This window comes from Dendropsophus ebraccatus, chromosome 5 (assembly GCF_027789765.1).
Source record: "Dendropsophus ebraccatus isolate aDenEbr1 chromosome 5, aDenEbr1.pat, whole genome shotgun sequence".
NCBI lineage: Eukaryota > Metazoa > Chordata > Amphibia > Anura > Hylidae > Dendropsophus > Dendropsophus ebraccatus.
In genome coordinates, this window is record NC_091458.1 from 65,642,440 (window position 1) to 65,703,387 (window position 60,948).

Sequence of the window (60,948 nt, forward strand, 5' to 3'; positions counted from 1 at the left end):
CAATTTGCACAAGCTCATCGAAATTGGACAGTAGAAGATTGGAAAAACGTTGCCTGGTCTGATGAGTCTCAATTTCTGCTTGAACATGACAATGAGTTAACTGTACTCAAATGGCCTCCACAGTCACCAGATCTCAATCCAATAGAGCATCTTTGGGATGTGGTGGAACGGGAGATTCGCATCATGGATGTGCACCCGACAAATCTGCGGCAACTGTGTGATGCCATCATGTCAATATGGACCAAAATCTCTGAGGAATGCTTCCAGCACCTTGTTGAATCTATGCCACGAAGAATTGAGGCAGTTCTGAAGGCAAAAGGGGGTCCAACCCGTTACTAGCATGGTGTACCTAATAAAGTGGCCGGTGAGTGTATATCACATGATCCTTTTTGTCATGGTTTGCGGCATTGCTATGGATCCTTAAACCTGTCTTTTGACTGATAAAGCCGCTCAGACTCCTGGCCTCTTTTTCCTGCTATCAGGCCACTAGCATTACCTCAGACATTGCCTCTTGGCTTTGTTCTCTCACATAGCTGTGGATGACATTCAGCTAACCTGTAAGGACGACATCAGTACAGACAAAGACATACTTATATGGACCACCTGTGGCAGGTGGATGACGTCCATTTACATTCCCTGACACAGGCAGGATGGTCACAGACTATGCCGACAGGCACCTTTATTGGGTTACCTACAGTAGGTTATGACAGGTGTAGATAATACAGCCCTACACAACCCTCTTGGCTATATTTGTTGACCCCTGGGCCGCCCAATGTGAGGATACTACACCACATTACACATGGCTTCCTTCTGCTGGTTTTGTCAGATAACTTACAGTGAGATACAAGGCAGGTGGCAAACACAGTTACTTACTGTCCGCATTCCATCTTTACCCTGTACCTCCTCTCCATCCGCTGGTCTCTCAGCTTGTTGCTGATTGTCTCTGGAAAAGACTTAAAAACAAACAGATCCACATCTCCCCCTCCACCTGTACACTATGTATGGCTACCTCAGGAAGAGACCGGAAACTACAGCATGGGCAGCTTCGTCCATCATCATCATCTGTCAGCCTTTTTTGCCTCAGGGTTTGTCTGCGTGAACGTTGCGTCAGCCGCTCTATGGCAGCTCTTCTTCTTCCTCGAACAGTTTTTACACATTGTTTTGCCCAGGGATCCAACAAATCTCAAACTCGCCAATTGACCCATTATGGTGGGTGATCAAAAAGTGTACCTGGAGTTCACATAGACATCTGTAAAGTTACCTGTAACCATCCTATATGTCCCAGTGACTGTCCTCACACCTCGGATAGTGTGGTTACTTTTAGTGGTACGTCATTCTGCATGGAGGTCACTGTATATCCTTGTGTCATCCATCTTTGTAAAATCTGGGATTATCTATAATGATAACTTAAAACTTCATTAATATTTGGGTTTTCAATTACATTTTCATCTTTAAGATTTGAAATTTCAAACACAATAGTAACAAAAACACAATAAACATTTCAATAAACATCTTTAGTCACAAAAATAAAAATTTGTGCGGTGTTTAAACTCATCCGCTTAATTCCCTTCTCTCCCCCCTTTTTAAACTTGGCCTATAGGTATATAATAACATAGCCAAGTATAACACTATACACCTGTATATAGGTATATAATAACAACAGAAAAATAAAACAGTGGAAAACAGTAATAAAAATCACTTCATAATATAAAGGTGTTCTAGGTAGATTCCCAGTTACTAATATTGAAAAGTTTCCTGATCGATAATTTTGTTTGTTTATTTTTTCTCCTATGGGCTTAGTATATTATAATAGTTTGTAATAATCATCACAAAAGTGTTATCACCAAAAAGAAAAGTAATATTACATCATATCTCCTGCTACTCTCAGATAGAAATAATACAAAGCATTAGAGACGCGGCTGGTTATAACAGGGTAATAACTTTCTTTTGTTAAAAAACAATTAAAACACACTGAAAACATAAACGTTTATAAAAAATAATTCTTGTATGGGATATAGAAATACAAATATATATATCCATCTCTGTCTAATTTGTAGTGTAATTTATCCTTGTGTTAAAAATCTCTGAGTGTAATATAAGTTCTCCAAGTCCTCTCCTACACATTCCACTGAGAGGAAACTCCTAATCAAAAGTCTGCTTGTTACATATTACTTGCTCACAGCTTTCCTCAGTGTAGTGTCTTTTATCAGCAAGCTGCACAGAGCACCTCATCAAGGCCATACATTGGAGGGAGAAATGAATCTTTGAAGACGCGCAGACTTGTGCCCCAACCTTCGTGTGGGTGGAGCTGGGGGGACGCGAAAAATCCGATCAGGGTTAATTACAGAATATAGGGGTGTGGTGCTAGGTGGTGTACTGTGTCAGCCCTCATGGGGGGGACTGTTTCTGGAGACACCTTTTTTTTTCCTCTGGGGGGGGAACAGAGTGATGGAATGTGATCCACAATTGTAACAAATATGATGGGAGTTAGGATTTTTTCGCACAAGTCCAGTAATCGACGCCACTTTAGGGCGGTGGCCCCCCACCTGCTAGCATTGTCTGATACACATATATAATATACTTATGAAAACTTTCTGTTCCACCACTCTGATGCAAGTCTCTCGCTAATTCTGCATCAGTAAGCTATTTCCTCTTATCTTTTCAAGAATTTTTTTTTTTTCAGCTTCCACCTTATTTTTATGGTTTCTTTCTAATTCACAGCATTTTTTTTTCTCAGACACCATTTGGGAGGCTGTGTACTCCCCCAGTCCAAGTGATATGCGCTTTCCCATGTTAGACACACAAAACAAAACAACCTGAGAGAGTTACGAATCACCTTTTTCCGTCCAGTCTACACAAAGAGTCCACACAACAGGAGCAAACTTTACCGCTTGCTCTAATGGCGGAGACAGACCTACCGGATCCCGCCTGCCTCCAGAACGTGTCCCCTCCTCCGTACCCTGAGACGCCTACACCGACATACTCAGTAAGAGGTTCAGATCCACGTCTGTCAACTCCCCTGTACCCTGAGACGTCTACACCAACGTACTCAGTAAGAGGTTAAGACTACCGTCTGTTAGTGAACACTCTGCACAGACCAATTCTCCGCTGCCCTGACTCCAACTCTCTCAGACAGGTAACATAACCACAGATAGACAAGAGATTTTACCAAATTCTTGACCACAGGCTTTTGTAGTGACCAACTGCCAGCCGACAGACCACATCCAAACAGACAGCGGGCTAGGAATATTTCGGGCAAGATTACAGAATTTTCTTACCGTATTCAATGGAGGCGCGCTCTCCCATTCCCTGGCCGCTGTCTGGAAAGGTGTGGTGGTTATTTTAGGCTGACCAAGGTCAGTTTTGCCCGAGGTCCCATCTGGGGTGCCAAATTTTTGTGGATGGTACTCAATCTGTACTGTCAGAGCTGCGGGGACGTTTTTAAGTGCAGTGCAGAAAATGCCTTAATAAATGTCCCCCTATGTAAGGATATGTCTTTTATGCGGGGGGGGAGGGGCTTCTCTGCCTAGGGCACCAAAACTCCTTGTCCCGGCCCTGAGCATTCATAACTAGCAGTAAACGTCTTTGCTGTGTGACAATTGCATTCTTTCTGGGCTTCACCCCAACACTTCTCTCAGACAAGGTACAATCGTTGCAGGTTATTGCTATGTCTCTGTAAACTATTAACTTTTATGTATTTTTTTTTCCTTTTGCAGTACAGCTGACCCTGCTCAGTTGAATGCTCGTAAAAAACAGTCCTGAACTTCTCTATATTGTCACTCCTGATTATTCACGCCTAAGGTAAGAAAACATGCACTGGGAACTTAGGCCATTGCAATCCTCAAATTGTGGAAAATTGTAGGAAACAGTAACCCAGGGGGCCCCAAAACTGACTGCCAATCCAGCAGTTCAGGGATCCAGTGAGTGGGGGTATCTGGCTCTCCCTGGGTTCAATTGTACTGGTGTCCTTAAAGGGCAACTCCAGCAGAGAAAAAAATTCTTTCAGATCAACTGGTGTCAGAAAGTGCCATAGATTTGTAATTTACTTCTATTAAAAATGTCACATCTTCTAGTACTTATCAGCTGCTGTATGTAATAGACAAAGCTGCAGATAAGTACTGGAATACTTGAGATTTCTTAAAGGGGTTATCCTGCGCTACAAAAACATGGCCACTTTTCCCCCTTCTGTTGTCTCCAGTTCAGGTGCAGTTTGCAATTAAGCTCCATTTATTTCAATGGAACTCCACCCAAACTGGAAACAACAGTAGGAGGAAAGTGGCCATGTTTTTGTAGTGCTGGATAACCCCTTTAATAGAAGTTAATTACAAATCTCTGGCACTTTCTGACACTAGTTGATTAATAAGAAAACATTTTTTGCCGGAGCTACCCTTTTTAAGATACTGATAAAATTAAATAATTCAATGCAGGCAGAAGCAGTGGGACATTTGGCTCCTTCCACAGCCACTTGCCACCCTCAGAGGAATAACTGTACAATTCATCGAGGAGGACAGAGGCACATCATTAAAAGCGGTGGTGACACAATTGAGGGGGAACCCACTGTAGAATGCATTAATTGGGACAATGGCAAAAATTATTAAAGGGAACCTGTCACCCCCCCTTGCCGCGGTGAAGGCCGCCTGACCCCCCGCTAGAGCCCTGGATACTTAATCCATCTCGCCAAGTCACAGCGTCGTAATCCATTGAGGAGGCGCTTTGGCAGAATTTATTAAAGAGTCACTGTCGTATTTTTTTTTTTTTGCAGAAATCAATAGTCCAGGCGATTTTAAGAAACTTTGTAATTGGGTTTATTAGCCAAATCTGCCATTATCTGCATGTAAAAAGCCTTTTCCCAGGTCCCCCCCTCCTTCCTCTTTTTCATCCACTCTGAAAAATCTGAAAATTGTGACTTGTTGCAGGAGACGTACCCTGTCTGTTCTAGGGAGAGGGGAGGGGGGAGGAGGAAGGAGGGAGTTAGCCGGCAGCAGAAAGCAGATAACAGAGGATTACAGGCACGGAGCTGGGTGACAGCTGTAATCCGAGCTCAGACAGGTCACTGGTGACTGTCACAGGAGATATCCCGTGAGGGATTTGTAGATTAACTCTTTGTTGTCCTGTTTTGGTCTTTTCTTTAGCTCTCTCCATAGGAGAACAATGAAACAGGGGGGAGAGCTTCAAACTGCTTTTTCATGATAAAAATGCATTTTTCGGATAATAAACCCAATTACAAAGTTTCTTAAAATCGCCTGGACTATTGATTTCTGCAAAAAAAAAATTCACGACAGTGACACTTTAAAGTGTCACGGTTGTTAAATATACAATGTAATGCTTGCAATTTTGTATCCTCTCATATGCTCTGTATGATACTACTGTAACTGAATTTCCATTGTATGCTTTTATGCCGGTGTAAGGCGTATTGTTTGATATGTTTCTTTTAGTTGGTTGTTTCCTATTGAAAAAAAAAAACTGCATAAATAAAACCTTTAAAAAAGTGTCACTGTTTTAAAAAAAATGTTTGACATGTCCGTTTTCATCAGTCTGGCACAGAGTGTTCAAACCCATACCAATTGTGGGAACAAGCAGAGAAAAGACTGTGCTGCAGCTCAGTCTGCTCTCCATTCCCCTGTGTCAGTGAAAGAGTTGGGCTCCATAGACTTACATTATGAGCCCAATCATCACATGACACAGAACTGGTGTGGTATCCCACCACGGGTGTTTTGTGTCTCTCCTTGGCACCTCTCAAAAAAGCTTCTTACTCCAGGTCAAGTGGTGATGGAGTGCACTTTGAGGTTTAACCACTAGATGTCAGTATTTTGTATATGTATGCTCTTACGTGTTGTACAGCTGAAGTTAGGATAGGGTTACTGTTTAATATGTACCATGTGCTCTTGCTGACCTATAGGAGATGTTCTTTACTTCTAGCCTATCTTTCTTTTTCTTTCTCACACCCTCCTTTCCATCACTCACAGGGTAGATTGCTCAGCCCCTGTAGGAAGTAGTTACTTGGTAGGATGATGAGGTGTAGCGACAGTTCTTACTCAGATTCTCGTGGGAGGACACACAGAGACTGTTTTTTAGCCAAGTTTTGTTACTTAAAAAGTACACACAAAAATACATAAGATTCATCAGAATTAGCATTCTGTTAAACATATTAGGAAATATGTGATCCTGAGAAGAAAATTGAGATGGAGAAGTTTTCTCAAAAATCATTTAAGACAATCAATCCTTGTCCTGTGTTTTCTTTTAATTTGTTTTTGTTTGTTTGTTTTTGTATGATAGTGTTTAAATTCGTTGACAGCCATGTGGTTCCTTGGTTTAGCATTGTTGGGTTTGAGCCTCCTCTACAGATGGTACAGACAGAGTCAGATACTGGAGAATCTCTCAGATAAATATGTCTTCATCACCGGGTGTGACACTGGATTTGGTCACCTTCTTGCAAAGCAACTGGACAAACGTGGAATGAGGGTCCTGGCAGCTTGTTTGACAGAAAAGGGGGCTAAGAATCTGAAGGAGGAGACATCTAGTAGACTACAAACCATAATCCTTGATGTCACTGATAGTAGACATGTTAAATCTTCTACCAAGTGGGTTTCTGCTATAGTCAAGGATAAAGGTAGGAATTATGTCCATTATTTCTCATATTTGTCTTGCTTTTTAGGCCTCATACCCACAACCTTAATACGGTTTATTTTTCATGTCCTACCTCTTTCAAAGAAACTGCAGGCAGTTTTGGCAGGGGATGCAGTTATTGTCATAAAAACAACTTTTAATCCATCAGCACTGTGTCTAACGGCCGGGGCTTACATTTGTATATGCATTAGGCTGGCACCACCTCTCCGTCCTTCCTCCCCACCCTCCTCATCATTAGGAATGATCCAGGAACATTTAGTGCTGTTTGAGCTTTGCACAGGTGTATTAACGATCCAGCCCATGTTCATTATACACACAGGTGGGGAATAGGAAGCAATCTGCCTGGAGCATTCCTAATGATGAGGAGGGTGGGGAGGAAGCACAGAGAGGGTGTGCCAGCCTAATGCATATACAAATGTAAGCCCCGGCCGTTAGACACAGCGCTGCCGGATTAAAAGTTGTTTTTATGACAATAACTGCATCCCCTGCCGAACGGACCCCAGGACAGATCTTGGATTAAAAGCAGCTATCTGAAGGTACAAGTGGTTTGGGGGGGTCAGTTCTCAGCAATACAAGGCATTGATCAACAAAACACCAACAACCTCTCTTCCCCAGTAATAAGTGCCTTTTTTCTATGCCCAAGATCAAGGCTTGTTGAAGAGCCTTTATGAAGCTGCATTATCCATGCAGCCTGATTACTTTATGATAGTTATCCTTCACATTCTTGTTTACACACGAAAAGGTGCAGGCAACTACAGATAGATTTTTTTTTTTTTTTTTTCATTTTTTTATTTTATTTATTTTTATTTTTTTTGCTAGCACAAAAGTAACCTAAAGTAAATACAACCTGAGGTAACCCAGGCTCTGTATAACAGTGAGTGAATGTACCTCACGTGTTATGCTTCTGCTTTTCGTCATTAGTAAAATGGCTCGCCGTGCTCGCACACACTGGCTATTCACAGTACTATTTTACTCCTGACAAAAGGTGCAAAGCAGCATTGTAACATAGGGGTCCAGGTTACTTCCGGTTGTATGTTATTTGATAGTGTCATGTGCTATTTGCTTTTATCCACGTACGTCTGTCATAATATCTATTACTGTGCCCGGTATCTACTATGAATGTATTTGAGTCAGACGCTGCGGGGGGCACTTCCTGTATTTTAGGATGTTGTAGTAACTGTTTTTAAATTGTTTAGCCGCATCAATAAGGTGTAAATGTTTCTGATATTTGGTGCACACTAGTTTATATATGACATAGCTTTTTCTTTTGGATGCATTGCTTAGTTTTTGGAGCAATTGTAGCATCCCTTGCCACATGTGGCTCATTGTGGTGGTGCCTGCCTTTCCCCTTGGCTAAACACTTGATTTAACCAATAGGTCATTATCTGATGAAACATTCCCTTTAAGTGTCAAAATATTATGGGTACCTTTAGTGGTCCATAGCAGGGGAATATGACAAACCTCATGGAAAACAATTTCTCTCTATGAGACTATGTTCACACGCTGTACAAACACATCATCCATTCCCTGTCATCAGATGTCATGAGTAAATTCATACTATACTGATTCGTCACTATGGGGCATGGCCCCAAAGAGTTTACCTATATAAAGGAGATCAGTACCATAGGAAGATTGATAACTATGCTTCCTGAAGACGCTGCATTTCACTGTAAAACATGTTGAAGGGGCTATGTTTTGTTTGTTTTTTTAAAATTGCCACCCCCTCATGCTCCTGATATATTTTTTTTAAAAATGTGTTTTTAGTGTTTTTAGTAAATTGCTCAGCAAACTTTAAGTAACTGAATAAAAGCGAAGTTTGTCAGGTCCCTAAAGGGGCTTTATTCCCTGGGACTCACAGCATGTGGGACAAGTGATAGTGGTCATACTGGACCTCCGGTTAGGAGGACTTGTGATTGTTGTTTCCTGTAAAACACCCATCTTTATACAGTCTCTAAGGGCCCGTAGCAATAATCACCTGAATCAGGCCGATTATCACTCCTTGTAATAGAGAGAACAATCAGCCAATGAAACGATCATTGGCTGATTGTTTCTTTAGGTCCAGACCTCAAATATTCGGGTGTTCTCGGGTCTTCCCCATTGTCTGCAGCTCAGCCTTCTGTTCCGATCATTGTACTGACAGGCCGCGGCCGCTCATCCAATCACTAGCCACGGTCTGTCTCGACAAGTGATGGCTGAGCGGCTGAGGCCTGTCAGTGCAGAGACCAGAAGGCAGAGCTGCAGACACAGAGGAAGGCCCGAGGACAACGGAGAATGTAGTAAGCTAACTTAGGAAACTAACGGAGGTCTGTTCGCTAACTATGTCCGTGCAGTCCTTGCTGCCTGATAGACTCCCTGTGTAATAGCTCAGTAAATGAGCGCCGATCTAGCAGATAATGTGATAATGAATAGTTTCATGAAAATCCAACATTATACATTTTTGTGTAAAATTCCTAATGTCACTGATATAAGAACTGTAAATAAAATCATCTAACTTAATGGTGACTATAACATTCTCTGGCCTGTTTCATTTCTAGGTCTTTGGGGTCTTGTGAACAATGCAGGCATTGGTATCCCAGGTGGGATTAATGAATGGCTGACTACAGATGATTATATAAAGATTCTTAAAGTAAATCTATTGGGAGTTATTGATGTGACAATTAATATGTTGCCGATGATACGGAAAGCACAAGGCCGTGTTGTGAATGTAGGCAGTGTGGCTGGCAGAATCACTGTATGCGGTGGAGGATACTGTATATCAAAGCATGGAGTAGAATCCTTTTCGGACAGTCTTCGGTGTGTAACTTTTTTTTTTAAGAACCATTTTCATCTCTTGGATGATAACAGTACCATCAATCAAGCCTACATTAAAGGGAATCTGTCAGCACCTAGGCCCTACCCGAGGTGCTGTCAGTCCCCTAGTGGATTTGTCCGTGGAGTAGATTATGCACAATCTTGGGTCTCTTTCTGTAATAAAGAGTACAAAGGAATTGTGGCCGAACTTTGGCATGCCTCACCACTGCTTCCTCTTCCCTCTTCTTCATTAATAATCTCTGCTGCCCAGACTTCTTCTCGCTCAAGTTGTTAGTCTCCCTGAATGTTTGTTCCAGATTTAAAGTGACTACAGAGGAGTGATCTGCAATCACATATAGTTGTATCTCCAAGCCTAGCTGTGTTAGAGCTGTGGCCTAGAGTTAAATGCCCTGTCTAGGAACCAATAACTTTTTTTCCCCGCTGGGTTCGATTCCCCTAATGTAAATAATTTTAAAAAACTGTTACTGGTCTCTATACAGGTAATTTATCCCTAGACCATAGCTCATAATAAGTTAGACTGATTGCAGATCAGTCCTCCTGTAGGCTGACAGAGCGAGAAGAAGGCCGGGCAGCAGAAATTATTCATGAAGGAGAGGGAGGCGGAGCCACAATTTCTCTTTGACTCTTCATTACTGTTGAGAATTGTGCATAATCCACTCCACAGACAAATAACCAAAAGGTGACTTGCTCACTAGGTTACTGCCAACTACAGCACACTTTCAGCACCTTCAGTAGGGCTAGGGTGCTGATAGATCTGCTTTAAAGTGAAACTGGACCACAATCAATGACCCTTAAACATAACTTTTGATATGTTGCTGCCCATGGTGATACTAACAATTTATTCCATACTTGTTGTTATCTATTCAGTCTCCTTCCCCCAGTCCTAAGTTACTGCTTTCTGCTGAAGACACGGAAAACTGTGTGTAAGCTTTACTCTCTGTCTCCCCCCCCCCCCTTCTGAGACGGCTAATGTAAACCAGTCCCTGACTGTCTCTATCTGCAACTTTGTAATGGCGGAAGGATTAATTAGTGGGTTCATTAGCAACTGGGCCTCAAAATAATCCTCCCAGCATTACAAATAAGCTACAATGTTGCAGATAAAGACAGTGGGGACTTGTTTACATCAGCTGTCTCCGAAGGGAGACAAAGATAAAGGCTCACAGCAGAAAGCGGCAACTCAGAACTGGGAGAAGGAGACTAAATAGATAATAACAAGTATGGAATGAATTGTTAGTTTTACCATGGGCAGCAGTTGGGATTCCTCCACCATATACCTCAAGGGAGGAGGTAAAGCAATGAGATGGCCCCCAGTGCAGCCCCCGATAGAAGATGGTGCCCTTTGTAGTCCCATGTAAACCAGGCAGCAACCTATAAAAGATGGTCCCCTGTGCTGATGTGCCCAATAGTAGATAGTCCTAATATAATACATGGCCCCCTGTGTGTACTCCCCCTATAGTAGATACAAACAAAAAGGGAGAAGAGCCTAACAACCTATATTACTGTGTTATGTTACCTTTTCAGTTGATGAAATATGTAACATTTATTATAACATAACTATTAGTCTCTGCTAAGAATAAGGTTGCATGCTAGGTATTAGACCACTTTTATAATCTGTGATAGGGTTACAGGATGGTGAAAGTGAATTTTACACTTTTCTTTTAAAGGGGTTATCCAGCGCTACAAAAACATGGCCACTTTCTTCCAGAGACAGCACCACTCTTTTCTCCAGCTTGGGCGGGGTTTTGCTGCTCAGTTCCATTAAAGTGAATGCAGCTTAATTGCAAACCGCACCTGAACTGGAAAAAAGAGTTGTGTTGTGGCCATGTGGCCATGTTTTTGTAGCACTGGATAACCCCTTTAATCAGTTTTCTAATATCAGATTATAAATTTAGTTATTTGTGTTCATGAGCAAAAATCACATTTATGAATTAAGATTAATACAGAGAATATTGGAAAACAGCAAACTGTTAATCTTAAAACATTAAAGTGTCATTGGCGTTTATAACTTTCAAAATCTACAACATTAACAGTAGATGTCAAATAAAAGAATGTTTGCAATTTACATTCATTATTATTTCTTTTATTTATTTATTCTTGTTATGCTTTATAACAAAGCTATACTTATCTGAAATCCAGGTCCAGTATCATGAAGGCAGCTTTTTGGTCTTGCACTGGTTGGGAAACAAAAAAGACTAAACACATGGGAAGAGATTTATCAAACATGGTGTGAAGTGAAACTGGCTCAGTCGCCCCTAGCAACCAATCAGATTCCACCTTTCATTCCTCACAGACTCTTTTGAAAAAGAAAGGTGGAATCTGATTGGTTGCTAGGGGCAACTGAGCCAGTTTCACTTTACAACATGCTTAATAAATCTCCTCCATGAAGTCTGGTGCTGTCTTTATAGAGGCTGCAGGTTGTAAAAAATAAAATAAAGCCTGGGCATATTTATATATACAAACTTTGCACATTATTTTTTAAATACATTTTGTATATTTGTTGACCATAATGATTTATGACATAGAAAATATTTTTGAATGTTGCATACATATGTAGCTCGGTGATAAGTCAAACCTTAAAGAATGATTACCCTTGTTTTTCAGTCGTGAAATGCTGCCATTTGGAGTGAAGGTTTCTATCATTGAACCTGGCTTTTTTAAAACTGAACTTACAAATCCAGATTTGCAAAAGCAAAGTATTAAGCTGACATGGGAACAAACATCAGAAGAAGTCAAGAGAAGTTACGGAGCTGAATATTACAGGACAAGTGAGTATGTTTTCACTAATAAAACATGTACCAGCTATTTACTATCTACTTTGGCAAAATTATTTTTTATACAAAATAAGGGTAAAATACAGCCGTATTTGGATAAATATCACCCTAAATAACAAACATGATCATTATTTAAGGCCGTATTTATCCAAATACGGCCATATTTTACCCCTTAATTTTTTTTACATTGTGTGAACTAGGCCTTACACTGTAGTACAAAGCACACTTTGGGAAAGGCTTTCTATCATTTTATCATCTTCTTGGTACTAGATATAAGGCTCATTTATGTAGTGATATGTTGGCTGTATGCATACATTGTGTATGGCAGTCACTGGTTTACCATACGCTTTTTTATTAAAGGAGGACTCTGGAGTTTTACTTTTTAGCTTAATAAACATACATTACAAAGGTTGTAACTTTTGTAATGTATGTTATTTAGCTATCTGGTCCCATTAAGCAGGGACAATGCTAACATTAATGTATGAAGTTGGGGGGAGCTTTAGAATTAAGTGCCGCTAGGTCTTATTTTCTGGGGAGGGCTTTTATTTCAAACATTGGGAAACATTGCACTAGGTCCATGATGGCGAACCTATGACACACGTGTCAGCACTGACACACACAGGCATATTCACTGACACTAGGCCGAGACGGACCTTGTCACAGGCCCGGCGGCACCATGATGATGGCACCCGCAGCCTCTGGCAGTGCTCCCTGGCTTGCTCCACATATCGCCAGACATGTGCTCCATGTCACTCTTCGCTGATTGGATCCTCTCTTTGCTGGTTGGATGCGTGTGCTGCAGGAGCAGTGCCATGCTGCGCTGCTCCTACACGCCTATGCAAGCAGAGCATATCCTCCTAAAGAATGGACCGGACCAGACTGTTCTGCAAGTCGGAGAGTATGAGAGGGTGAGTGAGAGGTTTCCGGGTGAAGGGATAGGGGGGCTGGGGGACAGGAGGACTGGGGGTGTGTGGTGGTAAAGGGATGGGGACAGCTGGCTTCATAGAAATGTTACATTAGTGTCGGGACCACTGTAATTGGAGCTGTGACGGTAATTTCTCTTTCTTGTTAAGCGATTATAACAAGAGCCAGTGACTCATGGAATTATAATCCGCACTGAGGCACACAATCCATAACACCCCTCGCCACGGACATCACACATACCATGCAGATCTTTCTAATTTGCATATAAGTACATGTAGTGGGATATCCCGCCATGATAAAACAATGCATGATACTTTCCAATCCAAAAAGCAGTTACCATAGAGGTGGTTTGTGCTGCTACTATGGTAGAGATGCTACTTGCCCGGGTCACTGTATTGGGGTATATTATGAAGGTCCTATATGTAAGGTTCATAAGTAGATGATATATGGGGGCATCTGAGGATGCAGTTGCTGTTTGGGGGGTATTTATGCAAAAACAATGTATGGGGAAGTATGTTTTTTTTTTCTCGGTCGAAGTAACGTACCATCCGAGTTATGCTAGTTTTTTTTGCAGAATTTTGACACCTCAAGCTGAAAAGGTTGGCCATCACTGCACTAGGTCATATTTACGGGGGATGTCCTATTTTCAGGGAAACTCTGTAAGAGTGCCCATAAATTTCATATTAAAGACAACCAAACTGCTGCTGGTGGCAGGCAACAGGTTTTCACTGCCCAACCCCTTTGTTCTAAGAGGGATATGTTGGCTCCGGAGGTTAGGATCTGGTGGTAATAAGACCTGATAGTTATTTCTATATTAGGTGAAAATATCTATTGGGACTTAAGTCAGGGCTCTGTTAATATTGTCACACAAGACTCAACAAAACATTTATTACAGATCCCTTGTTTCTGCTCTGGGCACATATGTAAAGTAATGGCAAAGAACCAAACTGCTGCCATATATATCCAGACACTTATCTGCATGCAGTGACGCACAAGGAAAAAAGACATCCTTTTTAGAAATCCCAACACCTAACTAGAATGAAGTTAACCCCTTGTGGACCAGGCCAACTTTGTTTTGTGTGCTTTCATCTTACCCTCCTGAAAGCCATAACTTTTTTTATTTTTCTATCCGCAAAGTCTTAGGGAGGCATTTATTAAGTCCGGCGTTTTTTACGCCGGACTTAAAAATGCCCCCGCAGCTCCGGCGGTACGGGGATTTATGTAGAGGCGGACTGCCTGTACATAAATCCTGTGCGCGCCGGTGCGCACCGCCGAAAACCTACGCCAGCTGAGGACTGGAGTAGGTTTTCGGCGTACATTTGGGCGGAACGGATGATAAATCGCGCGGACCCTGAGTCCGCGTCCTCCGTTCCGCCCACTTCCCGCCTACTTTCCGCCCCCTTTCCGCCCCCTGGCGTACTCGGCGGAAAGTGACGATTTGCGATTATTTTATTCGCAAATCGGCCATTTGCGTATAAAATAATACGCAAATCGGCACTTTCCGCCAAAAATCATCCGTCCGCCGGATGATACATGTGGCCCTTAGAGAAGATTGTTTACTTCTAATGACATCCTTAATTTTACCATGAAATATACTGCAAAAGCCAAAAAATTATTTGGTTTACTATTTTAGACCATGCTTGAACAATGAGGAAGATTTAGGAGATGCCATTCTTAAAGTGGTTAACTGGAGAGCGTCTGCTCTCCTGGTGATAACTTTCAAGATGAAAGGGGTCAGTACCATATTACATGTGGGCGAAACTATGCCCACACACAAAGTCCAATAGCTGCACAATGTCCTCACAACATTGGTAACTTCAGGCTGCTATTGATCATTGTCTGCAATATACTCTCACCCCCTCTCATCTAAGAAAGGTATCACAAGATGCAGTCAGAGGGAGGAAGTAAGGAGCAGAAGAAGAGAAAGAAGACTTTTTTTCTGCTCCCTGGATAACCCCTTAAACTAACTAACCTCCCTCTAGGCACAAATATGCTGTATTTATGTACACCTCTAGATAAAATCACTATACCGAAATAAAATGTAAATTGCAAACATGCTATTGTTCCCATCTCCTGTTGATTCAGATTTTGAACACTATATGGACAAGTACCATAGCCTGTCCATGGTAGCTTCAGGGAGCTGCACAGTAGATTTATACTCTGCAGCTGGAAACCATATCTGCACAATCGTGCTGATTGGTTCCCTTTTTAAACTCTGAGAAAGTGTCAAGACATCTCTGCAAAGGTTGGCATCTAATAAACTATTAGCAGGTTATCTTTGTGTATAGTACCTGGCCTGTATGTGGAAAAAAACCAGATTTTTTTTTCTTTTAGACATAAGCCCTGTTGGTTTATGAGCGACTGATGGGGGCATTGGAAGACGGGTCCTCTGATTTTTCATGATTTACGCCTGCTAGCAGGAGTTAATTATGGCAAAAATTAACGCTGACTCCGGAGCTTGTATGTCTTGATAAATTCCGCTCCTTATTGTGTGAAACACCCATTAATCTTCTACTGACAACTGAACTTATGGTGCTGAAATAAGAGTGGGTCTGCTTGGCAGCTCACATTAAAATCAATAGGCGTATAAAAAAAATATGTGCATTTGAAAACTGTTAAAGGGTTTATCCGGGTAACAAAAACAATATTCTAAACAATCCCCCTTCCCAATACCAACCTATTTTTCTCATTTATCTCATTCTTATCCACTCTGGATGTATAAAATCCTCTACTCTGGGTCCACTCTGACCAGCTCAGCTCCCTCTCCCTTTGTAGTCACAGGACATGTGATCTCCCCTCTAGGGGCTGGGTTAGCTGTCAATTGACTTGGTAACCTGACCCCCCAGGAGACATCATCTGCATCATCTCCATGCACCTGTGCCGCTTCCATAGATTTACATGTGTCGCTGTGCCTAGGTTTCTGTAATATGAAAAGTTATAGTTCTGTATTTGCTTGCTGTCAGTGAATGCAGGCATATGCACCTGTCCTTGTGTCTCAGCTCTGTATATTGAAAGTGTTATGGATGTTCTTAGAGTCTGAATGGAACTAGAATGTTTTCATTCACAGTCAGCAAGCCAAGATCTAAACCTACACTACACCCCCCACCCCCGGTAAACAGATGGCCGTTATGCAGCATATGGTTACACCATGGGCGAGTCAGCTCTGCTACATCATCAGCTAGTATGGAATACATATTGGGGTGATATGATGCAAAATTTGTGAAAAAAACAGTCCTGTGTTTACTGTGCAATAGTAATGACAGCAGTGGGCAGGAAAGAAAGGGGGCGAGTGCGCAAATGGAACAATCAGCGAAATGCAGTTTCCTATCTTTGTTATAGATCGGCTTTTAAAAAAATCAGGAATGGCAGAAGCTAGAAAGACAGAAGACAGTTCAAAATACTTAGCTAGCATTTCATTTTTTCGCTATTAGGCGAATTGGGGGGGGGGGGGAATTATCCAGTTTATATATATTTTTAACCTTTTAAGTGGAAAACATCATACATATATTCTTATGTAATTATACTGTAATGGAGGGCATCATGGCTTTATCTATCCTATACTATGAACACCACACTAGTGCTGCCATAGTTACAGTTAAAGGCTTGGTCCTTTCACAGCCTGGGGCCTATGGTAAAATTAATCCGCCCCTGCAGCAGAGGTACTAGTATGACCACTAGACAGATCAATTTGGCTGCTTATCTTAGGCTGATATGCTGTTTCCTCAGGTATATGCACTGCACCTTTAGGCATTAGGAAATTCCACTAATATAATAAGAAAAAAAATGTCATATTTTTTGCTACCTCTGTATGTATTGTAGGCCTGTGATCACTTCTCTGTGCACTGTGATATATTCTCAACCTGTTACTCTGTGTCTCAAAACATGAATAAACATGATAACAGATTTGTACTTATTTTTTAGGTTATGGCTATATGGACAGCGTGGAGTCATTCTGCTCTACTAACTTGTCCCTTGCTACAGACTGTATGGAGCATGCACTGACAGCAGTTTACCCCTGGACACGTTATTCTGCTGGATGGGATTCTAAATTCATTCTGATTCCACTCTCATATTTGCCTACAGTTATCACAGACTACCTCTTAACCATAGGACAGCCCAAACCTGCTCAAGTGTCTTAATCTTCCAGCACCAATTAGTTTTATGCATATTAGGTGATAAAGACCATGGGGTGTTCTCCTCTGTTGCAAGAGTCCAGTAATGTTCAGACCTTTCTATCCTCACTGACACCACTATGCCTGTTTGTAAATCTCAACTCTGTTTAGATTGACAGGCCACACATAACTGGGTATTTGCAACACACTAAAACGCCCTGTAAGCTTTATATCCTAATTTTGCATTAAATTTCTAAGGTTTTTTTTACACACACAGATATCTGACCAATTTATCTGACAGATATATTAACAGACTATTAACTGACATCGGGTCATAAAGGAAACACTGGGATCTATCCACTTTTGAAATCCATTTCCGGCTTTGGCTTCAAAAATCTGTCAGATAAATTGGACAGCTATCTGTGTAAAAGGACCCTAAGCTTATATTTCAGAGCTGAAGCTGCAGATTAAAATACAAATTATATCTCCTGATTCCAGGTAAGAAGCTCTATTGGACCCTTCTTTTACTTAAGTGAGGAAAAATCTGCTGAAAGGTCTGCTTTAAAGCGAATATACCATCAGGTACATTCACTTTAAGTTTTGCCAATGGATAGAACAGTGCCAGCACGGGGAAGCCTGTGCCACAGTCCTTTTTTTCTAGAACCACAGCCTGATTCCTGTGTATGGTGCCGTTCTATTCCCAGGTGGGGGTGAAGCACTGGAGGCGGGCTGGCCTGCCCTCAGTGGGTGCAAACCCACACCCCTCTATGATGCCTCTCCAGCTTCCACACGTCTGTGCCATTCTATCCAAGGGCAAACCGAAAGTTAATGTACCTCATAGTACATTTGCTTTAAGGTTAGGTTCACATTCCTGCAGGGCTCTGTGGGAGAGTCTTGTCAGTGACACAGAACAGAGCCAGATGGTCCATTCAATAACTGAAGCAGACGGATACCAGTGATATCCCATTGACTTTAATAAAGCCCATTGGGTTTCCATCTGGTGTCAAATATTTTGCAGGATTTCAACGAACAAAAAAAAGACTACCTGCTGAATTTTTGTCTGCTCAGATTCTGCAAAATAAATTGAACTTACGACGGAGCTGCCTTAATGAACCACTGGTGGAAGTGTGAACCTGCAGATGTTTGTTTTAATAAAAACATCAGCACACTGCTTCATGAATATTACAGTCCAGATCAACTAAAGTGAATAGGGCTGCAATACAACACATCCGTATCTGTAATTCAGTAGTGCTCTGGCCGTTTGGGTGCATATTGCATTAGGGGGCTGGGTTCACACTATGTATATTTCAGGCTGTATTTGGTCCTCATGTCAGGTCCTCATAGCAACCAAAACCAGGAGTGGATTGAAAACCCAGAAAGGATCTGTTCACACAATGTTGAAATTGAGTGGATGGCCGCCATATAACGGTAAATAACTTCCATTATTTCAATATAACAGCCGTTGTTTTAAAATAACAGCAAATATTTGCCATTAAATGACGGCCATCCACTCAATTACAACATTATGTGAACATAGCCTTTCTGTGTTTTCAATCCACTTCTTGTTTTGGTTGCTATACAGCCTCAAACATACAGCCTCAAATATACGTAGTGTGAACCCAGCCTAATTCAGTATTATAGAAAAAAAACAGTGGCATCAAAAATGTACCAATCACAAATCCTCCTGGTCTGGGGTCCAATATGACCACTTGTACCAATCCCACAGGAAAATATGGCCACTTGTACCAGTCCCAATCCTACTCCCCAGCTTTGCCTGTGGCATCACAAATGTACACAATTCTTGGAAATCAATGGAAGGAGCAGACTGAAGGAACACTAAGGTTGTGCACTAACAGCGAAAATAATTTCAACAAATGCAAGTAAAGAGGAAAAAACTGTGGCACTCGCAGGCTCCTCGAAGTAAAACACAATCTTTATTATTCCATTAAGATATGGTACCAGGTTGGGAGATGTAGTTCTCAGGCAGGCAACCGCTTACTCATGGTATGAAAGTGACACTCACCATAAAATGGCTGTCGCCCCATCTGCCTGAGAACTACATCTCCCGATCTGCTAACATATTTTAATAGAACAATAAACATTTCAATTTGCACACAGGTGATGGTGAGTGCTACAGGTTTTTCTTCTTTACCTGCATAATTCAGTATAAAGCCATGTCCACATGGTGTAAGACACCGGCTGGACGGGTCATGGAACAGCCGGTGTCAGAGAAGATCATCCCGGCCAGTACTGCAGTACCAGCCGGATTATCTTCACTGCCGCTGAATTCGGATGCGGGAGCATCATCTATATTTTTCAATTTCTCTACAGCCCCTTTTACCTTTACTAGTTTGTTTTAGGAGATATTGAACTGATTGTATAAAAAAAATCATCTTTTGTGGTTTCTTATAATAAATAAAGGCAATTTTAGTATGTTGTCATTGTCAAAATGGTTGGAATGGACCAACTCTGTTTTCAATTGTAGGTCATAAAACTTTATAATGGAGTGAGAAGAGTTTACAAAAAGCCTCCACGGTAGACATGCAGAATTTCTGATGATGGGTGTTGATGTTATTGGTCTATCAGTCTAAGCTGCTCTGCTTGCACAGGCATCTCTAAGAGGTTAACAGAAGGTGAAAGCATTGGCTTCTGGAAGGAAGGGGCCAAATGAGTAGGCCCTTGAGTAAATGTGACGACCTTACAGCATCCCCTGAAACGTATGTTGATTCTCGTGTCAACAGTTACCCAAATCATTCGGGGATGGCATGTCATGACCCTTTAACTCATCCTTAGTACAGTCAAAAAGACTTTACCAGAAAACCAACGGTTGTGCCTTGTCATTTTAAGTTAGTTCTATGGCCAGCGTGCACACCTGAATAGCTCATTGCCATGCTGTTTGAGGGCTTTGTTGTAAAGGCAGCAGAGAAAAAGCAGGTGTGGATGTAGGACATGGTTGTTTAAAAGCCATTATAAATGTGGCCAGTAAGTTTTGAAGGCCCATAGCCTCTTCACCACCACATTACCACAGAGAATTGGCCCGAACTAGAGGTTCACCGGAAAGCAGAGATGCAATGACACCGCCACCCTGGAGTACACCCTGCCCATTCACCACCCAAATCTGGTGCAGAACATCTAGGCTGTGTTGAAACATTGCAATTTCATTGTGTTACTGAATTATTTGCAGTACTTTATCATTTCATTGTGGCCCCACCCACACAGCACACAGTTACTACCTGTAATACCACACAGCACACTGTATTCTCTACCTATAACGCTGATATTGGAAGAAAGAAAAGAACTTTTTGATTTTTTCATTTCTACGCACATATTATGATCAAGCATCTTTTATCTTTGAAGTTGAGCCCCACAATAAGGAGTTTATCCAATATTATCTTACATGGGATATACTGTTTGTGCCTTGTTTTTTGTCCAGGTGGGATTGGCAGTGCCGACTCTGATCCTCTTTGCTGTTTAGCATCATTTACTTGTGTTACTGCATCATTTTTGTGATTACGCTGCAATATTGCAATGAAACGCCAACATCTGTGGACACAGCCCTAATTTCACTGCACACTTCTGCACAATCAGTAAAGTTGCAGCAGCTGCTTCTGGCTGGTCAGAGATGGTGATTCACTCAGGGGATTGGGGGATTCAGCCAAGCCTCCTGTGACATCACGCCCTGCCCCCTGTCTGCATCATCAGCCTGTGCTCAGCAAACACATACAATGTGAGACAGAGGCATTGAATATTTGTCTCCTAAGGTGGGAGAGCAGAGGGAGCAGGAGACAATGTGAATTGGCACAGAGGCCATTTTTCTTCTCTTCCTGAATTTCTATCAGCTACCAGTGTGGCAGAACCGTACAGGTATGGTTATACATTATTTAGACACATCTATATAACTTTTAATGTAGTAAGAGTATACGGATAGCAGCACTACTTCAGGTAGTATGGGGTGCCAGCAGATACAAGTCTGATTCAAGGACCATATTCAAAAATCCACAGCACTCCCAAGTTCGTGGAAAAAACTTCAACTGGTGTTTTATTTAATGGGTATAAACCCACACACCGTATATGCAGCAGATATGCAACAAATACGCAGCAGATTTGTTGGTACAGATTTCATGCTGTGTTCAGTTATTTAGATCTAATCTACTGCGAGTTTGCTGCGAGTTTGCTGCGTATCGCAGCAGTAAATACGCTGCATATACGGTGTGTGGGTTTATACCCTAAAAGTTACCATATTACATTCTTTTTTTCAATTTCACCAATTTATATTTTCATAAATAATATTTTGGTGTTCCATCATACATGTTATGGTAGAATGAAAGACGCCACTACAAAGTACAACTATTCCTGTAAAAAACAAGCCTTTACATGGCCCTATAGATAGAAAACTGAAAGTGCTGGAGCTCTTAGAAGGGGAGGAGGAAAAAAACGAAAACACAAAAATGAAAATTGTCGCGGTCCACTGGGTCATTTTGGGCTTGGTTCTCAAAGGGTTAAAGGGAAACTCTACATAAGGAAAAAAAATTCTATTAAATGTACATTAAAAGTTACGCAAAGGAAAATCCACAGCACTCCAAGTTCGTGGAAAAAACTTCAACTGGTGTTTTATTTCATAAGTGTTTCATTACATACAGCAATCGTGAGATGCGACGTTTCGTCGGCCGTCTGCCACCATTTTCAAGCGTGCAAGTGAAATATCTTACAAACAATTTATACATTCATCAAGTGTTACAATTGGTTGTTACATAATTGACAAGTGAATACAACTGTGAGGTTAAGTCCCAAGGGGTTCCTCCCCACCCCCTGCGATTTACATATGCATTAGGTGTTCGTGCTTATTTATAGTGCTGACAAACAGCTTAAAACATATGGCTAAAAAGCCGACGTATACAAAAAAGTCCATGGTAATACATAGGTTGTATATACATTTGTCCGATGAGGACACTCACCACCCTCCAGCCAGATCTCATGGCACTGCGACCATACGTAATAGCATCCATGTTAGGAGTAAATGATCGGATCACCTGACCCACTGCTGTGCTTCCTGGTCCCCAGGGCAACAGATGTTAACAAAGAGTGGATAACACGATGAGATGTTCCGCCTCCTGGTGGCCTAGGTAAGCACTCTAACAGAAGAAAATACCAGGTGGGAATCACCATTGAACTTTCCCCTTGTAATCCAGATCAGAGACTTCATTACCGGAGTCCCGAATTGGGGTATCCAGTAGTTTTCGCGCCCACATATGGAGTCCCCACCACAGGCAAGAGACTTCCAATTTGCAGCGTGTCATCGGTCCTGTTCAGAAGAACCTCTCCAGGTCCATTACGGTAAGTATAAGGAAACGCAACGTGTGAATTCCCTCCATGCCTAGTATGCTGGTTAGCAGAAAATGGGTAAAAAAAAGTAATAAAATGGTAAAATGATATATACTGGTCACAGTGTCCTTAACTTGATGTGGTGGCTCCTTCATCCGTATGATCTAAAAGGTAAAAAAATAAAAAGATTAATAATCACAAATGATTGATTTTTACAGATATTTCACAGATATATGCCAGTTGTGTGGTCAAATCTTGGGCAAGTGGGATGAGGCTCATCCGTACATCCCACCTCATGAGGCTCATCTGTACATCTCACTTTGTTCCATGAGTTCCATGACACCTAATGCGTCAAGGTTGTAAATCCAATTTAATTCTCTTTTTTTGAGTACCGTTAATCTGTCACCTTTATATCTAATGGTGCGTTTACACAGGCAGATTTATCTGATAGATTTTGGAAGCCAAAGCCAGGAATGGATTTAAAAAGAGCAGAAGTCTCAGTCATTGCTTTATGACCTGTTCCCTGTTTATGGTCTGTTCCTGGCTTTGGCTTCAAAAATCTGTCAGATAAATCTGCCTGTGTAAACGCACCATAAGTGGGGGAATTCTGTCAATTACCATGACTGTACCACCAGGCCCAGGCTGAAGCACAGGAGGCGGGCCAACCCACCCTTAGTGGGAGGAAACCCTAGCCCCTCTATGATAGAGTTCCGTTGGTTCTAATGGAGTCACGTCATGGAGGGGCTGGGGTTTCTTCCCACTGAGGGTGAGTCGGCCGCCTCCAGTGCTTCAGCCTGGGCCTGGTGATACAGTCCCTTTAAATCCTTCTCTGAATGTTGCATTTCGCTGCTTGCGTGCCGAGTACCTATGTTGTCCAAACCACGTCTTAGGGCCCTATTCCACCGGACGATTATCGTTCAGATTATCGTTAAATCGTTCGAATCTAAACGATAATCGTTTGGTTGAAATGCAGTTAACGATTAACGACCGAACGAGAAATCGTTGATTGCTTTATGAGACCTGGACCTATTTTTATCGTTGCTCGTTCGCAAAACGTTTGCAAATCGTTCGCATTGAATAAGACGTCGCTCGGTCGTTCGCAATAGATACGAACGCAATAGCGAATAAATAGCGAAGAAAAATGATTGCAATTACGATCATAAGTAATAATTATCGTTCCATGGAAATGACTGAACGTTTTCAGGTCTTTCGCAATAGCGGTCGTTTGAGATCGTTAATCGTTAACGATTATGCAAAAGATAATCGTCCGGTGGAATAGGGCCCTTAATGTCATGAGTGGTTTTCCCAATATAGATTTTATTACAGGGGCACCAGATGGCATAAATTATCCAATCCGAAGAGCAAGTGAGATAGTGTTTTATTTTACAACTCTTTTGGTGTATGAGTGTATGAAATGTGTCCCCTTCACTAGGTATCTACACGTCACACAACTAGGGCAAGGAAACTTCCCATTTTTGGAGTGCTCAGATACATCTGTGTGTCCCGTTTGTTTTTACTGATGTCTGTGTTCACTATTCTGTCTTTCAGGTTGTGGCATCTTCCGTAAGAAAGCAAGGAATCTCTGTATGTTAGGAAATGAGTCTTTAATGATGTTCCAATGTTTCTGGATACTTCTCCCAATACGTGATTAACAATGTGTGTATGTGGAGATAAATGGAATTCGTCCTTTGTTTCTGTCGATGCCTGCTTGTTTTTCTAATAACTCATGTCTATTGATGTTTTGTACTTTCTTGTGACAATCGTGTAGCAGCTTGTCCGGATAACCGCGTTCCTCAAAATCATGTGTCATGTCATTTAAGGCTTTAATAAGTTGTTCATCTTTATCAATGATGCGTCTAGCATGTAACATTTGGCTATATGGCAATGATTTAAGCATTTTTTTCAGATGACAGCTTGTGTAATGTAGTGTGTTATTACTGTTGGTAGGTTTCCTGTAGATATTGGTAGTGATTGTGCCCTCTTCTTTTGTAATACATCTAAATAATGTATTTGCGTACTAGAGTAAGTGGCTGTGAATTTTATCATCAATAGTACTAAGATGGTCTATGAACCTCAGTAATGTTGTCGCCCCCCCCCCCCCCCCCTTCAAGATGGTCCAGATCACAAAAGCGTCATCTATGTAACGCCACCGGACCAGAGCATGCTAGAACTGGGGCGCCACATAGATGTATTGCTCTTCAAGATGGTTTATAACAATATTAGCATACATGGGCGTCATGTTGTCGCCCATTGCCACGTCCCTTCGCTGTAAGTACAATTTGTTGTTGAACATAAAATAGTTATTAGAAAGAACAATGTTGAGCAATTGCAATACAAAATCCTTTTCTTTTTCGGACAGTCCTAATGCATTAAGCACTTCTGCAACTGCCGCAACTCCCATATCCTGTTAAATGGATGTATACAGACTGACAATGTCTAAAGTCACAAGAAGAGCCCCTTCAGGTACATTGATTTGATGGAACTTGTGTTGTATCCCTGATATGCGATTTTGCCTGGTAAACGAGTGGTCTCAAAACTAAAAAAATAGATATATGGTTGAAGGTCGACCCTCTTCCTGACACTATAGATCTGCCAGGGGGGTTCTCGATGGACTTGTGTATTTTGGGCAAAAAGTACACTACGACCAAAAATTTGTCAAGTTTGTCATCTATGATATTTTGATTCAGGCCCTCTTGTATGACATTGTCAATTTCTTTCTGTATAGATAATTACGGATCATTGGTTAATTCACAGTACACATTCTCATCACACAGTTGTCTAAGGGCTTCTGCCACATACTTTTCTCTGTCCAAGACCACGATCCCCCCACCTTTATCGGCTGGTTTGATTAAGAGATTGTGGTCATGGATCAGGGACTGTAAGGTATTGACATCACTGGTAGTCATATTCGGATGTAATAAGTCAGTAACAGTACAATCACTACGCATATTTTTATGTCCTTTTTGACAAGATTTTGAAAGTTTTCTACAGGTGATGGCATAATTGGAGGCACAAACTCACTTTCTGTTCTCAAACCTAATTTATTCATGGTAAAGGTAACCCTGTTTTCTATATCTCTAGGTGGTAGTACAGGAGACACATTAAACCAAATTTTTAAGTTGACCAGTATATATCATTTTACCATTTTATTACCTTTTTTGACCCATTTTCTGCTAACCAACATATGCCACATGGAGGGAAACGTTGAGTTTCCTTATACTTATCGTAATGGCCCTGGAGAGGTTCTTCTGGACAGCACCGATTATACGCTGCAAATTGGAAGTCTCTTGTCTGTGGTGGTGACTCTATATGTGGGCGTGAAAACTACTGGATACCTCAATTCAGGACTTCGGTAGTGAGGTCTCTGATCTGGATTACAAGGTGAAGGTTTGATGGTGATTCCCACCTGGTATTTGCTTCTGTTAGAGTGCTTACCTAGGCCACCAGGATGCAGAACATCTCATCATGTGATCTCTGTTAACATCGGTTGCCTGGGGACCAGGAAGCACAGCAGTGGGTCAGGTGATACGATCATTTACTCCTAACATGGGCGCTATTACGTATGGTCGCAGTGCCACGAGATCTGTCTGGAAGGTGGTAAGTATCCTCATCTGATGAATGTATATACAACCTATGTATTACCATGGACTTTTTTGTATATGTCGGCTGTTTAGCCATATGTTTCAAGCTGTTTGCCAGCACTATTCACTATGAATAAGTACGAACACCTAATGCATATGTAAATCGCAGTGGAGAGGAACCTCTCGTGACTTAACCTCAAAGTTGTATTCCCTTGTTAATGATGTAACAACCAATTGTAACACTTGATGAATGTATAAATTGTTTGTAAGATATTTCACTCGCACGTTTGAAAATGGTGGCAGACATCAGACGAAACATTGCATCTCACGATTGCTGTATGTAATGAAACACTTATGAAATAAAACACCAGTTGAAGTTTTTTCCACGAACTTGGGAGTGCTGTGGATTTTCCTTTGCGTAACTTTTAATGTACATTTAATAGAATTTTTTTCCTTATGTAGAGTTCCCCTTTAACCTTTTGAGGACCAAGCCCAAAATGACCTAGTGGACCGCGACAATTTTCATTTTTGTGTTTTATTTTCCTCCTCCCCTTCTAAGAGCTCTAGCACTTTCAGTTTTCTATCTATAGGGCCATGTAAGTGCTTGTTTTTTAGAGGAATAGTTGTACTTTGTAATGGCGTCTTTCATTCTACCATAACATGTATGAAAGAACCCCAAAATATTATTTATGAAAATATAAATTGGTAAAATTGAAAAAAAGAATGCAATATGGTAACTTTTAGGGGGTTCCTGTGTCTACGTCATGCACTATATGGTCAAAGCGATCGCCGATCGGACCACACGGAAGAAGGTAAGAGTCACACTGCGGGGGTCCCGATCGGTAAGTGACAGGGGTCTGATGAAGTCAGCATCTTGCTGACGGAACGAGTGGGGAAGGGTATATACCGGGGTCACTCTCATCCCTCTACTATTTTTATACTTTGGTTTGTACGATACTGCTTTTGTCCAGCTACCTTGTGAATGTATGATTCTCACATGTTATTCTATTTTAACCAGTATTCATGCATGTATTGTACATTTGTATATTGTTATTAGAGAGGGATATCAGACTTCCCATACATGCTAGGTTCATGTGGAGGATCTCGGTTGGAGGGTTGACTTATCTTGGTCTCCCTCCTTGGTCTCCCTCCCACCAGACCTGACCAATACCGCTATACTGTGCTGGATAACACTGTCATACCAGACCTGACCAATACCGCCATACTGTGACTAGATAACACTGCCATACCAGACCTGACCAATACCGCCATACTGTGCTGGATAACAATGTCATACCAGACCTGACCAATACCGCCATACTGTGACTGGATAACACTGCCATGCCAGACCTGACCAATACCGGCAAACTGTGACTGGGTAACACCGCCACACCAGTCCTGACCAATACCACCATACTGTGACTGGATAACACCATCATATCAGACCTGACCAATACTGCCATACTGTGACTGGATAACACCGCTATACCAGACCTGACCAATACCACCATACCGTGACTGGATAACACCGCCACACCAGACCTGACCAATACCGCCATACTGTAACTGGGTAACACCCCCATACCAGACATGACCAATACCGACACACTGTGACTGAATAACACTGCCATACGGGTAAATACAACCCTGCAGGTATACAGGACACTACAGGTATACAGGACCCCAAAACTAGACACTACAAGTGCACGGGACCTCCACAAAACTATATACTACAGGTATACAGGACCCTAAACTTTACACTACAGGTATACAGGACCCCAAAACTATATACTACAGGTATACAGGACCTCCACCAACTATATACTTCAGGTATACAGGATCTCCACCAACTATATACTACAGGTATACAGGACCGCAAACTATACACTACAGGTATACAGGACCCCAAAACTATACACTACAGGTATACAGGAACTCCACCAACTATATACTACAGGTATATAGGACCCCAAACTATACACTACAGGTATACAGGACCTCAAAACCATACACTACAGGTATACAGGACCTACACCAACTCTATAATACAGGTATACAGCACCTTCACCAACTCTATACTACAAGTATACAGGACCCCAAATATACTACAGGTATACAGGAACTCCACCAGCTATATAGGACCCCAAACTATACACTACAGGTATATAGGACCTCCACCAACTCTATACTATAGTTATACAGGACCCTCAAACTATTTACTACAGGTATACAGGACCCCTGAACTATATACTACAGGTATACAAGACCTCCACCAATTATACACTACAGGTATCCAGGACCCTCAAACTATAAACTACAGGTATACAAGACCTCCACCAACTATACATTACAGGTATACAGCACCAACTATATACTACAGGTATACAGGACCCCCGAACTATACAGTACAGGTATACAGGACCTTCACCAACTGTACACTGCAGGTATACAGGACCTCCCTCAACTATACACTATAGGTATATAGCCCCCCCAACTATGCACTACAGATATGCGAGACCCCTAAAAACTATACATTGTGGGTATACAGAACCCCTCCAACTATGCACTACAGGTATACACTAATTCCACTGATTAACAATACCTTTAGCTTGGCCTCCTGGGCACCTTAGAACAAATCTAATTAACACACTGACACTTTATACCCGGGCAGCGCCGGGTACATTTTCTAGTAAAATATATTTATAATATATTTTTGGATGTGCTGAGCATTCTTTTTCCTCAGGCTTGTTTCTTGGTTTGTTTCGGTTATTTTTACTGAAAAGCTTGCACTCCTTTTTTCAATTTACTATTTAGTGTGCGCTCACGCTGTATATGTTTTGACCCATTTATGGATTCCCCATACATTGTTTTGCGTAAATACCCCCCAAACAGCAGCTGCATCCTCAGATGTCCCCATCCAGCATCTACTTGTGCATCTCTTCACCAGCACACAACCCCCAGTCCCCTTTCCCCTCCCCACCCATCCTTTCATGCGGAAACCTCTCCCCCACCCCCACATACTTACCAACTTGCAGAACGGTCTGGTACAGTCCGTTTTTTAGGAGGCAATGCTCTGCTTGTGTAGTTGTGCAGGAGTGTGGCGCCGCTGCAGTATGCTGCAGCGCACGCATCCAATCAGCAAAAAGTGCCAGGTGACATGGAGCAAGCGTCCGGCGGTATGTGGGGCAAGCCAGGCCAGGAAGCATTGCCAGAGGCTGCAGTTGCTGTCATTGCGGTGCCACCGGGGCATTGACGAAGTCCTTTTCGGCAATCGGCCAGATGTCGGCAAATATGGCTTTGAGTGTCACCTTCATGGCACTATGCACTTTTGACTATCCAATGCTAATAAGGCTAGATGGGAAGGCAGGGGGCCAGTGCAACACTGATTTTGTAGAATACCCTATATTTATGTACTGTGTTTGAGATTAATTATTTTCAATTGTTCCTCCAAAAATGTCATACTGTGTTATCCTTTTGTCTGTGATTGTAATATGATATGGTATTTTAAAAATGAAAAAAATTATGGATTTTATATACCTAGTTTTTCCTTCTTGTTAACATTAAATTGCATTATAATTTTTTTATAACGATCAGCGTTTAGACGGTACGATATATCGTACGGAAAAATCGTTTTGCGACCGTACGCCCACAGCCCGCCCCCCCCCCGCTCAACCGCAGCCCCCTGCGCCACCCTGATCGCCACCCCCGCCGCTCCGATCGCCCCCCCGCCGACACTCCGATCGCCCCCCCCCCCCCGCTGGCGCTCCGATCGCCCCCCCCCCGCCGCCGCTGAAATTCCCGGCTCCCCTCTTCAGCCAATCAGTGCTGCCTTGCATTGATTGGCTGAAGAGATGAGCCGGGAATTTCAAACGGCTCCCCTTCAGCCAATCAGTGCTGAAGAGGAGCACTGATTGGCTGAAGAGGAGCCGTTTGAAATTCCCGGCTCATCTCTTCAGCCAATCAGTGCGCTGAAGAGAGGAGCCGGGGATGTCCGAAGACCTGCTGCGCGGAGCAGGTAACGTATGTTCTTGGCCGCGGCGGTGGGGCCGATCGGAGCGGCGGCGGTGGGGGTGGCGATCGGAGCGGCAGCGGATGGGGGTGGTGATCGGAGCGGCGGCGGCGGGGGTGGCGATCGGAGCGGCGGCGGGGGTGGCGATCAGAGCGGCGGGGGTGGCGATCGAGCCGGCGCAGGGGGCTGCGGATGAGCGGGGGGCCGGGCTGCGAGCAGGGGGCCGGGCGGCGGGTGGGGTTGCGGGTGGCCGGCGGCCGGACTATCGCGCGACGACTGTTTACACGGAACGATCGGCGAATTTTTTGCGATCGGCGAACGACGTTTACACGTACGATTATCGTTCGAATTCGATCGTTATCGCGAAAATTCGCCCGATAATTGTTTCGTGTAAACGTAGCATAATGGTGCATTTACACAGAGAGATTTATCTGACAGATTACTGAAGCCAACGCCAGGAATGGATTTGAAAAGAGGAGAAATATCAGTCTTTCCTTTATGACTGTTCTCTGTTTATAGTCTGTTCCTGGCTTTGGCTTCAAAAATCTGTCAGATAAATCTGTCTGTGTAAATGCACCATAAGGAATTTTAAAGCCCTGAACTCTTAGGCTTGGTGCATTTTACAGTTAAATGTCCAAAACGAAGCATATCAAACCCTATCCAAATATATAGTAAAGAATAAGGGGAGAGATTTATCAAACATGGTGTAAAGTGAAACTGGCTCAGTTGCCCCTAGCAACCAATCAGATTCCACCTTTTATTCCTCACAGACAAAATGAAAGGTGGAATCTGATTGGTTGCTAGGGGCTACTGAGCCATTTTTACTTTACACCATGTTTGATAAATCTCCCCCAAGGTTCCCACATATGACTACAAGGATAGCTGTATAAAACATATTTGACAGGGAGAACAAACAACAAATGTTTTTTGCCAACTCCTCAGATTCCTCAGTATTGGCATCTATTATATGTCTCGTATACTTCAGTTGCTTTCATGCATGTGTATAGAGTATATTTTTGATACATATGCCTTAATATATTCCAGCACACACTGTGTTAACATACTACATATATTTTTGGGTTGCGTTTGTACGTCCTTCTCTCCTCCCTCTACAAGATTTCTGCCAAAGTACGCGTGGCACTGCAACAGCAAAGACATTAACTATTACTTCATTAAAAGAATCTCGGAGGGTAAGTGAATTTTGTGCAACCAACTGCACCATTTACAGTAACTGGCAGTACACTATGATATAATGACCAGCATGATATACAGAATTCCAGATTGGCTGTTGCTGGAGATTTCAATTAATAGTTATGATTATTAATATATACGGTATTATATACTAATGTATACTATTTACATTGTACTTACACCTAAGTATGCATGTACATATTGATTTTGACCATGGTTATGTTAACATCAAAATGACAGCTGTTTTTATTAAACGGCTTTATTTAATGACAAATAACAGCTGTTATACTAATAATACAAGATAACGGCCATTATTTGCTATTACACGACGAACGTCCAATAAAAACAGCCGTCTTTGTTACAGTGTGTGAACATAGCCTATATTTGTACTTACTGTTAGGAATTAACTGTTTTTATTTTTTATTTGCATAAAGTTTTTATTTCAATCTAAGGCTATATTCCCACAAAGTCTTTCTTGACAGTTTGAGTTAAAATAACAGCTGTTATTTCATAATGACGGCCATCAATTGTACAATAACGGCCGTTATTTGGACTCAAGCTGTTAAAAAAAGACATTGTGGCAACATAGTCTAAGTCAGTGGTCCTCAAAGAGACTCTGCTCTAACACTTGGACTGGAACTGTATTATACTAAGGATAGTAGTGCAGCTCCCTAGGTTTCTGTTTTGATAATGTTGTGGTAGGAGCAGAGGACACTTATATAGCACCTATAACAGCTCATATAACAAGGGGTGACTAAAAGTATAACAATCTGATATCATAACTATATTTATTATATTCTACTATTGAACTTCATTGACACAGACCAGTTAATTGGCTAACCTATAGAAGTGTAAAGCTTTTAGTTCTTACCAAATGTCTTAATCTGCTCATTCACCTGAAAACCATGTTTGACCTCCCTCTCACTTGGCCAAGGTATACCGCCTACTTTCTTGTCACATCTTCCTCAGCACACATAATACACACAAGATAGATACATCCATACCTTAAATGTGCTATAGTTTTATTTCTAGCATATCAGGTGTTTCCCATTTATTCAATAGGTGATGGATTGTATAACTGGAGCAAAGAATTATATCTTCTGTAGTTGAGAACATCACTGGTACAGTACTCAAGATAATAATAATACTATAATAATATTTGTATAGCACCAACAGATTCCGCAAAAAGAGTCGGAGACCTGCTCACAAGAGCCTACAGACTAGGAGGACTGGGCTGACACAAGTGCTCCATTTGCAGATGGCTCAGCCATTGCATATAGAATCAGAAAGTGCCTAAATTTGTGGGAAGAGCCAGTTACCCGCTATGTAGGAGATATACAGTAGAAGGTGAGGGGACATTAGAGAGGAAAACAAAATTTAGGGAATGTTATAATCATGCCTGAAGAGATGTGAGTGTTGCATATGAGTGTGAGTCTTTGGGTAAAGCATTCCAGAGAACTGGTGCAGCATGAGAGAAGTCTTGGAGACGGGAGTGAGAGGTCCTGATTATAGAAAATGTTAGTGTAAGATAATTATCATGATCAAGATGAATGTAAAGGGAAGGAAATCATGCTTAAAAGTGCAGCTCACAATGAAATTGCTTATGTTTCCATTATATCTTACAGTTCAATCATGTGGCTCCTTTTTCTGGTGTTACTGACTTTGATCCTACTGTACAGATGGTACAGACAGAGTCAGATCCTAGAAAATCTCTCAGATAAATATGTTTTCATCACCGGATGTGACACTGGATTTGGAAGACAGCTAGCTAAACAGCTGGACCATAAAGGAATGAAGATTCTGGCGGCTTGTTTAACAGAGACAGGAGCTAAGGAGCTAAAGAAGGAGACCTCCAGCAGACTACAAACTGTAATCCTCAATGTTACTGACAGCCAAAGTGTGAGTGCAGCAGCCAAGTGGGTTGCTGACATTGTTACTGACAAAGGTAAAACCTAACTGTAAAATATTTATTCATAGGTACAATGTTTGAAAAGTACTTCGTAAAACTAGAAGAAACATGGTATAAGCTTATATGGGATATTACTGCAACTCTATGGTTGGTCCTTCTGGGTGGTAATGTCCCTTGAACAATAGGGGTTCACACAGATTGTTAGGTTGGTCTACATCTATTTTAGTACACTGATATAAAGGCAAATATTACAGCTGTAAAAGTACTCTATACATAATATAAAACGGCTGTTTGTGATCCCTGCACAAAAATCTGCAGAGATAAGAGTAAGGGCACTATTCCACCGGACGATTATCGTTAGCATAATCGTTAACGATTAACGATCTCAAACGACCGCTATTGCGACAGACCTGAAAACGTTCACTCATTTCCATGGAACGATAATCGTTACTTATGATCGTAATTGCGATCGTTTCTTCTTCCGTATTTATTCGCTATTGCGTTCGTATCTATTGCGAACGACCGAACGATGTCTTATTCAATGCGAACGATTTGCGAACGTTTTGCGAACGAGCAACGATAAAAATAGGTCCAGGTCTTATAAAGTGATCAACGATTTCTCGTTCGGTCGTTAATCGTTACTGCATTTCAACCGAACGATTATCGTTTAGATTCGAACGATTTAACGATAATCTGAACGATAATCGTCCGGTGGAATAGGGCCCTAAGTGAGTGAGTGTGTGTGTGTTATATGTTCTCACAGATCTCACATGCCCTTTCACTCATTCTTCTGTCTCTTCATGTAAGCCCAGACAGAGTCTATGATGAGGGCTTCATATCATCACTTTCAGCACTCTTTCCATTGAAGATAGTTATTAATGACATTGCCTGTATGTTTGGGGTTGTTGTCCAGCTAAAGAAAAAAAAATTAGAGCCAATCAGACATATGCTTAATGGAAGATGGCCTACTTTGTAGAATCTTTTCTACACCTGCCTAAGACTCTTGCACAATACAGAAGTACTGCCTCAATGTGACCTAGACATCTGTGCAATGAGAATGATGGCTGACCTCAGAGAGGTCAAAAAAACATTGCGGAGATACCATCACGTGTTTCTCAATGTCAGTAAATCGCAGAACATTGCCCCCTGGGAAATCAAATATGCAAAACTACTGCTGCACATTATACTACAAAGTACTACTCCACACTGATGAGGGGCAAATACAACTAAACAGCTGTCTGTAGAAGGATACCTTGCTGATGTATTTTGCAAGTCCAGTCAGTCATTGATTGTGGCTTGTTGGAAGGTGGTTTCCTGGATTGGAGACCCCCCCTTGGCTTCATGGTTCCTTCTTGGAGGAAGGTCTGGCTAGCTCACTGATGTTGAGAAACACGTGATGGTGTCTCTGCAGTACTTTTGCATATCTGTGCAACAATGACCTTTGGACATAACAGGGTTGAAAAGGCACTGTAGCCACTGTCAGAGAGATGAGAAAAAAGTATTGATCAGTCCAGATCTGAGTATTCAGACCCTGATCGACCCTGAGAACGAGTCAGGAAAAGCCATGCTCTGTGCATTCCTCTCCTGGCTCTGTGTCACATGACAAGATGGCCTCATAATGTAAATCTATGGGACAAGCCTTCTTCACTGACTGGGGAGAACCGTTGGTTCTATTTTGTCTCTTCAAATTAATCTATCAAGATAGAAAAAGTTCTTTATTATGGACTCTTCTCTTTAGCTCAATATTAAAAAAAATTGTATAGTATGGTACCGTGTACTATGGTACTTTAGCTCAATAGAAATTCTATGAAACGCTATGAAATTCAAATGTTGTCGCATAACATATGGAATTAGCTTGTCTTCATAAAACATTTTTATGTATTGGCTGTTTTTCTCTTATTCTAGGTCTGTGGGGGCTCGTAAATAATGCTGGCATTTTAACCCCAGTGACCCCTAATGAATGGCTAAAGAGGGATGACTTTCGCAGAATTCTAGATGTCAACATCCTAGGGATGATAGATGTAACAATTAATTTACTCCCCTTGATCAGAAAATCTAAAGGACGCATTGTGAATGTGTCTAGCATTGCTGGAAGGCTGGCATTCTGTAGCGGTGGATATTCCATATCAAAGTTTGGAGTTGAAGCCTTTTCAGATAACTTAAGGTAAATAGTTTCTTTGGTGCATCTTAAACATTGGTTGTACACACACTGATGTGCATTCCTGAGATCCAACCAGGGAGTGAGTCATCAGCCCGGCCACTGTTGATAACACAGAGGTGGTCGGGAACCTAGACAACCGCTATAAACACAGCAGACACATCAGAGGGCCTAGCAGGGAGCCAGAGCCAAAAAGGTAATAAGGACCAATTACAAACTTTCTTAACTTTTATATAACTAACCTTTTGCCAAACGACATGTCTTTACTGTGGCATTTCACTGTACAGCAGTCTGTGATGATGAGGATATTGCTGGAAAATGATCTGTACAAAACAGGAAACGACAGCTTAATTTTACCATCACATGGATTTCAAGTGGGACACTGGACAACCAATGATGCCGGTACAAAGTGTTTAGATGCTGCGTTCACTATTGATAGTGGCTTCTAAACAGTTATAAATCACTGTCATCTGAGTGATCTCAGATGTCAGTCATTAACAACAGGTAACATCTGCAGACAGTAGTCAGTACCTACTGGATAGGACGTAGGCCCAGCTCCAGAGCCCTTTCATGCTTCCTCACCTGATCCATTCTGTAAGTGTATCTTAGACTATACTCTTACTGCCATATTGACTGTAAATTTTAATATGCCCTAATATAAATAAAACTTTTTAAATTCTAAATGCATTGGACACATTTCTACCATTAATTTGGGCTGCTACAAGCTGGTCCATGCATAATGCTTTTCCTTATTGTGGTGAGCCAGTGATACACTGTGTTTGCATTATTAATGATTTCTACTTTCCAATTGAAGTCAGAGAAAACCTGTAATAAATTTGAAGCATTCTGGTCTCTGTTGGGTAAAGGCACACACTGTGAACCCAGCCTTACAAACCTTCCCATATCTAAAAAACTAATTATACATGTTACAGATGACTAGGTGCAATAGAGTCTTACAGACTTGTACCTTTTCATAGAGTCCTTTCAATATCTGGGCCTCAGGTGTAAAATAGACACATCTTGGAGAAGTACAGAGGGTTCTTTGATTTTACAAGAAAAAAAAAAAGGGAATTTTTTTTCCCTTGCTCCTTTTCTGGGAGTGATATTAAAACATACTTCCTAATTATATTATGTTGAAATCAGCAAAGAATTTCTAGAGAGAACTTGGGTTTAAAGTATACCTGTCGTTATAACTTTCAAAATCTAAATCAACAGTAGATGTGAAATACAGCAAGTTTGCAATTTTTTGTGTTGTTATCATGCTGTAAAAACATGCTGTACCAGAAATCCAGGTCCAGTCTGCTGAAGGCACAATATGTCCATCAATCACATGACTGCCTTCTCCCTGTGAGCGCTCAGATGACCTGGGATACAAAGGACTTCCTGTTTTCTGACTGTTTCCTGGGTTTTGTTTTGTTTTTTTTTAGGGGAAAAAAGTCAGAAAACAGGAAGCGCCAAGTTTTCCATGATAACTAATAAATATATAATGAATGAATGTACATTGCAAACTTGCTTTATATCACATCTACTGTTGATTTAGAGTTTAAAAGTTATAACGACACTTTATATAAAACTACTTAATCCTTTTTTCTGATCATTTTTATTTCAGACGAGAGCTCAAACTATTTGGAGTCAAAGTCTCCATCATTGCTCCTGATTTTTTTAAAACTGCAATTTTGAATGCGACACAAATAAAAGAACATGTTACAAACACCTGGAAGAAAATACCTCAGAAATTAAAAGATGCCTACGGGGAACAGTACTATCAAAACTGTAAGTATGGAAGAATTCCTATTGCAGATGTACTATAATTCAGTTTGTGCAAAAAAAACCCTCTCAAACAAGTGCATGTATTTGAGGCTAGGTTCACACCATATTGGCTTGTTTGTTTAGCATACTGTATATGTTTCTCAAAGCCTGGACAACCCCTTTAAACTAATTGGGCCCCCTGTCTGTACACTACAGTGTGAGGCCTTGTTCTCACTGCGTAAGACACCAGCCAATCCGTAACCCAGTCAGGTCACGGAGCAGCCGATGTCAGAGAAGATCATCCAGGCCGATACTGCAGTACCGGCCGGATGATCTTCACTGCCGCTAAATTCGGATGCGGACGCATGCAAATTCCCCACTGCTCACAATGGAGCGTGCGGCCAGAGCTCCATTATGAGCAGCAGGGAATTCACCTCTACAAAAAAAACCTCCTATGATAGTTTTATATATCACTTTTTTGTGAAAAAAGCCTTCCCGTCTGCTTCTCAGGGTCCTGACTTGCTGACAGCCTGCTCAGCCAATAACGGCGCTGTCCTGCTGAAGCCAGTAATTGGCTGAGTGGACTGTCAGTGATCCGGGATCCAAAGATGCAGACAGTAGCATGCCACAGGAACGGGAGCGGGTAAGCATGGTGTCTTTATTATTTTTACCAGCCCAGCATAAAAGTAGAAGAAAGTTGCCCCTACATTTTCACAGCTGAATTAAAAGCCACTGTGAGAATACAGGGCTATAGACTCTAATGGTAAAGAGTATGGAGGCAGATTTGCCACAATATGTGCAGCATGAAATTCACTGCAAACTCATTACATATGAGTCTACTCTTTCAGAATCCTCTGGCTGTGTTTCCACATTTGTGTTCAGAATGCGAGCTCTACAGCAACCACTTATATACTAAGGCTATGTTCACATGATGTTGTTTTTTTCCTTTCCATGACAGTGACGGCTGTTGGTACATTATTCTAGTTTAGTTGGACTGATTGCCCTTTGGGTGTGTCTTTAATTGAAAACTCCATTGAATTTATAATTAAGACGGTGAAAAAAGAAAAACTGTGTGAGAACAACTACGAAATAACACCCGTTGTTTGAAAAGGACATCTGAAAATAAATGTCAGAATCATTATTTTGAAGTCTGCGCAAACAACGGCCATTATGTAATACACTTATGTGCATTGGGTGTCCATCATTCCATTCACTTCAATGCATTCTATTAACATCAATCAAAATGTAGCAATAATGGACGCCTTTTCTCTTTTTTTCTTAGTGTGAACATAGCCTATCACTCAAATGCAAATTAGTGCCAATTTTGACTCTATGCGAATGGATTTCCACATTTGCATGTGCAATGTGATCTAAATGCTGTGGAAATCACGTCCCTAGTTCTTTACCAATAGCCATGGAATGTTGCCAGGATCAACAGTAACATTGCGTGGCTGTGGTTTCCAAAATTTTCAGATCACATTCCAGAGGCATATGTGGAAACTCGGCCTCCCAGAGCCAAAATTGGCGCTATTGGAGTCTATTACTGCTCTAAAGTTACTGAAGTTGCATTCTGTCATATGGTTGTCCCTCAAGTGATTGAGTGGCAGCTTGTTCAGCCTCTGCTTTATTCACACACTATGGATTTCTGATCATAACTAAGTACAGCGGTTGTACCCCCACTATTCCGCTAGTTATCCCTTAACATTTTTAAGCTTGGATTAACTCCTTTAAAGGGGAGCTATCAGTAGGTTAGACAAATCTAACCTGCTCATAGTAAGGTATTCTCTTACCTTCATCCCTGGGGTTATTCCCGAGACTTTTACTCCTTGGTCCATTAGGAGCACTAGGGCAACGTTAGGAGCTCTGCCCCACCCCCATAGTACCGATCCCCCCCCCCCCGGCTGGCCAGCCCCTTCTAATGATAATTAATGGAGGGGGCCAGATCATCGCAATGGAGGCGGTACAGCGCTCCTAGCGGTCTTACAGGACTGAGGGATAAACGAGTAAAAATGCACGAAAGTGGCGCTGAGGATAAAGGTAGGAGACATACCAGCATCCTCAGCGTCTCCTGCGCAATTGGGGGATATCAGCAGGTTAGATTCACCTCCGTTAAGGTATGTTCACACTGAGTAAAATGGGCAGAATTCTGCCGCGGAATCCCGCCTGTAATTTAGAAGGTAACTGTACTACAAATAAACATAAAATTTTACTTTTTACAAGAAATCTTAATGTTTGTTCTTGGTGAAAGCTGCATTTAATAAAATAAATGTTTTCTCTGCACAGATTGTAAATTCATTGATGATATCTGCTCGCGGAGTAGTACCAAACTTACAGTTGTTACAGACTGTATGGAACACGCACTGACTGCTGTACATCCATGGACCCGTTATTCTGCCGGACCATATGCCAAATTTTTATATATGCCACTGTCTTATCTTCCTACATTTGTTGCGGACTACATGCTTCGTTCTTAATCTTGCATATATTAAAGTCAAACACTTTGTATAATTGTACTGGTACAAAAAGAAGACTTTAAATACCTTGAAACCTGCCACTAGTTGTGTGTTGCCTAAAAAGCTGAATCTGCAACTGGGAATAAGGACACTATTACACCAACAGATTATCTGACAGATTTTTTTGAGCCAAATCCAGTAATGGACTATAAACAGAGAACAGGTAACACAGGAAAGACTGAGACTTCTCCTCTTTTCAAATCCATTCCTGGCTTTGGCTTAAAAAATCTGTCAAATAATCTGTGTAATAGGGCCCTAAGACTTTAGATGGGACAGTCTAAAAGCCTTGATAGACAGACCTTTCCCTATACACAATGAGGTAGATATCTGTCAATCCAGGCGAGAGACCATTCCAATGACTTGGAGCCCTATTCCCAACTGAGGGTGGGTTCACACTGAGGAATCCACACAGAGAAGTTCCCACGGATTCCGTCGCTTGTCCCTGCTCACATTTCTGCCTGTCCCATAGACTCCATTCTCTTGTCGGGCAAATTATGCCATCCGCCGAAAGAATGGACGTGAATTGGCGGAATCCGACTGTGAGTCTTTGGCACAGGCAGAGATGCGAGCAGGGACGAGTGACGAAATCTGCGGGAACTTATGGACTGATGAATCAAAATATGACATCACACAGGGCATTTATATGTTCTCAAGTAGGTGAAAGGATGGTTCCTCCAACTGTCAAACAAGGAATCGCGATGGTCTGGATCCAGAGTTGGCAACTTTTCAGTGTTCTCTACGGGGAGGGGTAAGCCATTGCCAGACTGCCAGCAGATGACCTCTCTGAGAACAAAGTGGTCAGGCAGTGAGAATTCGTCATGCCTGCCCTATATCATCTGTCATTGGAGACTCAAGAGGCCCCCATAAATGTTATACTGCTGATGGCCAAACCCACTAACATCAGTATATGGGGACATTTAAACTCACATTGAGCTTCTTTGGGTAAACAAGATAGAAGGGTGTATAGAAAGCAACTTACAAGCGATCCGTTTTCCCTTGACTTACATTATAAAGAAAAATGGACGGAAGCGTTTATGTTTTTTCACTGGATACAAAATAAATGGTTGACCGTATTTTTGGTTACTGCAAAAAACAAACAAACAAACATTGAAATACAAACAGTGCAATGTAAACAAAAACAACAGTCACAGTGTAGTAATATTCTTTTCTGTCTCATATATTAGTCCTATTACTAAACTGTAGAAAATTAAACCATAATATGGATATGAGCAGAAGCCCTTAACAGGGGAGTCCATAATTAGAAAACTATAGCTGCACACTGTCTACAGGCTGTGTGCATGGTGTTGTGCAGCTCCATTACATCCAGCAGTTCCGCAGCAGATTTCATTTAAATAACTGAACACAGCATAAAATCTGCACCATCAAATCTGCTGCGGATCCTGTAGGTGTGAACACACCCTAACAGTAACATCAGAGAGGGCTTGTTCCAATCCATAAATTGAATAGAGTAATATATCTTTAGGTATGTATGGATGTATCTACACCGAAACCACAACCATAGGCTAGGTTCACACAGCAGTTGAAATATAAATTTATGTTAGACTATAGGGGGGATTTACAAAGACCAGGTACCATCTATGCAGGGCCGTATTTACCACTAGGCACCTGTGGTCTGGTGCCTAGGGCAGCACCTTGCAGGGGGGCAGCACCAGGGAGCAGGGGGAAGGAAACAACTTTTTTATTTTTTTAGTCTCCCTCCTCCCATTCAGCCAGTAAATCTGGTGTCTTTTCAAGGAAGGGGTGGGAATGGGTTTATGGTGGTATTGGTCAGGTCTGGTATAGCTGTGTTTAATGTAATGCCTGGAGCTATTACCTACCAATCCTGTGGTGGGAAGTCCATCAGACACTATGCAAATTAAATTCATTTATGTTTTAAGCCATTAAAAATAATGAAAAACGTGATTTAGACAATGTTTCCACATGTAGAGAGATGCGTGTGGCCGAAACCACTCTCACCCCACGCTCCCCAAGAATGTTTACGCCTCAGTATATGTCAGAATACCTTTCTGATAATATCTAATTTACATATATATGATGACCCAAAAAGTGGTGTGAATGGGGCTCATGGTTCTGTTGGTCAGCATGTGCTACTGAGAGTATAGTCAGCTATTCTTTGTAATTCTTTTTCTCAAGGTCTGAATTTTAAATGTTCTCCCCTTTCTGAGTGGCTAGCACTCCTCCCTTGTAAGACCTATTGCTGCGTTTACACGGAACGATTATCGATAACGATCGAATTCGAACAATAATCGTACATGTAAACGCAGCGAACGATCAAACGACGAGCGAGAAATCGTTCATTTTGATCTTTGAACATGTTCTTAAAACGTCGCTCGTCGTTCGCAAAAAATTTTCAGATCGTTCCGTGTAAACAGTCGTTCACCGATTTTACCTATGTGCGAGATGGGCTTAAAGGGGTTTTCCAGGAAAAATAGATTTTTGGTATAAGGAAAGGGTTAACCAAGTTTAACCCTTTTCTAATATACTTCCCTAACATTACTTGACAGCTCTAGGAGATCCCCCAGCTGGTCACATGAGTTGCCTGCTCCTGAGCTTCTGACTTCCTGTCAAATCCCAGTCCAGAAACACAGTGTTTCCGGTTCAGTGACGTCACTCCTGTGTCTGCATGTGTCCTTTGATATAGCTGGAAGCTGCTGAGTCCTGTGTGAGGAGAGGGGGAGGGACTCGGGTATTGATGCTTTCTGATTGGCTCTCGGCAGCAGCACAGACATCCACAGTGTCTCTCCGTCCCCAGAGTGAATTACACAATGCTGCAGCAGGCTGTATCCCTTCCAGAGCAGGAGCAGTGAGAGTCACTCTGAGAGGGAGATGCTGTGTGTCTGTGCTGCCGATCTGATAGCTCTCTCTGTCCCAACACAGAAATCATCTCCACCCCGTCCTAAGCCACCCCTCCCCCCTCCACACACACAGGACTCATGGGATGTCAGTGAGAATTTCCCTATAGATAGAGCTGATGCTGGTGTCCTCCTATGTCTGTGGAGGTCGGGACAGGGGTGGAGAGGATCTCTGTGTGGCAGAACACTGTTATGGTCTATGTTCCTCCAGCTTCTCCAGCCTCTGCCTGTGGAGCAATGGTAAGTGTCGGGATTACCATGCTCACTGACCAGGGTGCAGAACCTGTCAGAGTTTGATTTTTTTTTTCCATCCTATTTTCCAATGATGGCTTGTGCTAAGCATTGTGGTGATTGTATTTCCTCTGCAAACAAGAAACACTGAGGTATTATACAAACATGATGAATTTTCAAAGAAAATAATGCTCTACTGACAATACCTATTGACTCTATACCTTCTAAAACTGTCCTGGATATCTGTATACATGTATTACCTAACCAAGTCTATAAATAAATAATAAAACCAAATCTTTTTGCCACAATATAATAATAATATTTATTATTATTATTATTATTATTATTATTATTATTATATTGTGGCAAATAGATTTGGTTTTATTATTTATTTATAGACTTGGTTAGGTAATACATGTATACAGATATCCAGGGCAGTTTTACAAGGTATAGAGTCAATAGGTATTGTCAGTGGAGCATTATTTTCTTTGAAAATTCATCTTGTTTGTATAATACCTCAGTGTTTGCAGAGGAAATACAATCACCATAATGCTTAGCACAAGCCATCATTGGAAAATAAGGGCCCGTTAACACAGAGTAAGAACGTCGGAATTGTCCTCCGCAGAATGCCACCAGCCTCCGTGTCATAATGACGTTCTATGGGAGGCGCGCCCTGCATTTCTTGGCGCTGAAGAATGAACATGTTCATTCTTCAGCGCAGGGAGAGGAGCCGCGCGCACCTCCCATAGAGCATCATTATGACACGGAGGCTGGCGGCATTCTGCGGAGGACAATTCCGCCGTTCTTGCTCTGTGTTAATGGGCCCTAAGACGGGGGAAAAAAAATAAAAAAACTCTGTCACCAGACCCGAATTCTTCAGTGAGCACAGTAATCCTGACACTTACCATTGCACCATAGGCAGAAGCTGTGTAAGCAGGAAGAAAATAGTCCAAAAAAATAGATCTAATTCTATGCCTAGGCCAGGTTCACACTATGTAAAAACAACGGTCGCATTTCATAACAACTATGGCCATTGTTATGAAATACGGACAATGTTTTTACATAGTGTGAACCTGGCCTGAGGCTGCAGCACATGTGGTATTTGATTAGCTTGTTATACACTGCAATTCCAACTCTGGCCACTGGGTGTGCTGCATATGTAAACAGACAGAGCAGCTTGTAAACAAACAATACAAGATATAAAAAGATCTTTTTCATCTCAATAGAAGCTGATAGAGAAGAAAAATGTATATGGGGAGTTTTGTCTTCACTTATGCAATAATGCTAGATGATTTTTGAAAAAAACATTAAAATCCTGGAAAACCTCTTTAATGGTGCGTTCACACCTACAGGATCTGCAGCTGATTTTCTGCAGCAGATTTCATTTAAATAACTGAACACAGCATCAAATCTGCTGCAGATCTGCTGCAGATCCTGTAGGTGTGAACGCACCCTTAGCGATCGCAAAACGAATTTTCCGTACGATATATCGTTCCTTCTAGACGCTGATCGTTATTAAAAAAAAAAATGTTACTTTGAAATCGTTAATCGTACGAATTATTGTTCCATGTAAACGCAGCATTAGTGACCCCAATTAGCAGGAAGCACCTGTGTACATGTGATAAGTACCTCCTCTTATCAGTGAGGAGGTGCATTGGTTAGTAGTAACACCTTGTTCACACTTGTATTGCTTGGCGGCCGCCTTCTTTGCCTGCAGGGTGTGGGGGGCCCAGTGGGTTTGGTCCTGTGACAGTGGGGTTGCAGGGCCATTCTATGGCTCTCCCTCCCCTGTTGTCGCTTGCTTTGTGGGGTTGGCGGTCGCTGATTGGCACAGTGTTGTTTCAGTGTATGGACCTGCATGTGGTACATGAGGCAATATGGTTTGATCAAATTACATACCAACATTCTGGCATTGGTTTTGAAACATAGCTGAGAGGCTCTAATGCAAGCCATGGGTGTAAGGTGCAGCAACTCCTTTTTCTCTAGGTCTGTATTCTTTGTAATTTAACTGGATGCATAGAAAGAACTCTGGGGAAAATTTTTATTAAAGTATTATATTGCCCCCCACCAGTTATACTAATCACTAATATACACTTATTATGGGAAATGCTTATAAAGTGCTTTTTTTCCCTGCACTTCCGGGATAAAATGGTGATGTCACGACCCGACTCCCAAAGCTGTGCGGGCTGTGTTTGCTGGAGAGGATGATGGCAGAGGACACTGAGGGACAGTGGCGTAGCCACCGTGGTCGCGGGGGTCGCCGCCGCGACCGGGCCCGCCACAAGGGGGGCCCGCGGGGCCCCCCGATCAATCACTCTTGTGACCGCAAGCATTGTTTTGCTTGCGGTCACAAGAGACTGGCTCCGTCTTTCCCACGGCTTCTGCGCGGCTGCCGGGGGTGTCGCGTCTTACCCCCGGCAGCGCGCGCATCCCAGAACTCCCTGCGCGCCTTGGGCCCTGACTTCCGGTTTCCGGCGCGCAGGGAGTTCTGGGATGCGCGCGCTGCCGGGGATAAGACGTGACACCCCCGGCAGCCGCGCAGCAGCCGGGGACAGACCGAAGGCGAAGGAAGAAGTGAGGATCAACGTGGGAGCGCGATGTCAGGTGAGTTAAGTTTTGTTTTTTTATCAGCCTGTACGGGTGGGGGGAAAGAGGGGGACATCTATGAGGGTGGGGGGAAAGGAGGGGGGCCATCTATGAGGGTGGGGGGAAAGGAGGGGGCCATCTATGAGGGTGGGGGGGAAGGAGGGGGGCATTTATGAGGGGGGGGGGGAAGGAGATGGGCATTTATGAGGGTGGGGGGAAAGGAGGGGGCCATCTATGAGGGGGGGGGGAAAGGGGACCATCTATAAGGGAGGGAGGAAGGGGACCATCTATAAAGGGGGGGAAAGGGGACCATCTATAAGGGAGGGGGGAAAGGGGACCATCTATAAGGGAGGGGGAAAGGGGACCATCTATAAGGGAGGGGGGGGGGAAGGGGACCATCTATAAGGGAGGGGGGGGAGGGGACCATCTATAAGGGAGGGGGGGAAGGGGACCATCTATAAGGGAGGGGGGGGGAGAGGGGGCCATTCATAAGGGAGGGTGGGGGGGAGAGGGGACCATCCATAAGGGAGGATGAGGAGAGAGGGGGCCATCTATAAGGGAGGGGGTAGAGGGGGCCATCTATAAGGGAGGGGGTAGAGGGGGCCATCTATAAGGGAGGGGGTAGAGGGGGCCATCTATTTGGGGGGGCAACATAGGGGGAGAGGGAATACACAGAGGGGGGCATATATTAGGAGGTCACATAGAGTCAGGGCTACCCACTAAATGAGGGTGTAAAGGGGACAGTACAGATGTGCATTGTGTAGAGAGATGAGGATGGTGTCAGAGTGTGGAGCCTAATATATCTGTCTGGCAGATTCTGTGGATTCGTGGCTCGGAGAAGTTCTCATAACGGCCCAGGGCAGATGGAGAAGATAATGAAAAGGAAAGAACTCCGATCAGAGAAGACGTCCCCCTGTGAGTCACCTGATATATCTGCACTGTAATGTATATGGTGTATAGAGCCTGTGTAGAGCTGGGGCCACCTCTATATGACTGGATGAGGTGATTTAGTATACTGGATTTGGTCAGTAACAATATGGTGGTGATGGTAGTGGTTGTGGTGTGGCGGTAATGTTTCCTCCCTATATACTGGTATTACTGGTAATATTGGTCTCAGTATACAGGATTTGGTCGGTAACAGTATGGCGGTAATAGGTAATATCTGTCTTGGTAGGTGTGTGTGTGTGTGTGTGTATATATATATATATATATATATATATATATATATATATATATATATACAGTGGTACCTTGGTTTAAGAGTAACTTCGTTTAAGAGCGTTTTGGTTGAAGAGCTCACAGTTTTTCAAAATTGTGACTTGGTTTAAGAGCATTGCTTTGGTTTAAGAACTTCCTGTATTGGGTGGGAGCGCGAGTGGAGAAGGGGCATGGCCTGCATAGCGGGGTCTACAGCACTGTACTCTAAACACCTTCCAAATCATAGCAGATCCCCTTCAGGCTGGGGCTTACATCAGGGGACAGGACTGTGGGGGGGGGGGTAATCTCTCCATAGCTGTAACCCCTCTCTCCCCGGACAGAGAGTGCTGCATGTATGTGCCCACATCTGCCCTGCTCATTCCTTCCTGCTCCCTGCAGTCTCTGTCAGCCCTTGTGTTTCCCATCCTCTCCATTACTGTACAGTACAGAATAATAAATATCTTTGGGGTGTGGAACCAATTGTCTGCATTTACATGATTTCTTATGGGAAAATTTGCTTTGGTTTAAGAGTGGATTTGGATTACAAGCATGGTCCTGGAACGAATTATGCTCATAATCCAAGGCACCACTGTGTATATATATATATATATATATATATATATATATACAATATATATATATACACACACACACAACAATAGCATCACTTGGTCGTGAAAGGAGGGGGGGGGGACGGGGGGGTCGTGAAAGGAGGGGGGGGGGGGCCCAAGTTGGCCTCTCGCACCAGGGCCCAGGAGACATTAGCTACGCCCCTGCTGAGGGACACAGGGCACTGGAGGACACTGAGCATCCCTCTGCCATCATCCTCTCCAGCAGCCACAGCCGCACAGATCTGGGAGTCGGGTTGTGACATCACCATTTTATCCAGGAAGTGAAGCCTTGATGCAGTAGTAAGTGCAGGGAAAAAAAAGCACTATATAAGCATTTCCTGTAATAAGTGTATATTGGTGATTTGTATAACTTTTGGGGGCAATACAATACTTTAATAAAAATTTTCGCTAGACTTCTCCTTTAAATGCAGTTTGCGTCAGAGCTGGCCATGTGACCTGTGTGAGGTTTATAACCTTGTCAGCCTTGCTCTCAGTTGTTTTAAAACCTCTCCCCGTCTCTCTCCATTGACTTCAGGGGGTTTTGCCATTAAGAACCATTCACTTCTCAGCTGTATGAAAAACATAGCAGTAGAGTCAATACACCCAGACGCCTTACATACATAGCAGAACAACAGCGCCATCTTACGTTGGCGTCCAGGCTGCGTATCATCCTATCCTGTTTGGCGCCATCATCTGGTGAACACAAGTCAAGCACTGATAAGTCATGGAGAAAGACCCTGGCCGGGGGCTGAAGGTATACGGCTCCCTCTCGGTGACTTGTCTAATGTAAGTGCTGCTAATCAACACAATTCGGACTGCGGTACAACTATGTTCAGAAAGAAAACTACACATCCCATGATGCTCTTGGAAGGAACGGGAAGTTACGTAGGATTATGGTAGCAGAGTGGGCGTGGCCTATTCTTTTCCGCGTAGTTTGTGTTGTTGCTGTCAGAGTCAGGAGATCCGGTTCGGCATCATGGACTTGTCACAGTATGAGCCGGCCAGCCTGCCGGACCTGCTGCCCCTCTACTACAGGAGGCTGTTCCCCTTCTACCAGTACTACAGATGGCTCAACTACGGCGGCGGTGAGCGCCATTATACTCCTACCTAGTGCTTCTCTTACGGGAATATCAGAGATCCGCACGGTATGAGGGATGACTAGCTGACTACTGTGGGGTTTCACTACTTCACCCCACGTGAATGGCGGTCTATAGTTTTTCCCTCCCTGATCAGCGAGCTATTGCCATTCCCTTAGATGTAAGGTTTGGACAGGTGATATGATGACTGGGACCTGATCAGCACTGGTGGATGTCCCTGAGAGGGCTGGCTCTAATTCCCTCAGGCACACTACCACTATGTCCCCATGATCAGTGGGCTCCCTAGCAGTTACACAGCATACGGATTGCTGCCCATACAGGACATCAGACACACTATGGCTGTGGGACTTACCGCCATATTACGTGCAATAAATGTGGCCTGTTGTGTATGTCGGTAGCTTTTCTTGTTGCGGAGGACAAACCATGAGACCTTAAAGGGGTTATCCAGTGTTTTAACAAAAAAATCTTATCCTTCTGGGTCTTTTAAAAAAAAAAAAAAAAAAAAAAGATATACTTGCCTACCCCTGGTTCCCTGTAGCTCCCATTCAGCTCATTTGTGTCTTCCATTACTTTCTTTCTGCTTCTGAGATGAGCAGGACCTGCCTGTTCAGCCAGGCAAACATAAGGCATCACTGCGGCAATTGATTGGCTTAACAGGTCCTGCTCCAATTGCAATGGGGTACCAGAAGCTGCAGCTGTGGATTTTACAAGAACAGTGGCAAGAAAAATGTTTTTTTTTTTTATCCTTTGAAGAAAATAGTATTTGTGTGGCATCTGATAATCCAGAATATAGCTTGTCTGCACCTGCACGAGCTCTGATCTGTAAGGCATCCTTCTGGTACATAATGGTGTAAGTTTTTCATACATCACAATTTCCATTTTTCACGCTTTTGTTTTTTCCTCCTTGTGTATAAAAGGCCTTAGCACTTGCATTTTTTCACCTAGAGAACCACATGACCCCTCACTTTTTGTGCCACTAATTGTACTTTGCAATGGCAGGCATAATTTTTGCATGAAGTAAACTGCAAAACCAGAAAAAAAAAAGTTCCTTAAAGGGGTAGTGCGGCGCTAAGAAATTATTCACAAAATAACACACATTACAAAGTTATACAACTTTGTAATGTATGTGAATCGCCCCCTTCCTCGTGTTCCCCCACCCCCGCACGTGGACCCGGAAGTGTAGTGCATTATACATACCTGATTCATGTCGTCCCCGTCCCCGATCTTCTGTCAATGATGTAGTCTTCGGGAGGCCGGCCGAATCGCTGCAGCCTTCCCAGATGCCTCTGCCGCGTCATCGGCTGCTCAGCCTTGATTGGCTGAGCATAACTGTGCTCAGCCAATCGCTGCTGAGCATCTGATGATGCACTACACTTCCAGGTCCACTTGCGGGGGTGGGGGAACACTGGGAAGGGGGCGATTCACATACATAACATACATTACAAAGTTGTATAACTTTGTATGTGTGTTATTTTGTGAATTATTTCTTAGCGCAGCACTACCCCTTTAAAATCGCTCTATTCCCAGGCTTATAGTGCTTTTATCCTTTGGTCTATGGGGAGGTGTGATTTTTCATCACTTTTTATTACAATTTTTCTGGATTTGATTACGCCGTTTACCGTGCGAGATCAGGAATGTGATAGTGTATTTGTTTAGGCGAATATGCATGCGGCGATACCAAACATGTTTATTTATTTTTATTTATAGAGTGGGCAAAGGGGGGTGAGTCAAACATTTATTAGAGGATGGGATTTTTTAGTAAATGTTTTTTTTTTGTTTTTTTTTTTACTCTAGACACCAGGGAAGGGGTAAACCCGCATCTTAAATGCAGTTGTCAACTTTGACAGCTGCATTTAAAAGGCTAATTAGCGGGCACGGCGGTCGGACCATGCCCACTAATTGCCGCGGTCCTGGGCTGCATATAGCATCCGGGATCGCGGCGGTTCAGAGCGGGGTCACCACGTGGCCCCCCTCTGAACTCCCTTAACTACGCCAGGACGTACATTTACGCCCTTGGTCATTTAGGGGTTAAAGGGAACCAATCAGCACGATTGTGCTGCACTGTATAGATCTAGTGTGCAGCTCGCTGAGGCTACCAGCCTAGCCTGCTTTATATCAGGGGAAAAATTAGTTTTATTCCAGAGCGTGTGGCTGGGAGAGGGGTGGCATCTAGTCATCTGGAGGGGGACTAGTCACGAGACTCTGTCAGCGTGCTCTGCGGGGATGATTGTCAGGCAGAGAGGCCACTAACGGGCCAGATTGGTTCCCTTTAACACAGGGCTATTCACAGGTTGCTTATATCTTGGATAATGGATTTTTATGTGTTTATAATAAAAGTACTCCTTTAGGGTATGTGCACACTACGGAAATCACGCAGATAACGTTCAGCAGATTCTGCCCCTTGCCCCCCAGGCGCGCGCTCTCGCTTGCAGTTCTGCCCGTTCCATAGGCTCCATTCTATGCTCAGGCTATGTGCACACTGAGGAAAAGGCGAGGAATTCAGCTCGAAATTCAGCTTGAAATTCCTCACGTAAAAAAAATGTGCAGAGCAAAGTCCCATTGTGTTCAATGGGTTTTCTGCTCTGTTGTTCACACTGCAGAATTTCCGAGCAGAATTTTCTGCTGTAGATCTGCTAGAGGAATCCTATAGTAGTCAATGGGGGGCTTAAATTCTGCTTGAATTCTGCCTGAAAACTTTCAGCTACAATTCCTCGAGAATTGCTCAGTGTGCACATACCCTGAGGCAGATTCCACTAGCCGCCCAAATAATTGATACGTTCTTTGTCTGGGTTTGGATAGGACTAGCACTCTGGTGTTACTGTATGTGGTGCCCACCTAATGTATGTAACGTTTTTTGACTGACGGCAGAATCCACCTGAGCAAAGAATGGAGTTTATGGGACGGGCAGAGATTCAAGCAGTAGCGTGCATGGAATCTGCTGGAAATTATCCATGTGATTTCCATAGTATGCATAAACCCTCATTGTTGTAATTGTGTAGGTAAAAAATCTGCTTTGTTTTTATTTCAGTTGTGAAGAATTACTTCTCCCACAGGGAGTTCAGTTTCACCTTGAAAGATGATATATACGTGAGGTACCAGTCCTTCAACACCATGAATGAGCTGGAGAAGGAGATGCAGAAGATAAATCCTTATAAAATAGACATTGGTGCAGTATATTCACACAAGGTCAGTAACGTGACCAACACAGGTTCCATCACAGAGACTGGTACAAAAGTCAGATGGTCCATATTAACCATGTGCACTTGCATCTTTCCCTGAGGCCACTACATCTCACTGACAGGGTTTATTCCCATCTCAAGATATTATTACCTATTCATAGGGTAGGAATACCACGCTGATCAGTGGGCCCAGCCACTGGGACTCCCACTGAGTTCTTTCTCATTCCTACTAAGTTACATCTCATGTTGACTGAGGGGCAAAAGGGTCTAAAACTTTTTTTTTTTTCTCCTCTGTCTGCAGCTTGGGGTATCATCATAGCACATGGGAGCACCCTAATAGCTATAATAATTGGTCTTTTCCTTTACTAAGAATCCAAATAATATATTGTTGTAAATTGTTTCTGCAGCCCAGCATGCACAACTCTGTGAAGTCGGGGACCTTTCAAGCTCAGGAGAAGGAGCTGGTATTTGATATCGATATGACCGATTATGATGATGTTCGGAGATGCTGCAGGTAAAAATGATTTAACCCCATAAACTACCCTGGACGTACCTGTACGCCCTGGCCGCCTGTCACCAGACAACCCTGGGCATACAGGTACGTCCTGGGTGTATATCCTTCTATGAAGCACGCTCCGCATGCTCATGCATCCAAGCAGGGCCCTCACTCCTCATGTATGGATAATTATATGTATATTTCTGTAATGTCTGCTTTGTGTCTATGTATGTACCCCCAGAATTGTAAAGTGCTGCGAAATCTGTTGGCGCTATATAAATAAAGATTTATTATTATTATTATTATTATTATTATTATTATTATTATTATTATTTTGCATTCTTTTTTCCAATTTCACCTTTTTATATTTTCATAAATAATATTTTTCGGGTTCCATAATACATGTTATGGTAGAATGAAAGGCACCATTACGAAGTACACCTGTTACTGAAAAAACAAGCCCTCACATGGCCCTGTAGATAGAAAACTGAAAGTGCTAGAGCTCTTAGAGGGGGAGGAGGAAAAAACAAAAGCGCAAAAATTAAAATTGGCGTGGTCCACTGGGTCATTTTGGGCTTGGTCCTCAAAGGGTTAAAAGGATATTTTGACAACAGTTAAAGCAGTATTCCAGGGACATAAAACCACCCCATATTTACCATCTCTGCTCCTCTGCCATTGCACCAGTCCCAATGAACAGCACTTCTTTTGGTCTGGGGTCATGAACTTGCCAGCTCAGCCAATTACCATTTGCAGCAGCATCCCCTTTTAGCTGATTGAATAAATGGGCAACTGTATGTACAGAAAGTACTATGCATCGGGATTAGGCTAGGTTCACATCACGATTTTGCTATCTTTAATGTATCCATTCTATGAAAAAAAACAGGTGGTAAAAACATATGCTGTCATATGCTATCTGTTTTCCATTGACTTACATTATTTAAAAAAAAAACTTTTTTTTAACATTTTGTAACGTACACAAATACGTAGTTGACCACATTTTTCTGTGATGTGAACCTAGCCTTAGAACTCTGTGACAGTATTGTGAAAAATATAGGTGTTTTTTATGTTTACCATATTCCTTTGCATATAAAAAAAATCCTTAGAAAATATCTTCAAAAGGAAAAAACGTGTTATATTAGAAAATTGTTTAAGTGTAACTATTATTTTTAAAAACTTCTGACATGTCGCTATGACATGTCAGAGGTTTTTAAGAATGGTAGTTACACTTGAAGTATTTTATGTATATGCAGATTAAAGGGGTATTCCACTCAAGCATAACTTTTGATATGTTGCTGCTCATGGTGAAACTAACAATTCCTTTTCTGCTAAAAACACAATCTGTGTGTGAGCCTTTCTGTCTTCCCTTCCCTTCTGACACAGCTAATGCCTTACTGCCTTAATCTGCAACATTGTAGCTTCTTTGTAATGCTGGGAGGGTTAATCTGAGGTCGAGTTGCTAATGAACTCACTGTAACCCTTCCTGTATTACAAAGAAGCTACAATGTTGCAGATAAAGCCCGTCAGGGACTTTTTTACATCAGCTGTCTCAGAAGGGAGGGGGAGACAGAGAAAAGATCACAAACAGCTGTGCGGGCTGTGGCTGCTGGAGAGGATGATGGCAGAGGAATGCTCAGTGTCCCTCCAGTGCCCTGTGTCCCTCAGTGTCCCCCTGCCATCATCCTCTCCAGCAGCCACAGCCCGCACAGCTCTGGGAGTCAGGTCGTGACATCACCATGTTATCCAGGAAGTGAGGCCTTGATGCAGTAGTAAGTGCAGGGAATTAAGCACTTTATGTGCATTTCCCGTAATAAGTGTATATTGGGGTTTTGTATAAATTTTAGGGGCAATACAATACTTAAAATAAAATTTTCACCGGACTTCTCCTATAAGGAACACTTTACATTGTGCAATGTTGATGTGTGTTCTGAATTTCTGACTTGACTGATCATTATGTGGTGTCTAGTTCTGCAGATATATGCAATAAATGCTGGACATTGATGACCATTGCCATACGAATCCTGGACCGAGCTCTCCGTGGTAGGAACTTTGTGCTGATGAGGTTCAATATTTTGTGTAGTGTAAAGTAAGGCTAATGTGTACTTGCATCATTTCACTGGAAAATAAATGGACAGCATTGGGGGTAAGATGACTTGATAATTGATAAAAAAAAAAGTTTCACTGTCTGTTGATGATCTGATTCATTTTCTTCTAATTAAATCATTACCCAGATCTATGAGCAGCTTCCCAACATTACCTAACACCTCATTGACTTATCATGAGGTCTTTCACATCCATCTGACTGAGACAATAGTGCAGCGTGCAGTGCCATTCTTTTAATCAAATCTGCCGATTTTACCTTATAGCATATATGGGGGCTTCCCATTTCTCCCCCAACAGATTGCAATGCTCAGCTAGGCCTTCATGTGTATGGGGTGCTTACAGTGTACCCGTCGTTATAACTTTCAAAATCTAAACCAACAATAGATTGTTGTCGTCATGCTGTAAAACAAAGCTGTACTTAACATAAATCCAGGTTCAGTCTCCTGAAGGCAGATTTTCTGACTTGTGCTGATTGAAAGAAACAGGCAAAACACAGGAATTCCGGCCAGTACAGAGAGTCACAGCTCAATGTGTCCATCAATCACATGACTGCCTGCTCTCCCTGAGCGCTCTGATGGCCTGGGTGTTGGAGATCAACATGAGCGATGTTAGGGATTTCTATATGAAATAAGGATTCTACACTGGGATACACAGGACTTCCTGTTTTCTGACTCTTTGAGAAAAAAAAACAGTCAGAAAACAGGAAGTGCCATGTTCTCCAATATAACTTAAAAAAAATAATGAATGTAAATTGCAAACTTGCTTTATAACACTTCTTCTTTTGGTTTAGATTTTGAAAATTATAACGACAAGTACACTTTAGGAAAGAAAACTGTTAGCTTACCTCAATACAACATTCTACAGCTAAATACATTGTATCTAATCTTTCTTAGACGACTTTGGCTTTCAACACTGTCTGTGGGTTTACTCGGGTAGAAGAGGCGTTCACTGCTGGGTGTGTGATGAGTCGGCAAGAAAACTCTCTCAAGCGGAAAGATCAGCCGTTGCAGAATACTTAACCATAGTAAAGGTACAGTGTTATGAAAGTGTGTTGTGTATATGTCAATAACTACAGAGTGTTAGACTCCGTTCTCTTGGAGCAAAACTGGCGGAATACCGCCAGCCTCCCTGTCATAATGACAGTCTATGGGAGGCTCGCTCGCCTCCTCTGTCCGTATGTATGCCATCTTACTTTATCTTTATTTTTGTAAGCACTGTACCTTTGGTATATTAATGCGTAAAGCTTTAAGTTTGGTCCTTGTATGCTCTTAGGGCGCCTTTACACACAGAGATTTATCTGACAGATTTTTGAAGCCAAAGCCAGGAACAGACTATAAACAGAGAACAGGTCATAAAGGAAAGACTGAGATTTCGCAACTTTTCAAATCCATTCCTGGCTTTGGCTTCAAAAATCTGTCAGATAAATCTCTGTGTAAAGGTACCCTAAGAATCCATAGCCTTTGGAACCCTGTGAGCACTGGTGAGCAGTGTTTTGGGGTGAAGTGTCCTTTTTACTTTGTTTGAAAGGTGGTGGCAGTGTGTGTTTTGAGGTGCATGGACTTGGGGTGTGAATTGTGCTCTATTTGCCACGTGAGTGGAAATTAACCCCTTGCAGTGGCATCCACATCACGTACAAGTGTGTACGTATAATGCCTTTTTGAAAATAATTCACAAAGATGACAGTCACACATCCAGTAGTCTTTTGTATTATTAGGCTTGTGTTGGTTCAGACTGTATATCCAAAAGTATACACTTTTATAGAAATTGGTCCCTGTTCTTGAAAATCTTTTATTCCAGCAATTAATAGGAGCAGACTCTTAACATACATCCCAGGATCTTTTCTAGTTCCCCAGGGCTGACTGGGTTTTTCCAGCATCCAAATGTCAGGCCCTGCAGTACTTTCCGTTGTTTTAAAGGGAAGGCTGGCACTGACTGCTGTGCATTTGTTCCAGTCAAGTATGACAGAGCCCCTGACAGAAATGTGAACATGTCACAGAATGTGTAACAGAGGCTTTGAGCCCAGATGTGAATAGTGACATACAAGTTTTGGTTCATTTGAATTCTGTAGAACAAAAAAATGAAGGATCTAATGCTTGGTTTTCAATATACTCAGTAACAAAGTTTTCCTTGCAGGGAGGAGAAGAAACCATAAAGAAAGTACATCTCGTAGATCCAATTCATCCTTTCATAAAGTATGTCCATTATTCTTTAATACCACTTCTGTTACTATTGTCCCTGATGGTCAAGTGTTTACTATTAACTCAAAATCAATTTATAAAACCTTCATAGTCTTGGAGAGGTCATATCCATTGTCTTACAGCGAAACTCTACAAAAGTTTAGTGGCTATTTTTTTATGGATTATTAATTTAGTATATCCTTAAAAGAGTTGTTTGTCAATGTGTTATCCTGGGATTAATGTATTCTGTATGTTACAGGAAATCCATTAAAGTTGTAGAGAGATACTTTGCACAATATGCCTTGGACGGTCAGGACATCCTGGAGAACAAGCAATGCTGGGACAAAGTGTTGGCACTTGTTCCCGAAGATATCCTTTTATCTATCTGTTAAATATGAATCTGTGTGTGTGTAAATAACTAATATATATATATATATATATATATATATATATATATATATATATATATATATATATATATATATATATATATTATATTTTTGAAGGCAGGATCGTTCACCTTAAAACATGGCTGTCACGTAGTCTGGACCCGGGGCAGTGTGCAATCCATTTTCTGGAAGATGTTTGGGTATCCATTGAGATGACCATGCCTGGTCGGTACTGCACATGACTCACATTCTGATTGAGGTTGCGTAATGTACCGCCTCAATGTGGTAGTCTCCAAAGATACCCAGGATGCACCAGGTTCAGACTTTGTAAATTGGAAAAAAAACTGGATCACTGGGACAGAGTTGCAGTGGGGTTTGCATAAAGGTGATCCAGAGCCACATTGAATTAAATGATTATTTATTGCAGGGAAAATCAATGTGGAACAGACAAATAACAGAATACTGCCACCTTAATGAATACTTTTTAATTATTGATTCAGGTGGCAAAGTATGAGTATTTTTTGTTTAGTATTTTATAGTATTTCTTGTTTGTAGCAACTATTTCCTTAATGTATATAACCACCATTGCGAGAGAATCTGCTGAATGACTTCCAGAAAGCAAAATCCTCTACAGATCGCTGGGAGAAGTTAAGGAAGAGTTTAACTGGCCTGGTGTGTAAATCGGCATGACCCTATATCATGCAAGATCTTTGTCTTTTGTTAATGTGTTATCCTTTTATTCCAGCTAAGGATGTCTGAAGTCATTTTAAAATGTTTGTGGGTTATGTATTGTATTCAGGTAAATGGGGTTTATCTTAAAGGGGCTGTCTTCATACTGCAGTCAGGATGTGTCAAAATTGTTGATTTATTTTCCTTTCATGTGTTTTATCCTTGTCTAGGAATATAAAAAAGGATCAAATTCAGCAAAGGAAATTATGTTACAATATTGCTATCCTCGCTTGGATATCAATGTCAGCAAAGGTGTGAATCACTTGCTAAAAAGTCCCTTCAGTGTCCACCCCAAAACAGGTACATTTCTAGAGTTTCTGGTTCTGAGCTTTTCAGAGGTTCTCCTATCTTTTAAAGTGATGGCCTGACACAAAGCACATGATTGGTTGGGGTCTAACCGTAAGGACCCCACCAATTCTGAAAATGAAGGTGATACAGCACAGGTGTAGTGCTATGCCCCACTTTACATTACAGCAGTGCTCCTGGCCATATGCCTTTGCAGGAACCACTGCTTACCCTGCATATAGGGTGGTTGGGGCCCCTCCGTGTAAAGGAGAAATGGTGATGGAGGTGCAACACTGAATTAGTCCCTTAAATCCTCTTGAGTTGTACAGTACAAGCATTTAAACTAGATCTGCTTTGTCTTCTTTTAGGTAGAATTTCAGTTCCAATCGATTTAAAGAAGTTGGACAGTTTTGATCCATTTGCAGTCCCAACAATAAGGTAGCTTCAAGCATTAGCATCCTAAGTTGACTACTTACTGACTGTTCAATTACATGGTCCTTACATGTAAAGGGCTTAAATGAAGATTTTACATTTACTGCCTATTATTTTTTATAATTATTTTTTTGGATTATATTGCATGATTTATCTCATACCCACTAACTAGAACTCTTGTGTTAACAGTGTGGAAGAGAGTGAGAGGGGGGTAATGGAGAGATGGTGAGAGTGGTAGTAGTGGCTGTAGGTGGCCAAGAGTGAGAGCGACTTCATTATCTGCATGCTTGCACCTCTCTTGGGGGGCACTGTAGAGGTTTTAGGGGGGCTGCATCTACATAATAATAGTTGATGGCATCATTCGGAGACAACCTCTGATACTGCATTTGATTGGTGACTACATGGCGGAGACGCTCTTGTTGTGAGGTGCGTAGATTAAACCAGATAACCGGGAGGGAGGTAGTGTAACAATTAGTCTTTACTGAATATCTAAACACACATTTTATGCAATTTTACAATCCAGTAGCTTACAGTTCTTGTTACTGGTGGCCAAAAAAGGTTATTGTGCATGTATAGAGAGGTTTATGGCTACCTGCAACCAAATACGTCACTACGGCACTGAGAGCAGTACAATCCTGTAATCTGGGCTTTCCTAATTGAGGCTGAGTCTTCCCTCCCATTAGCTAGGAAGCTTTCTTCAAGGTATCTAGTCTGGGTGCCAGCTGAAACCGTTCTTAGAAGGGTCAAAGGGTCCTTGTACATCCTACCTACATCCGAACACAGAGGCAGTACAGGGGACAAGTGAACCCTGCTTATGTCAAATATACTTGAGCCGGTTTACTCCGGGTCCTGGACTGAGGGTTCTCACCAACAGCAGCAGCACTGAACTCCCCCTTACATATCAGGTAGTAATAAGCGTATACAGACAGTGTTGTTGTTGGCCACCCTCGGGTGGTCACTTTGTATTTGTTTATTTAACCCTCAAGTCACTGGGGTTAAAGATGTACTACTTGTTCCCAATATACATACTATTTATTCCATAATGTAACATGACTTTCTTTTTTAATACTTTAGCTTGATATGTAGTGAGCTGGACAATGTAAGCACAAAAGAAGAGGACCAAGGTAGCCCTAATGAAGGAGAGCCAGAAATTAAACGACGAACAAGAGGTAATTTTTTTAAATTCTTTATTTAAATGAAGCAAGAACACAGTTGTGCGGGCACCGCCCCGCAATATGGTACGACAGGAATAGACATAAGGGTTGAGTGTGAACAGGCTTTTATGCTGAAATCAGGAGCTCTAAACTGTTGACTTTAAATACAACAATATAAATACAGCAGACAACTAGCCAGAGACCTATCACCAGTTAGTGTATCTGATCTTCACTGCTGTTACTATAGGTAAAATTTAAAAAAATTTGCTGCTAAATTTCTAAGCCCTATAGCATCCTTAAAATAAAATTACCTTTAGCAAAATAATGCTGACATTGGTTAAAAAAAAAATTTTATTACCCTATTTTCTCCCTCTAAAACCTGGGTGCATCTTATCATCAGGTGCATCTTATAAAGCAACAAATACGGTATGTGGTGCGCTCAGGAGCTTAGACTGTGAATACTGGATGCTATCAGTCTCAGACACTCTAAGTTTGGGGGGGTTGTCTTTTTTTTTTCTTCAAAATCCTAATAGATTATATAATTTTACACATTTATCCTGCAGATTATAAAAGAACCAGCTTGGCTCCATATGTGAAAATATTTGAACAGTTTCTTGATGAACTGGACAAGTCTCGCAAAGGAGAAATGCTGTTGAAAAGTGGTACGTAGAAACATTTTTGGTGTATTTTCTTTAAGTTGCTTTGTAGTGATAATACCATGTAAATGAACCTAGTCACAAGTGCCATGCACTCGTCTAACATCTAGTAACAACAACTAAATAATACAGTATATTAAAATCACTTTACAAGTATAATAATCTAAAAGTATAACATTAGGTATTGGTGCTATCAAACTTTCTATCATTTGTGATAGGCTTTGGTGGTTGCAGTAATGTATATGTTTATGTGGAATAATCTGAAGATATATTACACTGAGTTTGAATTAATTTTTGCCATTGCATTATACAGTAATATATTGAATATAATTTTTTTCCCTCCCCTTAGATCTAAAGAAAGAGTTTTGAAGTTCCTGAAAACATCTCAGTCCTTGGCACACTACCTTTTAATGGCCTGGCTTCCCTCAATACAGACAACAACTTGTATTGGATGTAGTTTTATGATCCTGTTATTGGCCATTGAAAGGACAATTTGTATTCTAGTTTAGTACAGTTTCTATACTCACATGTGCTTTGATCTCATACATCGGTTGCCTCAAACAAATGTGTATAATTATATTCACCAGCAGAGTATAGAGGCTCTGATTATTGCACTTCCATTGTGTTTGTTCTTATTTTTCCTTGATCTTTATTGGTGTTTCCACATTTATATGGAGTACATTCACAAACAAGGAAAGGGCACAGTTGTGATTCAGAGCCTGATGTTAGCAGACACAACTGTAAAGCTCACAAAACCTATAATGCTGTGTATTCATTTATAAAAAAAAAAATAATCTAAGGGCACCTCTCTGCTCTTAGAACACAATATATTTTTAAGCCTATCAAATATTATTATTTCTGAATGCATTGCACAGACTCCGCAAGTCCTCCCATTCAGAGACACAGCAGGAGGGAATCTGTAGTGTGAATGGGCTCTTAAAGGGGATGTTTAGTTTAGATAATCTCGCTGATGGGTAGAATCCCCAACAAAGGCCAAAACTACTGTAATAAACACTGGAGCTTTTTCTCCCCACTGTTTGTTCTTGTTAAGAGGGGTTAGTCAACTTGTAAGGATAGGT

The 60,948-nt window shown here is 42.0% G+C and overlaps 3 protein-coding genes and 1 long non-coding RNA gene across 5 annotated transcripts; 3 read left to right on the forward strand and 1 right to left on the reverse strand.

Annotated features, from left to right (window-relative positions):
• Positions 1-3,715: 3,715 nt before the first annotated feature.
• On the forward strand, positions 3,716-18,519 carry LOC138792704 (retinol dehydrogenase 7-like). Its single transcript, XM_069970426.1, has 5 exons — positions 3,716-3,801; positions 6,277-6,610; positions 9,162-9,420; positions 12,040-12,203; positions 17,055-18,519. The coding sequence occupies exons 2-5, from the start codon at positions 6,298-6,300 to the stop codon at positions 17,270-17,272; spliced, it is 954 nt and encodes a 317-aa protein (XP_069826527.1). The 5' UTR covers positions 3,716-3,801; positions 6,277-6,297; the 3' UTR covers positions 17,273-18,519.
• A 12,484-nt stretch (positions 18,520-31,003) lies between these two features.
• Positions 31,004-39,715, forward strand: LOC138792707 (17-beta-hydroxysteroid dehydrogenase type 6-like). 2 transcript variants are annotated; one of them, XM_069970429.1, is made up of 6 exons: positions 31,004-31,347; positions 32,516-32,695; positions 32,974-33,293; positions 35,163-35,421; positions 37,025-37,188; positions 39,448-39,715. In XM_069970429.1, exons 3-6 carry the CDS (start codon positions 32,981-32,983, stop codon positions 39,636-39,638), a joined length of 927 nt encoding a protein of 308 aa, XP_069826530.1. In that variant the 5' UTR covers positions 31,004-31,347; positions 32,516-32,695; positions 32,974-32,980; the 3' UTR covers positions 39,639-39,715. The 2 variants fall into 2 exon arrangements, with proteins under 2 accessions (XP_069826530.1, XP_069826529.1); XM_069970428.1 differs by lacking the exon at positions 32,516-32,695.
• On the reverse strand, positions 33,989-48,014 carry LOC138792708 (uncharacterized). The gene is made up of 4 exons (XR_011363176.1): positions 47,822-48,014; positions 40,683-40,760; positions 35,658-35,738; positions 33,989-34,170 (listed from the first exon to the last, which is right to left on the reverse strand). It is a non-coding gene; the product is annotated as an uncharacterized lncRNA (long non-coding RNA).
• Positions 48,015-48,066: 52 nt separating this feature from the next.
• On the forward strand, positions 48,067-60,483 carry PRIM1 (DNA primase subunit 1). Its single transcript, XM_069970427.1, has 13 exons — positions 48,067-48,260; positions 51,301-51,458; positions 51,859-51,965; positions 53,911-53,984; positions 54,941-55,077; positions 56,181-56,239; positions 56,484-56,593; positions 57,197-57,285; positions 57,513-57,642; positions 57,996-58,065; positions 59,134-59,228; positions 59,777-59,875; positions 60,219-60,483. Exons 1-13 carry the CDS (start codon positions 48,152-48,154, stop codon positions 60,236-60,238), a joined length of 1,257 nt encoding a protein of 418 aa, XP_069826528.1. The 5' UTR covers positions 48,067-48,151; the 3' UTR covers positions 60,239-60,483.
• Positions 60,484-60,948: the final 465 nt, after the last annotated feature.

Coding starts and splice junctions, on each gene's coding strand:
- LOC138792704 (XM_069970426.1), top strand. CDS start 6,298: ATGTGGTTCCTTGGTTTAGCATTGTTGGGTTTGAGCCTCCTCTACAGA. Junction 6,611..9,161: donor TGCTATAGTCAAGGATAAAG/GTAGGAATTATG, acceptor TTTCATTTCTAG/GTCTTTGGGGTCTTGTGAAC. Junction 9,421..12,039: donor TCCTTTTCGGACAGTCTTCG/GTGTGTAACTTT, acceptor CTTGTTTTTCAG/TCGTGAAATGCTGCCATTTG.
- LOC138792707 (XM_069970429.1), top strand. CDS start 32,981: ATGTGGCTCCTTTTTCTGGTGTTACTGACTTTGATCCTACTGTACAGA. Junction 33,294..35,162: donor TGACATTGTTACTGACAAAG/GTAAAACCTAAC, acceptor CTCTTATTCTAG/GTCTGTGGGGGCTCGTAAAT. Junction 37,189..39,447: donor GGAACAGTACTATCAAAACT/GTAAGTATGGAA, acceptor TTCTCTGCACAG/ATTGTAAATTCATTGATGAT.
- PRIM1 (XM_069970427.1), top strand. CDS start 48,152: ATGGACTTGTCACAGTATGAGCCGGCCAGCCTGCCGGACCTGCTGCCC. Junction 53,985..54,940: donor CCTGGACCGAGCTCTCCGTG/GTAGGAACTTTG, acceptor AATCTTTCTTAG/ACGACTTTGGCTTTCAACAC. Junction 57,643..57,995: donor CAGTGTCCACCCCAAAACAG/GTACATTTCTAG, acceptor GTCTTCTTTTAG/GTAGAATTTCAGTTCCAATC.